Source organism: Aquarana catesbeiana, linkage group LG03 (assembly GCF_042186555.1).
Source record: "Aquarana catesbeiana isolate 2022-GZ linkage group LG03, ASM4218655v1, whole genome shotgun sequence".
NCBI classification, from domain to species: Eukaryota; Metazoa; Chordata; class Amphibia; order Anura; family Ranidae; genus Aquarana; species Aquarana catesbeiana.
In genome coordinates, this window is record NC_133326.1 from 731,951,541 (window position 1) to 732,018,146 (window position 66,606).

The following is a 66,606-nucleotide window of genomic DNA, read 5'->3' on the forward strand; positions in this document are numbered from 1 at the left end:
TCTTGCATCATCACCACTACCTGTATGGGGACATGGGGGGACAACAAGCTGCAGCACTGAGCCCTGTCCTGCATCCTTCCGAGTTGCAAGCAGAGTTAGCCAGTGTGCTGTGAACTTAATATTAGACAAGTGCAATTTGTTTCGGTCCAAATACAAATTCAGACTAATTTTTTATTATGTGGAGATTCAGATGTATCCGGATCTCCGAATTAAACAGTAACCAATAGTAACGAATTTCATTGAAATCTATTAAATTTTTTTTTATGTTTATTTGTTTTCTAACAAATTTCAACTTTTCAGAACAATTTGAATTAGGATCGATCAAAAAAAGATTGAGGGCTTTCCCACTGACAGATGAATATAGAAATAAAGAATGCTGTTAAATAAAAAAGATAAAGAATGCCGGCAATTCCCCGGCAATTGAAATTGTTTAAAAATACTAACGTTGGGTCCCCCCCCAGTCCATACCATGCCCTTCGGGTCTGGTATGGATTTTAAGGGTAACCCCATGTCAAAATTTTAAAAAATCGGTGTGGCCCCTCCCCCCAGATCCATATCACACCCTTATCCGAGCATGTAGCTTGGCAGGTCAGGAAAGGGGGGGCAAGCAAGCATCCCCCCTCCTGAATCATACCAGGCCACATGCCCCCCCATGTGAATGAGTATGGGTATATTGTACCCATACCCATTCACCAAAAAAAGTGTCCAAAAGCAAGAAACACAGGAACACAGGAAACTGTTTTGGACAAGTCCTTTATTAAAAGAAAAAAAAATTGTTCCCTTGATGTACATCCATCGTCCATCACGATGCCCCCCCAACCCGAAAAATAGAAAAAAAAAACACTTTGCCACCTAAGAGGCTACCCGCCATCTGCCCTCTCTTCGCTTTGACAACTCTTATATGGGCAAGGGGCGGGGCCACCTGGATACGTCACTCGGTGGCTCCGCCCCTTGCCCATATAAGAGCTGTGATGTCAGAAGGGGCGATGCCACCATGTGACGTAACTGGGTTGCCACGCCCCTTGCCTATATAAGAGCTGTCAAAGCGAAGAGAGGGTAGATGACTGATAGCGTCTTAGGAGGTGAAGCGTTTTTTTTCTATTTTATTTTGTGGGTCGGCGAGCATCGTGATGGGCGATGGATGGACATCGAGGGACACAATTTTTTTTCCTTTTAATAAAGTCCAAAGCTGTTTCCTGTGTTTCTTACTTTTTGACACTTTTTTGGTGAATGGGTATGGGTATGATATACCTGATACCCATTCACATGAGGGGGGATTGGAATCTGGGGGCCCCCTTGTTGAGGGGAGCTTCCCTTTTCCGATAAGCCCCCCACCTGCAGACCCCAATAACCACAGCCCAGGGTTGTTGGGAAGAGGCCCTTGTCCCCCATCAACATGAGCCCCCCACCCCAAAGCACCCATCCCCCTATGTTGAAGGCATGTGGCCTGGTATGATTCAGGAGAGGGGGGCTCTTGCTCCCCCCCTTTCCTGATCTGCCAGGCTGCATGCTCGGATAAGGGTCTGGTATTTTTTTTTTTTTAAAGTTGGTGTGGGGTTCTCATCCAAACCCATACAAGACCCAAAGGGCCTGGTATGGACTGGGGCGGGGGGGGATCCTACGCCATTTTTTTTTTACATTTTCACGAGCAATTGTCTGCATTGTTTATCTTTTTTTAACAGCATTCTTTATCTCTATATTCATCTGTCATTGCGGAAGCCTGCTGACAGATGATGACTCATGGTTGTTAACAACCAGCTATTTCTTCACACAGAGTTCAAATCGGTCGATCGTTTTGCGACCAGTCCAAATTCTAATCATTCTGTAAAGTTGGAATTCCTTGAAAAATGAATAAATAATACGAGTTTTAACAAAAGCAAAACAAAACTAATTCCAAAACCAAACTAAATGAATTCCATAACTAATAGAAATTAGTAACATAACATCTATCTGAAACTAAACAAATTTTTACATTCTGCACATGTCTACTAAAATATTGTCCCTGACCATGCTTGCTGGGCCACGTGTCAGCAGTAGAGTGGACTTACCACATAATGGTACAGAGCTGAAATGGCCTTACATGAAACGAAAAAGCGACTGGGAACCTGCCATTGTGGTACAGCACATTCTGCAAAATCACGGAAGGGGGCAGAATCAACTAGACAGAAAAGGCAGGAATTGTAAAACCAGCAGCTTTGACAAGCTTGAATTTAGACACTGGGCATGTGGGTGGCAGTGACTGTATTTTTTTTTTTTATTGCAGCAGATGGGGCAGAGAAATTTGCTGGCTATAGTCTACAGCTGGTGGTGTGCTACTGTGGGTGGTGTGCTACTGCTACAGTGGAGGCTGCTGAGAGGTCATGAGGTATAGCGGGGTAGACCAGGAAGGTGAGGAGTGAGGAGGATCAGAATTGCATCCCTTTTGTGTGGCTTTTAGGTGTTCGTGCCAACAGGCTGAGTGGTGGGAGGTTAAATGCCTTGTCAAGTATGTTGTACCAAAATGGCTGGTGTTTTTGCCATGCTTGATCTGCTTGAGGCAAAGTTTGAAAATTGCAACAGAGCGATTGGTTGCACATGTGCTAAAAATGGCCCAAACAGCTGAGCTGTGGGAAGTGGGCCGGAAGATAACAGCTCCACAATCTGATGGAAAAGGGTTGCTGCTATCTACTCTTCCATGATTACTGCCTCGTTGAGGTTGTGCCTCACCCTCGCTTTCCTCCTCTGCTCTATTCAGCACCCAAGTCGCGTCAATGACCTCATCAACACTGAAGCCAACTTGCCAATATGCTGCAGCTGGGGCAACGTGACTGCCAATTTTTTGTTTACCAGTGTTCTCCCCTCTCTGTAGGCTCATGTTCCTACCTTTCTCAAACTCAGAACCAAGATCTGAATCAAGTAATGGCTGTGCATCGTCAAGGAGCAAGTGGCAGATGCTGTGTTCAAACAACTCAGCTGACTTCACCATGCCTGAGGCTGGGGCTAAGGCAGGAATAGCTGTGGACAAAGAAGGCAAAATAAGCCACAGTTTAATAAGCCAGTCCACCACATCCTCTGCATGTGGCTGGATAGCATGGGCAACATCACTAAACAGAGGAAATGATGCCCTGCCTGAGGACGAACCACATCCACCTTTGCCTGTGGACACATATGCTGCTGGCCCCCTCACAGTGCCATGGGAACATCTGCCTCTGCTTGTTGTCCCCTAGACATGATGGGGGGGATTATTAACAAAATGTAATAAAGATGGGGAAATGTCTATGACGTAGATGCACTTTAATCAATGTAAAGTGGTGTTTGGTGAAGCTTAACTTGATTATGTACTACACAGACACACTCCACTGACACACTATAATATACTACAGTGAAACTGCACTAACGCACTGCAATATACTGCGTCAAATGTGCAGTAATGCACTGTAATATAACGCACTGAAATATACTGTGTTAAACTTGCAATAATGCACTAAAATATACTGCATTAAACGTGCACTGATGCACTGCAATATACTGTAATATAGTGCACTGAAATATAACGCACTAAAATATACTGCGTTAAACATGCAATAACGCACTGAAATATACTACCTTAAATGTGCACTGCAATATACTGTGGTAAACATGCACCAACACACTGAAATATACTGTGTTATATGACACCAACACACTGAAATATACTGCAATAAACGTGCACTAATACACTGCAATATACTGCGGTAAACCTGCAATAGTGCATTGAAATATACTGCATTAAACGTGGACTGACGCACTGTAATATACTGCAGTAAATGTGCAGTAACGAACTGAAATATACTGCGTTAAACATGCAATAACACACTGAAATATACTCAGTTAAATGTGCACCAACGCACTGAAATATACTGTGTTAAATGTGCACTAACACACTGCAATGTACTGCAGTAAACGTGCACCAATGCACTGAAATATACTGTAATAAATGTGCACTAATGCACTGCAATATACTGCAGTAAACCTGCAATAATGCACTGAAATATACTGCGTTAAACGTGTGCTGACACACTGCAATATACTGCCATATATGTGCAGTAATGCACTGTAATATAATGCACTGAAATATACTGCGTTAAACATGCAATAACGCACTGAAATATACTGCGTTAAATGTGCACTAATGCACTGCAATATACTGTGGTAAATGTGCACCAATGCACTGAAATATACTGTGTTAAAAGTGCACCAACACACTGCAATATACTGCAGTAAACATGCACCAATGCACTGAAGTATACTGTAATAAACGTGCATTAATGCACTGCAATATACTACAGCAAACCTGCAATAATGTACTGAGATATACTGCATTAAACGTGCACTGACGCACTGCAATGTACTGCGGTAAATGTGCAGTAATGCACTGAAATGTAACGCACTGAAATATACTGCTTTAAACATGCAATAACGCAAGGCAATATACTGTGATAAACCTGCAATAATGCACTGAAATATACTGCGTTAAACATGCAGTAACGCACTGCAATATACTGCAGTATACGTGCTCTAACACACTGCAATATACTGCAGTATACATGCTCTAACACACTGCAATATACTGTGGTAAACCTGCAATAACGCACTGAAATATACTGTGTTAAACATGCAATAATGCACTGCGATATACTGTGGTGAACGTGCAATAATGCACTGAAATTTTCTGCGTTAAGCATGCAGTAACGCACTGCAATATACTGCAGGAAACCTGCCCTGACAAAAGAACATGACACTAAAGTAAAAATGTACGGTCACACTACACTCACACTGACTGAACTATCCGGAGATCCACACTAAACTGATACTTTACACTGACAATAGAATCAGAATAGAACACTATAGCACACTAACTGTCTAGTAGCACTGAACAGAGCCCTGTTCTATCCCTCTCCACACCAATATCACACTGCTAATGGCTGCTATGGGAAGAATATTTTTAGTGTGGGGTGGGACTAAGAGCAATGAGCCATGATTGGATAGAGTCATCATGACAGTGTCCCAATCATGGCTCTGACAGTGCTATGCACTGAAATTGGAACCAGGTTGGAACTTGGTATTGAACTTGGAATTATGCCGGGTTTTGGCGCTGAACTTAGAACCATGCTGGAACTTGGTGTTAAACTTGGAACCATGTTGGAACTTGGCTCTGAACTTAGAAACATGTTGGAACTTGGTGCTAAACTTGGAACAATGTTGCAACTGGGCGTTGGACTTGGAACCATGTTGGAACTTGGCGTTGAACTTGGAATCATGTTGGAACTTGGCGTTGAACTTGGAACTGTGTTGGAACTTTCAGTTGAACTTGGAACCATGTTATACATTTTTGTTGAACATTAAATCATGTTAGAACTTGGAGTTGAATAGGGAATCATGTTGGAACTTGCCGTTGAACTTGGAATCATGTTGGAACTTGGCGTTGAGCTTGGAATCATATTGGAGCTTGGCATTTAATTTGGAATCATATTGGAAATTGGCATTTCATTTGGAATCATTTTGGAACTTGGCATTGAACTTGGAATAATGTTGGAATTTGGCTGTCAGGAAGGCACTAGCCATATTACAGATGAAGCCACAAGACGTACACTGGTGCACAGGTGCAGATGTGTGGTTGCCCGTTTGCCTATGCATAACTATTCGCAAACACGTGAACTCACCAAGCCCATCGATAATGTTGGTGCCAATGGGAATACTTAAACTTCAGAAGGTATGTTAGCCAGTGCCATCTGATCTACAGTTATTACTCGTGTTCCTGTATCTGTTCCTGTGCTCCTGTTATTGACCCGGATTGCCCTGACTTTGCTTAAATGCTACCTGCCCTGACCTTGGCCTGTCCCTGGATTTGCTCTGCCCTCTGCTCATCTCCCAACACTGATGCTTTTGGGTGGTCCGTGGTCCTTGACATTACACCTCCAGCTGCATATATACTTGTAAGTGATCTATTGGGAGGGTCTCCATCTTCATTCTCCTCCCCTCTATTGATACAATATTATTTATCTAGTTGTTCATCTCACATTTGCCGATGCACCATGTGCTTGCTCATGATGAGCGGCACCAAGCTGCGAAACGCGTTGAGCTAACAACTGCCATATACTACAGCTCTAACAGTTTCTTTTATTTTTATATTCGTACCATCAAATTATGTGACAGGGACCAGTAAGGTCATAGGCCATGCAGATGTTACCTTGCAACATTTTTGTACCCCACTGTGATATATGGTGGACTCTGTAACTCTATCATGCTACCCATTTTTAACCATGTTATTACCAGTTACCACTGTTTTAGGAATTGACGCCACGTTTAATATGTATTCCTATTTGTATGTATATGGAAATTATGTTTGTGATTTTGTTATGTACAGAATATTAAATATCTCAATCTCCACCATTGTATTCATTTCAACCACGCGTTTCGTTCAAAGTCCCACAAGTCTTGCTGCTAATTTTAACAACCTCTGAAGGAACCTTGGTTTAGAATGTCTGAATTAGATAAAGCATTTATATCTACCTCAATTAGGGCAGTAGGATAAAAATCGGACGTTTTTCATGTGTGTAGAAAAAAAGATGAAATGATAGTACTGACCTTCAATTCTTCACTAAGTCCCTCCAGGTCCATGCTGTCTGGGGTGGATATCCAATATGTTCCTCTTTGGGACTGTCCTGAGAAATGTTACTATTTGTTAAGTTATCAGAATTGGTTATTGAATAAAGTTAGATCAGCTGTGTTTTTTTTTTTTGTACTAACTTAGGAATTGGGTGGGGGCACTATGTTAGGACCAGGAGCTGAACTGGTGACCTCTGCTGTGTCTGGCAGTTGCTGAACCACCTGGGATGCTGGACAGCTCCCTGTCTGATTCCTTGGACAACCTTGCCCTATGTATTGTTTTTCTTGAACCTTGAAATATTTGCCCCTCCCATTATCTTCCTATTAAAGCCATGCCTCCACATTTCAGTTTTCCAAATTATTTCACTCTCTCCAGCCAATATCTCACACTTGTTGCTCCTGATGCCATCCGTATTTTTGCTGCCGTTCATTACCAACCTTTGGATTGTTCCTCAACTACGATTCCGCCTGATCCGAATCTGTAAGCACTTGTTACCGACCTTTGGCTTGTTTACTGATTATACTTCTGCTTGATCCCTACCGGCTATTTCTCCTACTAGACCCCAGCTTGCTCACCTCCTGGTGTATCAATTTTGAGGACTGTGACCTGGTACTAACACGCAGCAAAACCCATCTCCACCTTCAGGAGTGTTATGGGATTCCCCATAATATTCCAACCAGACCCCTATCCAAACTTGGATGGATGTAATCCATGTCAATCATGTCATCCAACGATGTAATCCATATCAGTCATGGCGCTCAATGATATAACTCCATCTCCACCAATAGTTTGTGTTTACAGAGAGGAAACCTGCACCTGCCTACACACGTCAATCATGACGTAAAGTGAAGGGAATCCTATCACTGTCATCAATTAAATTTGGTCACCAACGTCGCCTGAAATAAGTGCACCCAAATATTGCCGATGTTTGGTTCTATCTTTTTTGGAAACAAATCTGCATCAATTGGTCAAATTTACAATTTTCCTGAACTTGAACAGCAGTCCTAATAATAGCAGTGAAGAATGCTGAATGCAGACAACCGATTTCCCCCTCCCTCACTGCTCACCCCTCCCTTCCATAAGATGAAAAGTCTTGATAGCTAGCAGCCATATCTCACCTCTCCTACTTGCAGCCACCTTCCTACAATCTTCCTCATACTGCATGCACCTGTTTAGTTTTACAAGATTTCCCTGGATGTAGGTCATAATACTGTGGCACCAAGAAGAGGTCATATGACCTTGAAGGGACTGAGAAAAAAAACTGAAAACCTTCTGTCATCTTTCAGTCGAGTCCTTCTGAAAGGTAAGTTGGCATTTACAGTTCTAAAATATGTCTATTTTTAGATTAACAGCACTGAACCTTGGGGTGCCCCACTTATAACACTGAACCTTGGGGTACATTACTAATAACACTGATCCTTGGGTTACACTACTAATAACACCCGATCCTTGGGGTGCACTGCTACTGACACTGAACCTTGGGGTACCTCACTAATAACACTGATCTTTTGGGTACACCACTAATAACACTGATCTTTGGGGTTTCCCACTAATAATACTGTTCCTTGAGGTACACCCCTAATAAAGCTGACCCTTGGGGTACACCACTAATAACACTGATCGTTGAGGTACACTCCTAATAACACTGATCCCAGAGGGGCCTCACTAATAACATTGATCCTCGGGGCACCCCACTAATAAACACTGATCCTTGGGGTATCCCACTAATAACACTGAACCTTGGGGTACCCCACTAGTAACACTGAACCTTGAGGTACCCCACCAATAACACAGAACCTTGGGGTACATTACTAATAATACTGAACCTTGGGGTTCACCACTAATAACACTGAACCTTGGGGTACTCCACTAATAACAGTGAAACTTGGTATATACCACAAATAACACTAAAGCTTGAGATTGAACTTGAGATAATAGCACTGAACCTTGGGGCACACCACTAATAACACCGAACCTTGGGGTACCTGACTAATAACACTGATCCTTGGGGTACAACACTAATAACACTGATCCTTGGGGTTCCCCACTAATAATACTGATCCTTGAGGTACACCCCTAATAACACTGGTCCTTGAGGGGCCTCACTAATAACACTGAACCTTGGGGTACCCCACCAATAACACAGAACCTTGGGATTACCTCCCTAATAACACTGAACCTTGGGGTACACCACTAATAACACTGAACCTTGGGGTACACCACTAATAACACTGAACCTTGGGGTACACCACTAATAACAGTGAACCTTGGGATTACCTCACTAATAACACTGAACCTTGGGGTACATCACTAATAACACTGAACCTTGGGGTACACCACTAATAACGCTGAACTTGGAGTACACCACTAATAACAGTGAACCTTGGGATACACCACTAATAACACTAAAGCTTGGGATTACCCCACTAATAACACTGAACCTTGGGGTACACCACTAATAACACTGAACCTTGGGGTACACCACTAATAACACTGAAACTTGGGGTACACCACTAATAACACTGAATCTTGGGGTACACCACTAATAACACTGAACTTTGGGGTACACGATCAATAACACTGAACCTTACCCTAAGTATCAAGGTGTTCTGGCTGTCCCACACCTACAAGCTTACTTTTTTGCTGCACAATTACAGCACTTTACAGGCTGGGACTTATACACTTTAGAAGAAGCTTCCAGAGACTTGTTGATCTACCCATCTACAGAATACTCAGCTTTGTCTCACATTGGAATGGGTGTTCCTACTACCCCCTCCCATTGTCCCACTGTGCAGCTACTATGGAGAAATACTAAGCAGAGATTGGGTTTACCGGGGTTCCTTTGCAGAACGCCTATTTGGGGTAACCGATTTTACACAGAACTGACTAAACTTAGAGAACACTCTGTATGGCTGAATGCCGGAGTCAAATACATGTCCCAACTGTTTGACGATCCCGGGCTGAAATCATATGACGAGTTGTTGGCAGACATTACATTGCTAAGGAACTACCATTATCAGTATTTACAGCTGCGTCATGCTGTTGGTAGTGAAAGCAGATACTCCTCCATGCGCTTGACGGGTTCATCTTTTCTTAAGTCCATTTTTACTGATCCAGATAAAAAGGGTATTATAGCTAGGATTTATGCACATCTACTGACCTATATTCAAGCACCTGATCTTTTGCCCTGTCGAGGGAACTGGGAGAGAGATGTTGGGCCTATAGATGGGGAAAAATGGGAACAAATACTTGAGGCTGGTCCAGTGGTGTCGTTGTCAGCAGCTCAAAAATTATCCCATCGGTTTATCCTACATCGCACTTATTGGACTCCAGTACATGAGAATCTCCCATCTGCCCTAAATGTCAGATTCATTCTGGAGATTTCATCCATATACCATGGAAATGTCCTAAATTAGTGAGATATTGGAATAGTATCTTGGAGTAGTATCTTGGAAAAATGTCCATCATTAACCAGGTTTATTAAGTTCAACTAGCAGTGGATCAACTGAGGTGCCTACCGGGAAGTCTTAATGATGAGTTATATTCCCCTCCTGTTTACTTAGCTCTTATTCGGCTTTTATACCTAGCTAGAAAAAGTGAGGTACTGGCTCTCAGCACAATCTCCAACAAGCACACAGTGGATCCAAACAGTTAATACCATACTTGTTTGTGAAAGAAACACGTACTATCACAGGAATTCACCAAAGAAATGTATGAGTATCGCTCATTGTTGGCTAAACACTCCGGGGGGTAGCACCTCAACTTGTTCTTGATAGATTGTTACAGACATTGTTACACTATATTGTCAAAAGTATTAGGATGCCTGCCTTTACACACACACATGAGCGTTCATGGCATCCCAGTCTTAGTCCGTAGAGTTCAATATTGAGTTGGCCCACCCTTTGCAGCTATAACAGCTTCAAGTCTTCTGGGAAGGCCGTCCACAAGGTTTAGGAGTGTGTCTATGAGAATGTTTGATCATTCTTCCAGAAGGGCATTTGTGAAGTCAGGCACAGCTGTGGACTGCTTCATCCCAAAGGTGTTTTATCGGGTTATGGTCAGGACTCGATGCAGGCCAGTCAAGTTCCTCCACCCCAAACTCACTCATCCATGTCTTTATGGACCTTGCTTTGTGCACTGGTCCCAATCATTTGGTGGAGGGGGGATTATGGTGTGGAGTTGTTTTTCAGGGGGTTGGGCTTGGCCCCTTAGTTTCAGTGAAGGGAACTCTTAAGGCGTCAGCATACCAAGACATTTTGGACAATTTCATGCTCCCAACTTTGTGGGAATAGATTGGAGATGGCCTGCTCCAACATGACTGCCCAACAGTGCACAAAGCAAGCTCTATAACAGTGATGGTGAACCTTGGCACCCCAGATGTTTTGGAACTACATTTCCCATGATGCTCAACTACACTGCAGAGTGCATGAGCATCATGGGAAATGTAGTCTCAAAACATCTGGGGCGCCAAGGTTCGCCATCACTGGTCTATAAAGACATGGATGAGCGAGCATGGGGTGGAGGAACTTCACTGACCTGCACAGAGGCCTGACCTCAACCCAATAGAACACCTTTGGGATGATTTAGAGCAGAGACTGCATGCCAGACCTTCTCATCCAACATCAGTGCCTGACCTCACAAAGGCGCTCCTGGAAGAATGGCCGAACATTCCCATAGACACACTCCTAAACCTTGTGAACGGCCTTCCCAGAAGAGTTGAAGCTGTTATAGCTGCAAAGGGTGGGCCAACTCAATATTGAACCCTATAGGCTGGGATGCCATTAAAATTAATGTGCGTGTAAAGGCAGGCGCCCCAATACTTTTGACAATATAGGGTATGGTAAGACATAAGGTATACTTCTCTCTCTCTGCTGTTCTACCTTACCATTGACTCAGAAGGTGAATGCTGCTAGCTCTGTAATTATTTATGTGTGACTTACAGTATAGTATTCTAGGCTGTTCGGTTGTTTGTTATACACCTGTTTTATTAAAAAAAAAAGGAAAGGAAAGAAAAAAAAAATATATATATATTTGTACTACAAGTATGAGATGTTATCCATTGGATATAATAACTGATCTATCTACAGACAGCTATGCCGTTGGCGGTGTGGAAATGATATACATTGACATGTAGTAAGTCTTGTTATTGAATGCCGAATGACTGCCTGTCTGTGTATTGTAATGCCTTATACTTTTCCAATAAAAGTTGCTTGATTAAAAAAAATAAAAACAAAACAACACTGAACCTTTGGGAACACCATTAAAAACACAACCTTGGGGTACACCAGTAATACCACTGAACCTCATTTGTCCTGTGGACTGAGAGAAATCTACAGGTCAATGTCTATTATTATACGGGGAGTGAAAACCAAACGCAGCCAATAAAGTGAAAAATATACAGAAAGGTGGGAACCCAACTGAAAGCTTCCAATGAAGCCAAATTATTAGCCGCCACCTTTCCTAAACATCAACAGAGCCAACACAACAAAAGCACTATTTCTATTTATACCCCCAACCCTGAGTCATGGGCCCTGCAGTCCAACAAAGGGTGCCAGTCTTCCTATGCTCTACCTTCCGGTACACTCTCCGGTCTATGTGTCTATATATATCTTTATAGAAGAGCTCAGGGCACATAGGGCCCTTAGGCTGGGGTGGAGGTCAGTGTAATGGCATTTCATTACTTAGCAGGTCTCAGCTTACCGCCAAAATCTGCTTTCTTGGTTTTGGATGGCGTAGGGAGGGGCTAGAACCCCCGGCTAGGCTTTATTAATCTTTTGTCTCCGTGTTCTGGTGATAACCTGTGTGTCAGGTTGTGACAAGATGCCACTGGCAGGGCTGGGCCGACCCAGAGGCAGGAGAGGCAACGTCCTTGGGGGCTAAGGTGTGGAGGGTGTTGATGAGTCGAATTCTCTCCGGCTGTGTCCTTCACTTTGCTGACTGTTTGCACAAGTAGATTGGCTCTTCATTTTTTAATCACTGGGGCCCCAAATTCCATATTATGGCTGTCCCTGTGCTTTAGCAAAAGCTCTGGATAAGCAGAGTGCAGAGGATAGTCATGGCATGGACATCGCAGTTCCTTTGATTGCACAGAGAGATCCAATCGCTGGTGGCATGGGGAAAGCTGACCTCTGATGAAATTGGGAGAGCTGACCTCTGATGACATCGGAAAAGAGCTGACCTCTGCTGAGGCAAGGGGAGCTGTTCTCAGATGAAGCCAAGAGAGCTGACCTCTGATGAGGCAAGGAGAGCCAATATCTGATAGCGGCAGGAGAGCTGACCTCTGCTGACATCGGGAGAGCTGACCTCTGCTGACATCGGGAGAGCTGACCTCTGCTGACATCGGGAGAGCTGACCTCTGCTGACAACGGGAGAGCTGACCTCTGCTGACATCGGGAGAGCTGACTTCTGCTGACATAGGGAGAGCTGACCTCTGTTAACATCGGGAGAGCTGACCTCTGCTGACATCGGGAGAGCTGACCTCTGCTGACATTGGGAGAGCTGACCTCTGCTAACATCGGGAGAGCTGACCTCTGCTGACATCGGGAGAGCTGACCTCTGCTGACATTGGGAGAGCTGACCTCTGTTAACATCGGGAGAGCTGACCTCTGCTTACATCGGGAGAGCTGACCTCTGCTGACATTGGGAGAGCTGACCTCTGCTAACATCGGGAGAGCTGACCTCTGCTGACATCGGGAGAGCTGACCTCTGCTGACATCGGGAGAGCTGACCTCTGTTAACATCGGGAGAGCTGACCTCTGCTGACATCGGGAGAGCTGACCTCTGCTGACATCGGGAGAGCTGACCTCTGCTGACATCGGGAGAGCTGACCTCTGCTGACATTGGAAGAGCTGACCTCTGTTAACATCGGGAGAGCTGACCTCTGTTTACATCGGGAGAGCTGACCTCTGCTGACATCGGGAGAGCTGACCTCTGCTGACATCGGGAGAGCTGACCTCTGCTGACATTGGGAGAGCTGACCTCTGCTAACATCGGGAGAGTTGACCTCTGCTGACATCGGAAGAGCTGACCTCTGCTGACATCGGGAGAGCTGAACTCTGCTGACATCGGAAGAGCTGACCTCTGCTGACATCGGGAGAGCTGACCTCTGCTGACATTGGGAGAGCTGACCTCTGTTAACATCGGGAGAGCTGACCTCTGCTGACATCAGGAGAGCTGACCTCTGCTGACATCGGGAGAGCTGACCTCTGCTGACATAGGGAGAGCTGACCTCTGCTAACATCGGGAGAGCTGACCTCTACTAACATCGAGAGAGCTGACCTCTGCTGACATCGGGAGAGCTGACCTCTGCTGACATCGGGAGAGCTGACCTCTGCTAACATCGGGAGAGCTGACCTCTGCTAACATCAGGAGAGCTGACCTCTACTAACATCGAGAGAGCTGACCTCTGCTAACATCGGGAGAGCTGACCTCTGCTGACATCGGGAGAGCTGACCTCTGCTGACATTGGGAGAGCTGACCTCTGCTAACATCGGGAGAGCTGACCTCTGCTGACATCGGGAGAGCTGACCTCTGCTGACATCGGGAGAGCTGACCTCTGTTAGCATCGGGAGAGCTGACCTCTGTTAGCATTGGGAGAGCTGACCTCTGCTGACATCGGGAGAGCTGACCTCTGCTGACATCGGGAGAGCTGACCTCTGCTGACATCGGGAGAGCTGACCTCTGCTAACATCGGGAGAGCTGACCTCTACTAACATCGAGAGAGCTGACCTCTGCTAACATCGGGAGAGCTGACCTATGCTGACATCGGGAGAGCTGACCTCTACTGACATCGGGAGAGCTGACCTCTGCTGACATCGGGAGAGCTGACCTCTGCTGACATTGGGAGTACTGACCTCCGCTAACATCGGGAGAGCTGACCTCTTATGACATCGGGAGAGTTGACCACACCTTTTTGACCCCCAACTCTGACCTTGACCCTGACACTAACATAGATCAAGCCCTGATCTAGCTATTTTATTTTTTCTTGTTCAATCTCTTTATAGAAAAGCAGGTAGAACATAAACATCAGTAAAGTTTGTACAATTACAGTATAAAGTGGGATTTGCACCCACTTCAGGTATAATGTATATTGTGACAGATCGGTACATCCACATATAACAGTAGCATTAAAATTGACTGGTATTGACTGATGGGAATGGAAACAGGGGCCCCAGGCCTTGTAAAGTTTGAGTAGTATAAGCTAATAGACACAAAGTGTCCCTTAAAACAGTTAATCCACACTTAAGGTGCCAATGTAGCACCTATATTTAAAAAGGGCCCAAACTACATCCCTGGGAATTACAGACCAGTTAGCCTAACATCGATAGTATGTAAACTCTTGGAGGGGATGATAAGGGACTATATACAGGATTTTAGTAATACGAATGATATCATTAGCAGTAATCAGCATGGATTCATGAAGAATCGTTCTTGCCAAACCAATCTATTAACCTTCTATGAGGAGGTCAGTTGCCATCTAGATAAAGGAAGGCCTGTAGACGTGGTGTATCTGGATTTTGCAAAAGCATTTGACACAGTTCCCCATAAACGTTTACTGTACAAAATAAGGTCTGTTGGCATGGACCATAGGGTGAGTACATGGATTGAAAACTGGCTACAAGGGCGAGTTCAGAGGGTGGTGATAAATGGGGAGTACTCGGAATGGTCAGGGGTGGGTAGTGGGGTTCCCCAAGGTTCTGTGCTGGGACCAATCCTATTTAATTTGTTCATAAACGACCTGGAGGATGGGATAAACAGTTCAATCTCTGTATTTGCAGACGATACTAAGCTAAGCAGGGCAATAACTTCTCCGCAGGACGTGGAAACCTTACAAAAAGATCTGAACAAATTAATGGGGTGGGCGACTACATGGCAAATGAGGTTCAATGTAGAAAAATGTAAAATAATGCATTTGGGTGGCAAAAATATGAATGCAATCTATACACTGGGGGGAGAACCTCTGGGGGAATCTAGGATGGAAAAGGACCTGGGGGTCCTAGTAGATGATAGGCTCAGCAATGGCAGGCAATGCCAAGCTGCTGCTAACAAAGCAAACAGAATATTGGCATGCATTAAAAGGGGGATCAACTCCAGAGATAAAATGATAATTCTCCCGCTCTACAAGACTCTGGTCCGGCCGCACCTAGAGTATGCGGTCCAGTTCTGGGCACCAGTCCTCAGGAAGGATGTACTGGAAATGGAGCGAGTACAAAGAAGGGCAACAAAGCTAATAAAGGGTCTGGAGGATATTAGTTATGAGGAAAGGTTGCGAGCACTGAACTTATTCTCTCTGGAGAAGAGACGCTTGAGAGGGGATATGATTTCAATTTACAAATACCGGACTGGTGACCCCTCAATAGGGATAAAACTTTTTCGCAGAAGAGAGTTTACCAAGACTCGTGGCCACTCATTAAAATTAGAAGAAAAGAGGTTTAATCTTAAACTACGTAGAGGGTTCTTTACTGTAAGAGTGGCAAGGATGTGGAATTCCCTTCCACAGGCGGTGGTCTCAGCGGGGAGCATTGATAGCTTCAAGAAACTATTAGATAAGCACCTGAATGACCACAACATACAGCGATATATAATGTAATACTGACACATAATCACACACATAGGTTGGACTTGATGGACTTGTGTCTTTTTTCAACCTCACCTACTATGTAACTATGTAATAGGCTCAATAAACTAAGTAACATTCGCCAGAGAGTAAAGAGAAACAAACAGGATGAAGGTAGGTAAGGGAATGGGGAAGAGGGAAGGAGGTCCACTTCCCTTACTGGGTTGGGGCTGCACCCAGTATGCCTATGGGTAGCCAGAAAATCAGAGCCAAAACCTGGCGGTAAAAAATTATCCACCCATGGTTGCCAAACTTTCAAATGTTTAGGGACTTTGTCCAGTAGAGTCACCTACCTAACTCCAACGTAAAAATGCATATAAAAGCAAAGGAGAAGGCCTTTAAACAATACAAGGCTGAGGGGTCATCATCAGCATTCCAACTTTACAAAGAATGTAATAAGAAATGTAAGGGTGTAATCGGGGTGGATAAGATAGAACACAAAAGGCACATAGCGGAGGAGAGTAAAAAAAAAACCCCAAGGGGCATGTTCATTCCACCTACCATATATACTCGAGTATAAGTTGACCCGAATATAAGCCGAGGCACCTAATTTTATCACAAAAAACTGGGAAAACGTATTGACTCGAGTATAAGCCTAGGGTGAGAAATGCGCAGCTACTGTAAGTGGAAAAGAGGGTCAACAATGCCCATTTGCAGCCTCACTGTGCCCATTTGCATGCCTCACTGTGCCTATTTGCAGCCACAGGTCCCCTGAACTTCAAACTTGGTAGCTAAGGGTTCCTAGATGCCCCCCTAGCTGCAGCCAAAATTTGGGGTCTCTGGACCCAAAGGGTCCTGAAATGACATTGCTGCAGATGGACACAGTTGACCGACTTTGGGGCCCTGTATCTCGGAGCCACTTGGTGCTAGGAACCCCAAATTTGGTGTGTAAACCTAGTGGAACTAGCACTACAACATATCCAGCTGGGGTTCCTAGCACCGAGTTATGGGGCCCCAAAGTCGGTTTGGAAAATGTCAAGCACTTTTCTGCAGCAGAGAATGACATTTCCAAAAAATTGGTGCTAGGAACCCCAGCTTTGGGGGGGGGGGGTACCTGATATACAGAAATATTACCAGGCAGCTCATATGGGGAGATTAATAGATTGGCCAAGGATTGAGCAATCTCAAAGTAAAGTTCCGTTGCGTTGGGCAGTTTGGTGCTATGCAGATCTTAATCTGGACCTTAAGAGACACCCAACTGTGGGCACTACCTTGCGTATCTGCTCCCGAATATGTATCACTACCTCGTTATCACCCGTTCACTCCCCTCTTTATCCTATCGTGGGGAATTCTCGTTTTCCCCCGGGACTACAAGAGGGTCCATTTAGAACACTATTAGACTCACAGTGTTACCAGGCTTCGCACTTTGCACAAACCACGACATGGCCCTCATTGCTGGTGCTGACTTCGTCAAAGGAACGATTCAGTCTTGACTTTTGGAGCGGAGCACAACTTCGTCATTTTCTCAATACTCTCCCACGCCCGGGCAGATTCCAACGATCTCTGACTCCGTTAGAAAAACTATGTGAGGATATAGGCCTCCTTTCCCATACACTCTCACAAATGTATGCGTTATTGATTGCCCCCCACCTAAGGGGTACACACCCCCCTTTATAAGGAAGTAGGAATTGACACTGGAAAGGTCTTTTTCCCCGGCGCAACAGAAAAGGATTATAAATCTGGCCTTAAAATCATCTAGAAGTACCCGGGCTCAGGAAACTAACTACTAACTAACTACTAATTTTAATTTTTTACGAGATGGTACCGTACACCCTCAATACTTCATAAACACTCCCCCTCGATTCCCGACAAATGTTAGAGGTGTTTGGAAGATAGGGGGACGGTATTTCATATTTTTTGGTTATGTCCGAAGTTGGAATACTTCTGGAAGGAAGTGCATCGTATATCTCAGAAATTTACCAAGTGTACCCTTCCTGAAGACCCGGCTTTATTCTTATTACACATTTCACATATACCAGATAAGATATACATTAAATCAATCTTGGGCCACCTCTTTAACGATGCTAGATATTGCATTGCACGGCAGTGGAGAGACCTAAGACCCCCTCTATATCGCTTTGGTTTACAAGAGTGGAAGAGGATGTAAGATTTGATACTCTCCTCTCGGCCCAAAATCAGCACGAGAAATACCTTGAAACTTGGGCTCAGTGGAATGTATTTAAAGTCTCAGATGAGGGAAAGGCCCTTTTTATACCCTGAGGCGACCGAAATATAATGTGGGAATGCCAATAGGTGCCTCTACCTCCCCTGCGGGCAGCTATATATAAATATCTTTTTTTGTGTGTGTGTTTTATTTATTTATTTAATTATTTTTTGCTTTTTTTGCATTTTGTTTTGTTTTGTTTTGTTTTATTTTGTTTGATTTTCTAAGAAATGGTAGATTTCAAGACAACTATATCTGCACTAGATCTATAATAACTGTAACTGATGCAATATATCTGGACTATATAGGTTGGATTTATGAGTATGACACTTAATTATAGGTTTGGATTAATTAACATGGTGTGTATATTGGATGATATAAATAAAAAAAAATTAAAAAAAAAAAACCCAGAGAAATTCTTTAAGAAACTTAACATTTATAAATCACCGGGACGAGATGGCTTACACTCGAGGGTCCTTAGGGATTGCCAGACCACTGTTCCTGGTACCAGCTGATTGGAGAAAAGCCAATGTAGCACCAATATTTAAAAAAGCGCCAAGATATCTCTGGGAATTACAGACCAGTTAGCCTAACATAAATAGTATGTAAACTCTTGGAGGGGATGATAAGGGACAATATACAAGATTTTAGTAATGAGTATATTACTGGAGGAGAGCTGTCAGAGAATGTAGTGTGGATGGTGGAGGAGATCTGTCGGAGAATGTAGTGTGGATGGTGGGAGGAGATCTGTCGGAGAATGTAGTGTGGATGGTGGAGGAGAGCTGTCGGAGAATGTAGTATGGATAGTGGGAGGAGATCTGTAAGAGAATGTAGTGTGGATGATGGAGGAGATCTGTCGGAGAATGTAGTGTGGATGGTGGGAGGAGATCTGTCGAAGAATGTAGTGTGGATGGTGGAAGAGAGCTGTTGGAGAGTGTAGTGTGGATGGTGGAGGAGAGCTGTCGGAGAATGTAGTGTGAATGGTGGAGGATATCTGTCAGAGAATGTAGTGTGAATGGTGGAGGAGAGCTGTCGGAGAATGTAGGGTGAATGGTGGAGGAGAGCTGTCGGAGAATGTAGTGTGAAGGGTGGAGGAGATCTGTCGGAGAGTGTAGTGTGGATAGTGGAGGAGAGCTGTCGGAGAATGTAGTGTGAATGGTGGAGGAGATCTGTCGGAGAATGTAGTGTGCATGGTGGAGGCGATCTGTCGGAGAATGTACTGTGAATGGTGGAGGAGATCCGACCGAGAATGTAGTGTGAATGGTGGAGGAGATCTGTCGGAGAATGTAGTGTGAATGGTGGAGGAGAGCTGTCGGAGAGTGTAGTGTGGATGGTGGAGGAGAGCTGTCAGAGAATGTAATGTGGATGGTGGAGGAGATCTGTCAGAGAATGTAGTGTGGATGGTGGAGGAGAGCTGTCTGAGAATGTAATGTGGATGGTAGAAGAGATCTGTCGGAGAATGTAGTGTGGATGGTGGAGGAGATCTGTCAGAGAGTGTAGTGTGGATGGTGGAGGAGAGCTGTCGAAGAATGTAGTGTGGATGGTGGAGGAGATCTGTCGGTGAATGTAGTGTGAATGGTGGAGGAGATTTGTCGGTGAATGTAGTGTGGATGGTGGAGGAGATCTGTCGGAGAATGTAGTGTGGATGGTGGAAGAGATCTGTCGGAGAATGTAGTATGGATAGTGGGAGGAGATCTGTCGGAGAATGTAGATGGATGGTGGGAGGAGATCTGTCGGAGAATGTAGTGTGGATGGTGGAGGAGATCTGTCAGAGATTGTAGTATGAATGGTGGAGGAGAGCTGTCGGAGAATGTAGTGTGGATGGTAGGAGGAGAGCTGTCAAAGAATGTAGTGTGGATGGTGGAGGAGATCTGTCAGAGAGTATAGTGTGGATGGTGGAGGAGATCTGTCGGAGAATGTAGTGTGAATGGTGGAGGAGATCTGTCGGAGAATGTAGTGTGGGTGGTGGAGGAAAGCTGTCAGAGAATTAGTGTGGATGGTGGAGGAGATCTGTCGGAGAATGTAGTGTGGATGGTGGAGGAGAGCTGTCGGAGAATGTAGTGTGGATGGTGGAGGAGAGCTGTCGGAGAATGTAGTGTGGATGGTAGAAGAGATCTGTCGGAGAATGTAGTGTGGATGGTGGACGAGATCTGTCGGAGAATGTACTGTGGATGGTGGAGGAGATCTGTCAGAGAGTGTAGTGAGGATGGTGGAGGAGAGCTGTCGGAGAATGTAGTGTGGATGGTGGAGGAGATCTGTCGGTGAATGTAGTGTGGATGGTGGAGGAGATCTGTCGGAGAATGTAGTGTGGATGGTGGGAAGAGATCTGTCGGAGAATGTAGCATGGATAGTGGGAGGAGATCTGTCGGAGAATGTAGAGTGGATGGTGGGAGGAGATCTGTCGGAGAATGTAGTGTGGATGGTGGAGGAGATCTGTCGGAGATTGTAGTATGAATGGTGGAGGAGAGCTGTCGGAGAATGTAGTGTGGATGGTGGGAGGAGAGCTGTCGGAGAATGTAGTGTGGATGGTGGACGAGAGCTGTCGGAGAATGTAGTGTGGATGGTGGAGGAGATCTGTCAGAGAATGTAGTGTGGATGGTGGAGGAGAGCTGTCACAGAATGTAGTGTGGATGGTGGAGGAGAGCTGTCAGAGAGTGTAGTGAGGATAGTGGGACGAGAGCTGTCGGAGAATGTAGTGTGGATGGTGGAGGAGAGCTGTCAGAGAATGTAGTGTGGATGGTGGAGGAGAGCTGTCGGAGAATGTAGTGTGGATGGTGGAGGAGAGCTGTCAGAGAGTGTAGTGTGGATGGTGGGAGGAGATCTGTCGGAGAATGTAGTGTGGATGGTGGGAGAAGATCTGTCAGAGAATGTAGTGTGGATGGTAAAGGAGAGCTGTCGGAGAATGTAGTGTGAATGGTGGAGGAGAGCTGTCGGAGAATGTAGTGTGGATGGTGGAGGAGATCTTTCGGTGAACGTAGTGTGGATAGTGGAGTAGATCTGTCAGAGAATGTAGTGTGGATGGTGAGAAGAGATCTGTCGGAGAATGTACTATGGATAGTGGGAGGAGATCTGTCGGAGAATGTAGAGTGGATGGTGGGAGGAGATCTGTCGGAGAATGTAGAGTGGATGGTGGGAGGAGATCTGTCGGAGATTGTAGTATGAATGGTGGAGGAGAGCTGTCAGAGAATGTAATGTGGATGGTAGTAGAGATCTGTCGGAGAATGTAGTGTAGATGGTGGAGGAGATCTGTCAGAGAATGTAGTGTGGATGGTGGAGGAGATCTGTCAGAGAGTGTAGTGTGGATGGTGGAGGAGAGCTGTCAGAGAATGTAGTGTAGATGGTGGAGGAGAGCTGTCGGAGAATGTAGTGTAGATGGTGGAGAAGATCTGTCGGTGAATGTAGTGTGGATGGTGGAGGAGAGCTGTCGGAGAATGTAGTGTGAATAGTGGAGGAGAGCTGTCGGAGAATGTAGTGTGGATGGTGGAGGAGATCTGTCGGAGATTGTAGTATGAATGGTGGAGGAGAGCTGTCAGAGAGCGTAGTGTGGATGGTGGAGGAGATCTGTCAGAGAGTGTAGTGTGGATGGTGGAGGAGATCTGTCGGTGAATGTAGTGTGGATGGTGGAGGACAGCTGTCGGAGAATGTAGTGTGAATAGTGGAGGAGAGCTGTCGGAGAATGTAGTGTGGATGGTGGAGGAGATCTGTTGGTGAATGTACTGTGAATGGTGGAGGAGAGCTGTCAGAAAATGTAGTGTGGATGGTGGAAGAGATCTGTCGGAGAATGTAGTGTGAATGGTGGAGGAGAGCTGTCGGAGAATGTAGTGTGGATGGTGGACGAGAGCTGTCGGAGAATGTAGTGTGGATGGTGGAGGAGATCTGTCAGAGAATGTAGTGTGGATGGTGGAAGAGAGCTGTCAGAGAATGTAGTGTGGATGGTGGAGGAGAGCTGTCAGAGAGTGTAGTGTGGATGGTGGGAGGAGATCTGTCGGAGAATGTAGTGTGGATGGTGAAGGAGAGCTGTCGGAGAATGTAGTGTGAATGGTGGAGGAGATCTGTTGGAGAATGTAGTGTGGATGGTGAAGGAGAGCTGTCAGAGAGTGTAGTGTGGATGGTGGAGGAGATCTGTCAGAGAATGTAGTGTGAATGGTGGAGGAGATCTGTCAGAGAATGTAGTGTGGATGGTGAAGGAGAGCTGTCAGAGAGTGTAGTGTGGATGGTGGAGGAGATCTGTTGGAGAGTGTAGTGTGAATGGTGAAGGAGAGATGTCGGAGAATGTAGTGTGGATGGTGGGAGGAGAGCTGTCAGAGAGTGTAGTGTGAATGGTAGAGGAGATCTGTCAGAGAGTGTAGTGTGAATGGTGGAGGAGATCTATCGCAGAGTATAGTGTGGATGGTGGAGGAGAGCTGTCGGAGAATGTAGTGTGGATGGTGGAGGAGAGCTGTCAGAGAATGTAGTGTGGATGGTGGAGGAGATCTGTCGCAGAGTGTAGTGTGGATGGTGGAGGAGATCTGTCGGAGAATGTAGTGTGGATGGTGGAGGAGAGCTGTCAGAGAATGTAGTGTGGATGGTGGAGGAGATCTGTCAGAGAATGTAATGTGGATGGTGGAGGAGAGCTGTCAGAGAGTGTAGTGTGGATGGAGGAGGAGATCTGTCAGAGAATGTAGTGTGGATGGTGGAGGAGATCTGTCGGAGAATGTAGTGTGGATGGTGGAGGAGAGCTGTCGGAGAATGTAGTGTGGATGGAGGAGGAGAGCTGTCAGAGAGTGTAGTGTGGATGGAGGAGGAGATTTGTCGCAGAGTGTAGTGTGGATGGTGGAGTAGATCTGTCAGAGAATGTAGTGTGGATGGTGAGAGGAGAGCTGTCAGAGTGTAATGTGAATGGTGGAGGAGAGCTATCGGAGAGTGTAGTGTGGATGGAGGAGGAGATTTGTCGCAGAGTGTAGTGTGGATGGTGGAGGAGATCTATCGGAGAATGTAGTGTGAATAGTGGAGGAGAGCTGTTAAAGAATGTAGTGTGGATGGAGGAGGAGAGCTGTCAGAGAGTGTAGTGTGGATGGTGGAGGAGATCTGTCAGAGAATGTAGTGTGGATGGTGGAGGAGATCTGTCGGAGAATGTAGTGTGAATAGTGGAGGAGAGCTGTTAAAGAATGTAGTGTGGATGGAGGAGGAGAGCTGTCAGAGAGTGTAGTGTGGATGGTGGAGGAGATCTGTCAGAGAATGTAGTGTGAATGGTGGAGGAGATCAGTCAGAGAATGTAGTGTGAATGGTGGAGGAGATCTGTCAGAGAATGTAGTGTGGATGGAGGAGGAGATTTGTCGCAGAGTGTAGTGTGGATGGTGGAGGAGATCTGTCAGAGAATGTAGTGTGGATGGTGGGAGGAGAGCTGTCAGAGTGTAATGTGAATGGTAGGAGGAGAGCTATCGGAGAGTGTAATGTGGATGGTGAAGGAGAGCTGTCAGAGAATGTAGTGTGGATGGTGGAGCAGAGCTGTTGGAGAATGTAGTGTGGATGGTGGGAGGAGAGCTGTCGGAGAATGTAGTGTGGATGGTGGAGGAGATCTGTCGGAGAATGTAGTGTGGATGGTGGGAGGAGAGCTGTCGGAGAATGTAGTGTGGATGGTGGAGGAGATCTGTCGGAGAATGTAGTGTGGATGGTGGAGGAGATCTGTCGGAGAATGTAGTGTGGATGGTGGAGGAGATCTGTCGGAGAATGTAGTGTGGATGGTGGAGGAGAGCTGTTGGAGAATGTAGTGTGGATGGTGGAGGAGATCTGTCGGAGAATGTAGTGTGGATGGTGGAGGAGATCTGTCGGAGAATGTAGTGTGGATGGTGGAGGAGAGCTGTTGGAGAATGTAGTGTGGATGGTGGAGGAGATCTGTCGGAGAATGTAGTGTGGATGGTGGAGGAGAGCTGTCGGAGAATGTAGTGTGGATGGCGGAGGAGATCTGTCGGAGAATGTAATGTGGATGGTGAAGGAGAGCTGTCGGAGAACGTAGTGTGAATGGTGGAGGAGATCTGTCAGAGAATGTATTGTGAATAGTGGAGGAGAGCTGTCGGAGAATGTAATGTGAATGGTGGAGGAGATCTGTCGGAGAATGTAGTGTGAATGGTGAAGGAGATCTGTTGGAGAATGTAGTGTGGATGGTGAAGGAGAGCTATCAGAGAGTGTAGTGTGAATGGTGGAGGAGATCTGTCAGAGAGTGTAGTGTGGATGGTGGAGGAGAGCTGTCGAAGAATGTAGTGTGAATGGTAAAAGGAGATCTGTTGGAGAATGTAGTGTGGATGGTGAAGGAGAGCTGTCAGAGAGTGTAGTGTGGATGGTGGAGGAGATCTGTCAGAGAATGTAGTGTGAATGGTGGAGGAGATCAGTCAGAGAATGTAGTGTGGATGGTGGAGGAGATCTGTCGGAGAATGTAGGGTGAATGGTGGAGGAAATCTGTCAGAGAATGTAGTGTGAATGGTGGAGGAAAGCTGTCAGAGAGTGTAGTGTGGATGGTGGAGGAGAGCTGTCGGAGAATGTACTGTGAATGGTGGAGGAAATCTGTCAGAGAATGTAGTGTGAATGGTGGAGGAAAGCTGTCGGAGAATGTAGTGTGAATGGTGGAGGAGAGCTGTCGGAGAATGTAGTGTGGATGGTAGAGGAGAGCTGTTGGAGAATGTAGTGTGAATGGTGGAGGAGATCTGTTGGAGAATGTAGTGTGAATGGTGGAGGAGATCTGTCAGAGAATGTAGTGTGAATGGTGGAGGATAGCTGTCAGAGAGTGTAGTGTGGATGGTGAAGGAGAGCTGTCAGAGAATGTAGTGTGGATGGTGGAGCAGAGCTGTTGGAGAATGTAGTTTGGATGGTGGAGGAGATCTGTCGGAGAATGTCGTGTGGATGGTGGAGGAGATCTGTCGGAGAATGTAGTTTGGATGGTGGGAGCAGATCTGTCGGAGAATGTAGGGTGAATGGTGGAGGAGATCTGTCAGAGAATGTAGTGTGGATGGTGGAGGAGATCTGTCGGAGAATGTAGGGTGAATGGTGGAGGAGATCTGTCAGAGAATGTAGTGTGGATGGTGGGAGGAGATCTGTCGGAGAATGTAGTGTGAATGGTGGAGGAGATCTGTCGGAGAATGTAGTGTGGATGGTGGAGGAGAGCTGTCGGAGAATGTAGTGTGGATGGTGGAGGAGATCTGTCGGAGAATGTAGTGTGGATGGTGGAGGAGAGCTGTCGAAGAATGTAGTGTGGATGGTGGAGGAGATCTGTCGGAGAATGTAGTGTGGATGGTGGAGGATATCTGTCTGAGAATGTAGTGTGGATGGTGGGAGGAGAGCTGTCGGAGAATGTAGTGTGGATGGTGGAGGAGATCTGTCGGAGAATGTAGTGTGGATGGTGGAGGAGATCTGTCGGAGAATGTAGTGTGGATGGTGGGGGAGATCTGTCGCAGAGTGTAGTGTGGATGGTGGAGGAGATCTGTCGGAGAATGTAGAATGGATGGTGGAGGAGATCTGTCAGAGAATGTAGTGTGGATGGTGGGAGGAGAGCTGTCGGAGAATGTAGTGTGGATGGTGGAGGAGATCTGTCGGAGAATGTAGTGTGGATGGTGGAGGAGATCTGTCGGAGAGTATAATGTGGATGGTGGGAGGTGATCTGTCAGGGAATGTAGTGTGGATGGTGGAGGAGAGCTGTCGTAGAATGTAGTGTAGATGGTGGAGGAGATCTGTCAGAGAATGTAGTGTGGATGGTGGAGGAGATCTGTCAGAGAATGTAGTGTGGATGGTGGAGGAGAGCTGTCGGAGAATGTAGTGTGGATGGTGGAGGAGATCTGTCAGAGAATGTAGTGTGGATGGTGGAGGAGATCTGTCGGAGAATGTAGTGTGGATGGTGGAGGAGAGCTGTCAGAGAATGTAGTGTGGATGGTGGAGGAGGTCTGTTGGAGAAAATCTATTTTTGCCAAAATCACTTTATTTCTCCTTAGAATGGAACTATGAAGGTGAACCGGTTTCCATTGTAATACTATAGTTTCTGTTAAATACACTGAAATTCATGTTAAAAATAAAAAAGTAAGACAAAAAAATAAAAAAAAGGACCAACTAAATAACAGAACTAGACAGCACATGAAATAAGAACTCCAGTTGATGGTGGAGGAGAGCTGTCGGAGAATGTAGTGTGGATGGTGGAGGAGAGCTGTCAGAGAGTGTAGTGTGGATGGTGGAGGAGAGGCCATCTTCACCTTGGGTGCCACAGGACCTTGTCCTGATAGCGGTCAATGGGACTGGATGGTCGGGTAAGTCTTCCTAACTGGGATGAATTACAAGCTTACAGAGGTTTGGACCCTTGTACACTACATGCAACGCTATGAATTACAAGTTGTAGCTGGAGTTCTTATTTCATGTGCTGTCTAGTTCTGGTATTTAGTTGGTCCTTTTTTTTTATTTTTTGTCTTACTTTTTTATTTTTAACATGAATTTCAGTGTATTTAACAGAAACTATAGTATTACAATGGAAACCGGTTCACCTTCATAGTTCCATTCTAAGGAGAAATAAAGTGATTTTGGCAAAAATAGATTTTGCCGTTGGCTGTTTAGGTGAGAGTTGAGAGTAAAAAAAAAAAAAAAACGACTTATCCTATACTTAGAAGGTTGTTTTTTTTGTTTTGTTTTTTTAACTCTTTATTTAGAAATGGATTTTGTTGTACTTCATTTTTGTATTTTTTCATTCTTTGTTTAGTAGCTGTGTTTTTTTTTTTTTTTTCTATTGGATTTTTTATTCTTCATTTGGAAGGTGTGTGTTTTTTCGTTTTTTTATTTTTAACTTTTTAGTTAGAAATAGATTTTTTGTACTTTATTTTTTTAATTCTTTATTTAGAAAGGTGTGTTTTATCTCTATTTTTTATTCTTTATTTAGGAGTCTTTTTTTCGTATTGTATTGTTTTTAATATTTCATTCTTTTTTTTTTTTCTTTTCAGAAATGTGTGTTTTGTTAACTTTATTTTTTTATTCTTTATTAGGTGTGTGTGTTTTTTTTATTTTTTTTTATATTGTATTTGGTATTTGTTTTGTTGTTTTAAAAATGTTATTGATTTTTTTTAAACTATTGACTGCCAGTATCTAAAAAACTTTGGACTTCTCCACATCATATGGATGAGAGTTTCCGCAGCCTTGCCCCACCTAGAGCAGTCAGGGGAAGAGAAGGGAGGTGAGCGGTATGAATTCCAGGGCCGTAAACCATTCCTCAGCTGTGGGGATACCTACCTGTTCCTGCCATTTGGCTTCACTTTTTGCCATGGCATATTGGTAAAGACTTGCGGAGAGAAGGGTATTGCAGATTTTGGCAATGAGACCTTTCCTATTGCTATCATAGTGATCAGGACCGATTGAGAGCAGAAAGGAGGCGTATTTTGCATTTGGGACCGTCTAGCACAGGGATATGCAACTAGTGGACCTCCAGCTGTTGCAAAACTACAAGTCCCATCCTGCCTCTGCCTCTGGGTGTCATGCTTGTGGCTGTCAGAGTCTTGCTATGCCTCATGGGACTTGTAGTTCTGCAACAGCTGGAGGTCCGCTAATTGCATATCCCTGGTCTAGCATGTCTAAACTACAGGTACTGGAAGATAAATGCTGTGGAAAGGAAAATTCTTCTTGCAGGGTCCGAGAGAGGTATCTCTGTATTCATTAATGCAAGTGCAAGTACCTGAAAGTGACCTGGTATCGGCAGAGCTCAGGCTAGGAGAAGGAATCTTCTCACCATTTTCTCCCGCAACAGATCTGCACCTTCCAAAATTTAGATGCATTCTGTCTCTAGAGTAGAGCTAGGGACCAACCAAAAAGTATGCCTAGTTCTCCAGGAACCCAAATTTCTCCTTCTTACACCAGTTTCTCCCATTGCCCCTTTGGTGTGGCCCCTGGCACGGGAAGTTTTTCTGAAAATACTACTGGGGGGTCCTTTTTTTTCAACTTGGTGTCCAAGTCACTGAAATATTTTTTCAGGACGCTCTATTGTCCTTCATATCAATATGTACCATGGCATCTGGGTTCTCCCCAATGCCACCCAACAATAGGTCATCCCGATCCGCATCGTGCCTGGTAAACTGTTGGGGGATCCTTCTACATAATAACAGAGTCTCCTACCGCCAGTGTCTGTTTATCCTTGCCCATACACATGCTCCCATCCTTAGTGTAGCAGTCAGTGCCCTGGCAGCTGCAGGGTACTGTATATTCTGCTCCATCATCTTTATTTCTGAATGGATGTCCCCAATATCATGCAAATGGGCATAATTACTGGGGTGTATCAACTCAGGAGTAGCTTATATAACACTTTTCCCTCTACAATATCTTCTAATCATGACCCAGCTTACCTATTTCTGGATCCTGCACCTCACGTCACCAGTTGAATCTAAATTGGCCCCATCACCCCACCAGGAGAAGGACTGTCGCACTCACTGGACCATGTCTGGAAGAAGCTGGAAGGTGTCAGCTGTCCTGGGGACTTGTGAGTTATAACCCTGGATTGATCCCTGAGACTGGGCAGTGTTATATGAATTGCATTGGCTACCAGTAGTTGTTTTTATGGTGCAAGGTAATCAGACACCAAAGAGATGTTCCTCATGTTCCCCAACTGTAAGGCCTTATGCCCCATACACACGGTCGGACTTTGTTCGGACATTCCGACAACAAAATCCTAGGATTTTTTCCGACGGATGTTGGCTCAAACTTGTCTTGCATACACACGGTCACACAAAGTTGTCGGAAAATCCGATCGTTCTAAACACGGTGACGTAAAACACGTACGTCGGGACTATAAACGGGGCAGTGGCCAATAGCTTTCATCTCTTTATTTATTCTGAGCATGCGTGGCACTTTGTCCGTCGGATTTGTGTACACACGATCGGAATTTCCGACAACGGATTTTGTTGTCGGAAAATTTTATAGCAAGCTCTCAAACTTTGTGTGTCGGAAAATCCGATGGAAAATGTGTGATGGAGCCTACACACGGTCGGAATTTCCGACAACAAGGTCCTATCACACATTTTCCGTCGGAAAATCCAACCGTGTGTACGGGGCATTAGACTGTTTAATATCCATAGTTACTTAAGAAGAGGACTGTCCTCTCGTTAATGCTACTAAGCATTTTGGAGTATCCCATGATCCAACCCTCTTCTGTTTAAAAAGTATTTAAACAATAAGTCCTAAAAAGACATCCCCTAGATTGTGTAAATAGAGCCAGTGTGAATGGACTGGTGCTTGCAGTGGTGTGTAGCCTCTGCTATCAGTGAAGGACCAGTTATCACCAGCGGTACCTATGGGGGTAGTAGCACTACACTTGCATGATCTCCTCCCAATAAATCTGCCCAAACCATGATATTGCTGAATGCAACTCAACGGAGACTAAGCATTGTCTTATTTCTGCTTTTCCTGTTCTTTAGATTTTCACATTGAGAAGACCGTAAGCCCATCCACAACTTGATCAAGACATGATTAACTCAAAGAATTGCCGGTCGTCCTCTGGCCAGACTCCCACTATCCTATCACCCACTTCCCAATCGCCCTCTGTCCTATTTCCTCCACCCCTATCACCCACAAGCTCAGTTTCACCTATCCCCCCTCAAAGGGACACTGATACCTCCCTGGGGTGTCTGATCAACGACCGAGACCTGCACCTGTCGGAGCATCTGGGGGATGGCTGCTTTGGGGTAGTCCGGAAAGGAGAATGGAGGATTTCCAGTGAAAGGACAGTGAGTGTCTCTTTCCTTTAATCTCTGTTGGTTCCCTGAGTTCTCTGACCTCCTGTCATGTTCTATCTCTATCAACTACTACATCTTTACAGGTGAGTGTTGCAGTGAAAACTCTCCGTGCGGATGCCAGCTTTGACCCTGCGGTCCTTCAGGATTTTCTGCAGGAAGTGAATGCGATGTACGCCCTGGATCACCCACATCTCATCCGACTCTACGGCGTGGTTCTTACACAGCCAATGAAAATGGTGAGTGGCTGACATTTGTCGCAAACCCAGATTCAGACCCTCCTGCTTTCCATGCGTTTGGGGTCTAAGGGGTAGCTGTTTTCTCCCTTCTCATAGGAGCTTGGACTTAGCTGCAAGCTAATGTTGTAGGCAGGAGTGAGGCTGGAAGCTGCAAGTGCAGAGAAGGCACAGCAGACTGTGAAAACTTTGGGTGCAGAAATGGTGAGGCCAAGATTGTGGGTGCTTCTGAGGCTGCAAGGCACCTGAGGAGACACAGATCCAAAACGCAATGTTCCCCATGCACACATTCAAGAAAGCCGACTGTTCAGTGATGCTGGGTGCTGTAATGACCATAGGCTGGAAACCATGGACACTCAAAGTGAAGAAAATGTCAACAGCACACCATGGATTCCTCGAAAGGGTCCAAAGCTTTATTTCGGGGGTCACATGATAGAGATACAGCAACGTTTCGGAGCCACGCATGGCCCCTTCATTAGCCAAGTGACCCATCACGAAACGTTGCTGTATCTCTGTCATGTGACCATGAAATAAAGCTTTGGACCCTTTTGAGGAATCCTTGGTGTGCTGATGACATTTTCTTCACTTTGAGGAGACACAGAGCCACTTAGCAGGTGCAATGGTGGTGTAACATACCTGTTGGTGGAGCCTGAGGAGCAAGGGGAAGGGCCCTTTTACAGCCCTACGTACATCTTCTCCAGCACACCATGGATCAGCAAAAAGTTGTCCAAAAAAGGTTTTTCTATTGGAAAAAAGTTACGTCACAAGAGAGGTGCAACATTTCAGAGCCACGCAGGAACCCTTCGTCACTTGCCTGACAAAGGGGTCCTGCACGGCCCCAAAACGTTGCACCTCTCTTGTGATGTAACTTTTTTCCAATAAAAAAAAACCTTTTTCGGACAACTTTTTGCTGATCCATGGTGTTCTGGCGAAGATGTACGTTTGTCTGATGCTTCCAGAACCCAACTGGTAATCGCTACAGCACCCATTAATTTTTGTGCCATTTTTCCGGGAACGCGTGCGATTGGAATATCAAATTTCCCTTTTACAGCCCTGGCTCTGGAGTTCCTGGTAAAGTGACAGGGAACGCCGGAGCTCAGAGCGGCCTGAATACCTGGTAGAATACCTGGTAAGTCTCTGGCTGGCAGGTGCTGGTGTGCGTCTGGAACGCAGGATAAAAGGCCCGGACACGCTGGCGAAGGATAGGAGCCAGTGAAGACTGCAGATAGGCTGGTGCGAATTCAAGATGGGCACAAGACAGATTTGGACAGTCTGGGTCAGCAACTAGCAAGCAGATCAGGTTCAGGCGGCAGGCAGGAGAGTAGTCAGAAGACAGGCCGGGGTCAGCAACAGCAGAAGGGATGAGCAGAAGGGACAGGGAGAAACGTATTCGAGGGACAAGCCAGGGGTCGTTACGGGCGGCGTTCAGGCCGAGGCAGGATCAGGTCGGCAACAGGAACTGGTAACAGGAACACAGGAATAGACCAAACAGCACTGACACATTGCACTAGTGCAGTATAAATAGCCCTTCTGGCGCCAATGCGCGCCCTTTGCGCACGCACGCGTGCACCCTTTAACCAGCTACAGGCAGGATTTCTCAGGTTTGTGCATCTGCACACACAAATTGTCCTTTTCTGACAGGTGGCTGCACAAGGACCAGGTTTGGGTGCAGGGGAGACTTGGGCTATGGTTGCAGCAATGGTGGGGCTGTGGCTGCAGTGGAGACATTTGAGTGCAGGTGCAGCAATGGCATGATTCAATAAAGAACACTATCCTGGCTAGGGTAACCGCGGAAGAGCAAATTTCATGTACACAAAGGGAAATTTCATCTACACAAAAGGATTATCTGGACAGAAAGGAGATATGGGTGTCCCCCTCCCCCTGCAGGGTGGCACAGAAGAAAGTTATGAGTCTGCCCCTCCTGCCCCTGATTGGTTACAGAGGTAGGCTGTGTATAACATTCTAATAAGGGCATTGTGTCTTTCTTTCTTTCTTGTATCTCAGGTTACAGAGTTGGCACCTCATGGATCCTTACTCTATCACCTGCACTCCTATAATGGGGTGTATTCTCTGCAGCTCCTGTGGTCATATTCCATCCAGATTGCCTCTGGGATGAGCTACCTTGAGACCCATAATTTCATCCACAGGGACCTGGCAACTAGGAACGTTTTGGTGATCAGTGAACATTTGGTAAAGATTGGAGATTTTGGGTTGACAAGGATTGTGGAGACAAATGATGATCATTACACCACATCTCCCGGTCGAAAGATACCCTTTGCATGGTGAGGATGGAATTCAGAACATTGTTGTGTCGTAGAGTGAAGGATCAGTAAGGAGTAAGATGCTAACCAAATCTAAGGTTGCGTTATGTTTGAAAAGTCAAAAAACACTAACGAGTCCATTATTATCCCTCTGTGTGGTAGGTGTGCTCCGGAGTGCTTGAAGTTTGGCACGTTTTCACACTCAAGTGATGTCTGGATGTTCGGGGTCACCATGTGGGAGATGTTCACCTATGGACAGGAACCTTGGTTTGGCTTAAATTCGAGACAGGTAATCATAGGCGTGCGCAAAAGGGTATGCAAGGTGTGCCCCATGTAGTGCACATTTCCCCTGTTTAGACCCCTGAAATGTCACCAAAAAAGAAATTAACAACATTTTTTTTCTCTCCTAAAAAATAAAAATTGTAAAAGAAGAATTAAAAAAAAATAAAAATAAATAAAAATGAACACTACTGACACCGTCCACTGCCCTACTGACACCAATTTCTGCCCTTATGACCCCATCTACTGCTCTACTGACACAGTCATTATATATATATATATATATATATATATATATATATACACACACAGTATATTATATAGGCACCCACACGCATATGTGTTTGAGCTTTGGGGTGCACACACCTATGCAGGAAATGTATAAATCCTGTATGTCTGAGTGAGTAACTCCTGCGTTACCAAGTGATGACTCTCAAATTATAGAAATAAACCTAATAAATAAATCAAATAATAATCCGTGGGTTGCTGCATGCACAAAATTGTGTCCAAACAATTAATTAATAGAATAAAATAAAATAAAAATATGCCGCGCTCGAAAAAAAATATAAATGTGCAATGTTTACAAATACAACTTAGTACCAACTGGTTAATAATAATGTCCTTCATACACTATATTGTCAAAAGTATTGGGGCACCCGCCCTTACAAGACACATGAACTTTAAAGCGGGGGTCCACCTATCTATCGCTTTTTTTTTTTGGAGTTCATTCACAAACTTTTCTTCTCATGATTATCTACTCACATGTTCTGTGTAATAAGTCCTCCTGTGTCCGATTTCGTTATAAAGAATAACTTATAAAATTCACTGAAGGCGGTTTCCATCTTCATTGTGGGCATTTGAAGCCCACAAGCATGTATTTCCTGGATGCGGTGAATGCTGTGCTCCCAGCATTCACCGAGATGTTGTGCAATGCATGCTGGGAAGCCTGAGACTAGCTCCCAGGGGACTGTGGGAGGTCTGGGAGAAGCTAGAAACACGCCTACTCCCATGGGAGGAAAACCAGGAAGTGCAAAGAAGATTAGAAAAAAAAAGGTAATTACGGCGATTTAAATTTTTTTACACAGCATGTCAGTATTTAGGCAAGGAAGAGAATGCATAGAGATAATGTTCAAAATTTGGGTGGAACCCCGCTTTAATGACATCCCAGTATAAATTAAATAAATTAAGAGATGAAAGTTATTGGCCACTGCCCCGTTTATAGTCCCGACGTACGTGTTTTACGTCAACGCGTTCAGAACAATCGGATTTTCCGACAACTTTGTGTGACCGTGTGTATGCAAGACAAGTTTGAGCCAACATCTGTCGGAAAAAATCCTAGGATTTTGTTGTCGGAATGTCCGAACAAAGTCCGACCGTGTGTACAGGGCAATAGTCCGTAGGGTTCAATATTGAGTTGGCCCACCCTTTGCAGCTATAACAGCTTCAACTCTTCTGGGAAGGCTGTTCACAAGGTTTAGGAGGGTGTCTATGGGAATGTTTGACCATTCTTCCAGAAGACCATCTGTGAGGTCAGGCACTGATGTTGGACGAGAAGGTCTGGCTCGCAGTCTCCGCTCTAATGCCCTGTACACACGGTTGGACTTTCCGACGGAAAATGTGCGATCGGAGCGTGTTGTTGGAAATTCCGACCGTGTGTGGGCTCCATCGGACTTTTTCCATTCGAATTTCCGACACACAAAGTTTGAGAGCAGGCTCTAAAATTTTACGACAACAAAATCCGTTCGCGTAAATTCCGATCGTGTGTAGACAATTCCGACGCACAAAGTGCCACGTATGCTCAGAATCAAGCAGAAGAGCCGCACTGGCTATTGAACTTCATTTTTCTCGGCTCGTCCTACGTGTTGTACATCACCGCGTTCTTGACTTTTGGAATTTCCGACCAACTTTGTGTGACCGTGTGTACGCAAGACAAGTTTGTGCCAACATCCGTCGGAAAAAATCAGATGGATTTTGTTGTCGGAATGTCCGATCGTGTGTACGGGGCATTTTTCGTCCTTCATCAAAGGTGTTCTATTGAATTGAGGTCAGGACTCTCTGCAGGCCAGTCAAGTTCCTCCACCCCAAAGTCGCTCATCCATGTCTTTATGGACCTTGCTTCGTGCACTGGTCCAAATTATTTGGTGGAGGGGGGATTATGGTGTGGAGATTGTTTTTCAGGGGTTGGGTTTGGCCCCTTAGTTCCAGCGAAGGGAACTCTTAAGGCGTCAGCATACCAAGACATTTTGGACAATTTCATGATCCCAACTTTGTGGGAACAGTTTGGGGATGGCCCCTTCCTGTTCCAACATGACTGCACACCAGCGCACAAAGCAAGGTCCATAAAGACATAAAGTTTGGGGTAAAACTTGCTCATCAAAATAGAATAAAATATAAAATAATGGAATAGAATATAATACAACGGTACAACATGATACAAAATAGAAAACAATAGAATAGAAAATAAAAGAATAAAATAGAACGAATATAGCCATCTTGCGAAATTCTATTTTTTTTAATGAAAATTTTGCGTTGATTTTAAAATAATGAATATACGAAACAAAATCAAATATATGAAGAAAACAGATCATTCTCACATAACAAGTAGGAAATTAGGAAATTAAATTATTAACTTAATGAAGAATCCGAAACGAAACAAAACAAAACAAATGCTTCTGTTGTGCACATCTCTACCAATCACCTTCCCATCCTGAGAGTTGTAACTGTCTCCATTTCCCCAGATTTTGGCTGCAATTGAAAGAGAGGCTGAGCGGCTGGAGTGCCCCGAAGATTGTCCTCCTGCTTTGTACAATGTGATGATGAAATGTTGGGCGTACATACCGAAAGAGAGGCCAGATTTTACCTCTATCATCAGCCTTCTTCAAGAGGTGAGTGACCTGACAACTGTACCAAAGGGATCTGTCTCACATATCGTCTTCTTATTTGAAGGATTGTCTCCAATACTGTCCTGTAGGGTTGGGACAAGGGGGGATGTACAGGACAGTATGTGAAACCTACAGAAGCTGCCCTGGGCGCAGTAAAGCAAAGGGGCAAAAGAATGGACGCAGAGTGGTACACCCATTCTACAGCATGTATTATTGGGGGGGGAGGGGGGGCACAATTTTAGGTCCTTGCCCTGGGCACCAGATGACCCTGTCCCAGTACTGGTGTCCTGTAGTGTATCCTCTGATGGATCCAGGGGGAGCCGATGTTTGGATTCAGAAGATCCAACTCTGCTATTGCTCTCTGCAAGGATCTGTAATAGATCTAGAAAGACTTTTACAGTTTTGCCCTCAAATCTTATCTTTCATGGGTCCTAAAAGTTTGTCTTTAACATTGTTCTGTACTCTAATGTAAAATGCACTCAGGACATCTGTCTCCAATATTTCCCTCTACTCTGATTTGTGATGGATCTAGGAGGACTTTTGCTATTTTTGCCCTCTAATCCTTGATCAAAAACCACGGATCACACATGGTCTCTTTTATTCTAATATTAAGACTTCTAATGAGAGTGCATTTTGTGCTTTTTTTCTTTTTTTTCCTCATAAAATTTTGTTGAAGGATAAAACAAGATATTAACAGAGATCAAGCCTTCGATAGGCTTAGCTGGCCTTTCTCCACCTTTGAACATCTGGGCTTTCGGGGGCCGTTCCTCAGGGTGATTAGGCACCTATATGCAACCCCAACCGCCTCTATCAAAACGCCTTTTGCAGCAACCACCTCTTTCCCTATTTTAAATGGAACTAGGCAGGGTTGCCCGCTCTCCCCACTGCTCTTCGCCCTGTGCATCGAGCCCCTGGCGGCCCAGATCTGGCGAGACCCAAATATTAAGGGTGTAATGGTTAGGGGTTGCGAATTTAAAATCTCACTGTGTCCTTTTGACCCTGACACAGCCACACATTACTCTCCCTAATCTCCATAAACTTTTGCAGGAATATGGATCCCTGTCGGGCTACAAGGTTAACCCATCTAAATCGGAAGCCCTCCCGCTTAATCTACCTTCAGTGGAAGTACACCGCCTGTCGGAAATCACAGTCCATTAAATACTTAGGGGTACACCTTACGCCTTGATATGAATCCTTATATAACGCAAACTTTGGACCTCTATTCGCATCCATCCGATCCTCTCTGACCAAATGGAGACATTATCCGATGTCTTGGTTCAGTCGCATCGCTTCGATCAAAATGAACATACTACCTAAACTCCTGTACTGTTTTATGACTCTCCCAGTACCCATCCCATCGGCCCATTTCACAAAACTCCAAAATGACCTTTTAAATTTTACATGGAACTACAGACAACACCACATAGCCCGCTCTGTAATGTTTGCTTCCAGAGGGGATGAGGGTTTGGCCTTTCCGCACCTTCAACGCTATTACTATGCTGCACAACTGAGAGCCATAGCTTCTTGGGTCACCCTTCCGGCCTATAATCGCTGGACTCAGTTAGAAAAAATATGGCTAGTTCCCATCCACCCGAACAATTTATTGTGGAACGCCAATGCCAATATTCCCTCCTCTGCCCTATTACACACTATGCATCTCCTACGCACTGGAGGCGGCTAAACCATGGCACCCCTCTACAATCTGAGGCCCTGTTCTGAGATACTGATGTTATGCTGCACCATTTTCCTTCAGCCAGCAGAGGGAGAGCTAAAGCAAAGACTTCTATGCAGAGTGCCGAGAATCCTGGGAGTTGTAGTTTGAGACGGCAGTCATATACTGTGTCCAATGGACCCTACAGATCATTAAAGGGAGTGAGGGTTGACGTTTATTAAACTGCCCGGGAAAGTTCCTCCTCTTGGCACTGAGGGAGTTAGAGAGAGAGCACCTCGGTCTGTATATTTGCCTGCCAGTATGAGATGATACCAGCGGAAATCTAAGGCTGAGACTGGGAGTGAGGACACCTGGGGGCAGTGCAGCACCGCCCACTTCACAGCCCATGCAGTGCTGCCCCAGGGAGACTGGAGTATCCACTAACCCTCCACTTCCCACTGCCGATCACCACAATCTTTCGGGGACGGACCAAGGGGGGGCCCCCCTTCTACAGCGAGAATTCACCAAAACATACCGGGACTAGTGAGAGGGCTATTCACCCATTGCTGATACTGATAGCAGGGACTAAGCCACTGAGAGCAAGACACCAAGTGTACCCAATCCATACCACACCCATACTGCACCCTATATCGCACTTATTCCAAATCTAGACTACTCCTATACCAACCATATATTGTATTATACCAAACCTTTACCAAATCTGAACCACATCTACCTTGCAACTGTTCTGAGACTATTCTGTACCTATACTGCATGGAACTGTCGTTAAGTGCACCAACGCTCTTAAAGGGCCCCAACATTAGCCAGCAGAAGAACACCTCAAAAGGATTGTCCCTCCCGTAATAATTAATAAAGTCCCCTTTGTTCCCCTACCCCATTCTCTACCACCCTCTTTTTCTTTTGGTCAGTGCTTACCCATTCAGTCTAAGACTAGCATCGCTGCCATAAACACGCTCTGGCAGTATACTTTCAGCTATAGGTAGATTAAACATTACTACTGCTCACTGCTGCACTTGAGGTGGCCTTGCTACTGTTTATGTTGATGTGGACACCAAATGTCATCTATTGACTAGTCCTTACTGTTAATCACTTTTTATGTTAAATTGTGTTATTGCCCTTCCTAATCCATTTTATCCTTGCCTAGTTACCAACCAGAATAGGTGACAATACATTAAGTTTGCCTTTGCTACCTGGTTTGGTGACGATTTTCTTTTATATAGTATTACTACCAGGAACCAAGTATTACCTTCAATCATTTCCTATGATATTGTATGATTGTACCCTCAGCCTAGTGTGTCAGAGGGGCTGAGGTTCTTGAAAAAGTTGGGGCAAAGAACAGAGGACCCATCCTAATGAGAGGCTCCTATGAGGGTAGTGCTTCATAGATGAATGAGAGCCTCTCTCCGGTTTTTGCTCTTTCAAGTAATTTAATCAAACACCTTCATTATAGCTACAGCCAATAGTGTTTCCACTCCAGAAGCACCGTCATCTTAACGTGTTTCGCCAACAAATGGCTTGAATACAAGGATGTGATCAAGCTATTTGTTGATAAAAGCACATTAGGGAGATGGTGGTTCTAGGGTGGAGAGACTATGGATGTTTAAATAAATTATTTTTCATCCAATTTCTAGGAGGTCTTTCATCTGTATTTTATGCTTTATGTTTGGCAGAGAGCATCATTATATATGATGATCTGAGATGTTACGTATGAAGACACGGGACCCAAATTTTCCTCTCTTGTTAGTACTTTATGTGATAGACAATTTCTTCCTTCTCCAGGTGAAACCTCTGGAGGTTAGGCTCCTTAAGGACGGTAACAATCCTTTCCGGCTGCCCCTGGATGATGGGGATGTTGTCACTGTCATCGAGGCTGGGTAAGATAAAAATGTATGTTCTCTATTTCTATGTACAACCATCAACCTTTCATCTCTCATACACAGTTCATAACTTGTCACGATCAGGGGTCAGGCTAGAAGACCAGTTGCTATAGCAGTAGCGCGACTACCACCAACCAGCAGAATAGGTACACAGTCACCCTGGCATGGGCTCTCCTGAGGTGCAGAGTCTAGGTACTAACTGGTGTTCACCAGAGCTCCTGATGGTGGAGATGAATTTTGCTGGTTGCGGTCCCCAGGATCACCCATCAGGAGGTGATCAAGCCATGGTCCAGTAGCGGATAAGTAGGTAAGGAACAGAAGCATAGTTGGTAAACAAGCCAAAGGTCAGTAACGAGTAGTTGTAGGTTGGGATCAGGCATAAGCATAGTCGAGGAACAAGCCAAGGGTTGATAACGGGTGGTAGTAAAATATGGACAGCGGCAGGTAAGACAAGAGGGAGATACTGGCTGAAGAGAGCACAATAACCTGGCAAACAGGATGTGCAGTGACATGGCTTGAATCAGGAAGTTCATCAAAGGAGAAAAGAGTTTACAGTTCATCAGAAGTCAAGGCACAAGGCAGGGTTGTCCAATGGATCAGATAGGGTGCTGTCCAGCAACCCAGGTAGCTCAACAAGGAGCATCATTGCCAGACACAGTAGAGGTTCCAGGTTTAAGTCCAGGCCCTGACATTACTACTCATCATTTATTTTCTGCTTTTCATAAATTAATATCCATCACCAATATCTCCTTATCTCTTGCTGATCAGTCTTTATCAATCCATCATTACCAACTGTTACTTACATTTACTGTTCCATCGTTCCATTGTTATCCATTGTCCATCTACTTGATCTGGACGAGGTCACGTCAGCAGCAGGCCAATAGACTCTAGTTTTCTATAAGTGGATTCCTAAGTAGGGTTGCCACTTTTTCTTCAAACCAAACCCAAACACTGTAAGGGCGCGTGGCAATTTTTTTCTTTTTTTTTGTAGTATAGAAAACAAATGAAAAACAAAATGTAGTTCAAATAGATGTAAAACCTGTACAACCTTTCTAAAAATTGTGCTGCACCAAAATGCATGGTATTTTTTTACCATACGCTTTACCAAAGGTGAATGAGCGCAAAAGCAAGGTGTGTTGGTTGTGCCATTAAGACTTGATGGCACCACTGCGCACCTGCCAAAGGGCTGTGTGTGTTTTTAGCAACTTGACCTCCTTGAATTTTAATTTATAGCCCCCACATTTGGTGGACATTATTGCATTGCAGGAATTTTGGGTGCATTCCTGCAATGCAATAATGTCCACTAAGTGTGGGGGCTATAAATTAAAATTCAAGGAGGTCAAATTGCTAAAATTTTCTTCCAGCTGAGGTCCGAATTGCCCTCTAATAAAACATAAATGTAGGCCAATCACATCAATATTTCAAGTAAAATAAAATAAAACCACCTTACATAAAGTGTCCTTATCAGAGTGCCCCTTACATCTGGTGACCCCATCATGGTCTCTCTTTACATCAGGTGTCCCCATCAGAGTGCCCCCTATACATCTGGTGTCCCCACCAAAGTCCCTACCTAACATCTGGTGTCCCCACCAGAGTCCCCCCTTACATCTGGTGTCCCTACCAGAGTCCCCCCTTACATCTGGTGTCCCCATCAGAGTCCCCCTATATATCTTGTGTCCCCACCAAAGTCACCACCTAATGTCTGGTGTCCCCACCAGAGTCCACCCTTACATCTGGTGTCCCCATCAGAGTTCCCCTATACATCTGGTGTCCCCACCAGAGTCCCCCTTACATCTGGTGTTCCCACCAGAGTCCCCCTTACATCTGGTGTTCCCACCAGAGTCCCCCCTTACATCTGGTGTCCCCATCAGAGTTCCCCTATACATCTGGTGTCCCCACCAGAGTCCCCCCTTACATCTGGTGTTCCCACCAGAGTCCCCCCTTACATCTGGTGTCCCCATCAGAGTTCCCCTATACATCTGGTGTCCCCACCAAAGTCCCCACCTAACACCTTGTGTCCCCCACCAGAGTCCCCCCTTACATCTGGTGTCCCCATCAGAGTCCCCCCTTACATCTGGTGTTCCTACCAGAGTCCCCCCTTACATCTGGTGTCCCCATCAGAGTCACCCCTTACATCTGGTGTTCCCACCAGAGTCCCCCCTTACATCTGGTGTCCCCATCACAGAGTTCCCCTATACATCTGGTGTCCCCACCAAAGTCCCCACCTAACACCTTGTGTCCCCCACCAGAGCCCCCCTTTACATCTGGTGTCCCCATCAGAGTCTCCCTTACATCTGGTGTCCCCATCAGAGTCCCCCCTTACATCTGGTGTTCCCACCAGAGTCCCCCTTACATCTGGTGTCCCCATCAGAGTGCCCATTTATGTCTGGTGCCCCCATCAGAGTCCCCCTATACATCAGTTGCCCCCATCACAGTCTCACTTACATCTGGTGTCCCCATCAGAGTCCAATATACATCAGATGTCCCCCCTCTACATCAGGTGCCCGTCATTTACACATCAGAGTCCCCCCCCCCCCTTTCCCTCTGTAGTCACAGATCAAAAACTGCAAAGAAAGTCCATCCTTCTTCTTTCCAGTCTCCAGACAGTCTGTCTTTACTCCACTGCAGTGCCATGCTGAGACTCAGGTGAGTTCTCAGTCTCAGTGAGAGCTCTCTATCACCCCCTGCAGGCTGTAGGGAGGAGAACACCTAATCCTCTCTCCAGCTATCTTAGGGAGCCACAGTCCGGTCTGAATAATGTGTCCAGTGACTGAAAACCAGATGCATGATTCAAAACCTGCACTGTCCTGGTGAATCGCAGACAGGTGGAAACCCTTGTTCTGTCTCTGGGACAGCTAGCTAAACCTTCTTATCCCAATAACTGTAGATACCATATTTCTTTGATCTCAGTTTTATTAGAACAAGCCAGCTGAAAATTTTAAGTTCTCTAAGGGGTGATGGCGATAGATAGAGAAATACATGTGTTGTTTCCTGAATGTCTTCTCACAAAATGGTGGCTGTTTCACTTCCTGCTAAGATTCTACCCAGAATTCCCTGCTTGCTGACAACTTCCTTAGTTACACATACATATAAACAAAGAAACAGAACTACAACAATACCAAAACGGAACGCTAGATGGAGCCTGCACACCACATATGATTGTCTTAAGTAAATTACACATTTTGTACGTAAATCTAACAACACAGGTACAAATAACCAGTATAAAACATCTGGTGGACAGAACAACCCTATTCCTAAGAGTTTAATGCTGGGCCTGGTCCTCAATATTTAAGATGTCCAGGACTGCTCCAGCACGAGCTTCTCAGATGGCAACTACAGTACATATATAAATACACCAGCCCATGTAATTTTTCAAATAAAAATACTATTTAATTCTTACTAATACTTTTATGTTCATAATATTGCTAGATGGGACTTTTCTAAATTCCTTCCTCCAGGTTAGACACCAAGCTCTGGAGAGGGCAGAGTCAGCGGACTCTTAAGATTGCATCTTTTCCCGCTGCCTCAATCTGCCCGGAGGACTTTGCCCATGCGCGTAGTTCTGTGCACTTGTCCAATCATCTGGAGAAGCTCTCTCTTAGGAATGATGACACGCAGAAAAAGTAAGTCTTTTACTACCTCTGGGTAAAAAGGAAGTAACGGTACTTCTCACATACTCATGAGTTTTTTTTTTTTTATTTATTTCAGCATGAGAGCCAGAGAACAGGAGGACAGAAGGTTTGATCATTGTCAGTATCGAGGTGGAAAAGGAAAGCTTAGTCGAGGTAAGTGTCTATGGGGGTGATTTACTAAGACCCATGCGCTGCACCGGTTCACACCTTAATTGGTGCGCCAGAAAAGTCATTAACTGAACGTGCGTACCGGCACACATTGAAGTGCAAATAATGATAATAAATACCCGCATATGTAAACTGCAACTGTCGCTAGGGTAACTGCGGTTTTCTCATTGATAATAGCGCACGCCCAATCCAATTGATTTTTTTTTTCTATAAACTTTATTTCTTTATTCAACATTTTCTTAGTTTTTACAAACAGTGTCAAAAATCGAGCATTCCTCCCAAGTCCCACCTCCCTCTCCTGTTCATTCCACCCCTTTAAAAGAGGCATTTTATGATACACACATTACAAATAGTACCAAGGAGGGGGGAGGGTCTGGCAGCCTGTGGGGGACCTGTCTGGGATTCTATTTGGATCTGGCTTCTCACCCATCTGGTACACCCGTCCAACTCATCCTATCCGCTCATTCCATCCGACCAATCATCTTTCAGACTCTCTTAAAGTGGTGTTCCGGCCGAAATTACACTTTTTAAATAAAAATACCCCATAATAGACAAGCTTAATGTATTCTAGTAAAGTTAGTCTGTAAACTAAGGTCTGTTTTGTTAGTTTATAGCAGTAGTTTGTTTTTTTATAAACTTACAGCAGGCCGTGGCCATCTTAAGTGTGGGCATCTGAAGCCAGACTGTATTTCTTCCTGGATCTCATCCTTGCATATCTCGCACATGCTCAGTGCAGCACAAGCAGTGTAATAGGTTTCAGGTCAGGTTTCCATAGCAACGGGAGTGTCAGAGGAAGTTGCCGCCCCTTCCCAGAAGGCATTGCAAACAGGAAATGATGCGATGGGCCACGGCCAGGGAGGAGGAAGTGAAAAATGAATACAGCAGATATACAGTAGGTGCTGAGAAAAAAAAAATATCCAATTTGTTTACAGTGCACAGTTTAGTGAGGGATGCTGAAGAGTTGTAAAAGTGGGTGGAACTCCACTTTAAGCAGTTTTCTTTTGGGTCACTTCCCATCACATCAGTGTTTTTCCCGTTAATGAAGGTTTACATATCAATCCCTCTTGCGTCCCACCAGGGTTTCCAAATCAAATCATATTTCCTTAGCATGCTTTGCTTTATATATACCGCTTTCTTATATGACCGCATTCATAGTGTTTATCCATTCCTCACTGGACGGAGGCAGCACCGACTGCCATCTCCGGGCGATCAGGTTCCTTGCTTGGAAATAAACATCTCATAACTACTACCTGCCGATTTCCTGGACTCCCCACTCCCTCCACTAATCCCAGTAGGGAATGTTTTGCCTCCAACTCAGTGGAGGTACCATACTCCCGGTCGATGATTCCCGTCAACCCCCATCCAGTAACGAAACCGCTTCGGACATCTCCAAAACACATGAAGCCTATCCGCCTCTAGATCCCCACACCTAGGACATCTTGAGTCTAAACGGCGGCCAAACCGAAAAAGTCTGCGAGGGGTATAATAAATTCTGTAAAGTAAAAACAAATGTGACCTCCTCTGGGAGGGGGACAGTGAGACCAGTGGGGCAAGTTCCAAAATTCTATTCCACTGCAATTCTGTAAGGTCTCCCACTTCTTTTTCCCACTTTCTCCTATATGGAGGGGGTTCCATCTCTCCCAATCTCTCCTTATTAATATGTGAATATGTTTTTGAAATGAGACCTTTCCCTGACTCTGCATTGATTCATTTTTGAAGTACTGGAATTGTACTCCATTCTAAAGTCCTTCCTCGAAACTGTTCCTTCAAAGCGTGCCTGACCTGTAGGTATTTAAAAAAAGGTTTATTCGAGAGGGCGTAAATCCAATTGGTTCATTTCATCTCATTGGATGTGTCTTGGTAGGCAATTAGTAGGTGTTCTCAGTGAATTAACCCTTTTGATGCTAATCTCATTCCTATAACTTTTAATATATCTTTGAAATGTGTGTGTTTTTTTTTTTTACCCAAATCTTTCAATACATTACAAAGAACAGAGAAAAGTTTCTGAACCCAATAAATTCATATTTTCAGATCTTGATCTTTAAAAAGGTATACACTGCAATCAGTTCGATCTTAAATAAATTACATTTAGTGCAAGAGCCTGTTTGATTTCCTATCATTTGAATTCATTGTTCAAGTGCGTCTTCCTATTACCTATTTTGCCGAAATATCGAGCTGGACAGAGATTGGCCAATCAGATTGCATAGTGCATGACCATCTTAAAACGGAGTTTCACCCAAAAATTGAACTTTCGCTGATCGGATTCCCCCCCCCACCCCCGGGTGTCACATTTGGCACCTTTCGTGGGGGGGGGGGTATAATCCAGGTATTTGCTCCCACTTCCGGGCATAGATCACCGCAGGCTCCGCAGTGATCTACGCCATGTCCGGCCCCTCCTCCACCCCCCGCCACTGTCTTCTGGGAGACACACAGGTCCCAGAAGACAGCAGGGACCAGTGGAGACGCGCAGCACGAGGTAGGGAACCAGGCTGTGATTCCCTTACCGAAGATGGCGGCTCCTCCACCTGAGAGCCGAGGGACAGATCGGCTTCGGGTGAGGACATCGCGGGCGCCCTGGACAGGTAAGTGTCCTTATTTTCAAAGTCAGCAGCTGCAGTGTTTGTAGATGCTGACTTTTAAGAAAAAAACATTATGGTGGAACTCCGCTTTAAGTGCCAAATTTGGAATGTAGATGTGCCATGACCCACTTGTATTTTCCAAACGATATTTCTTGGGATTTATACAAGGAACATGAGAAACCACCTTTTTTTCAAGACATGCCAGAGTGATCAGGAATCTTCAAACTACGGCTCTCCAGCTGTTGTAGAACTACGCATCCCATGAGGCATTGTAACACTCTGACATTCAGACATGACTAGGCATGATGGGAATTGTAGTCCCTGAACAACTGGAGGGCCGTAGTTTGAAGACCCCTGTGCTAGACCATTATTATGCCTCCAGAATTGGGAGTGTGGCATCTACCCAACTTCTCTCTGCTGGTGGACACAAGAACCTACATCTATAGATATGTGTTTGGGCAGTGGTTAGCACTTTCACCTAACAGCAAAAAGGGTTGCTGGTTCAAATCCCACCACCCCATGTAAAAATGAATAACAAATTATCTTAATTTGCAAATAAGGATCATCTCTTCCTCAGAGAACAGTGAGCGGGGCATGGTGGTGGGAAGAAATTAGCAGCAGCACAAGCAACTTCCTGTAGGGGCATGATGTCATTCCTGTGTGGTGGCCACCGCTTCCGGGAACCGGATATGTGCCACGGGTACATACCTCCACCCCACGGGTACATACCTCCACCCCACGGGTACATACCTCCACCCTACGGGTACATACCTCCACCCCACGGGTACATACCTCCACCCCACGGGTACATACTTCCACCCTACGGGTACATACCTCCACCCCACGGGTACATACCTCCACCCCACGGGTACATACCTCCACCCCACGGGTACATACCTCCACGCACACAGCAGCTGTGCATCTCACATACACAGCAGCCTCCCATCTAGATGCAGGAACCCAATTTTGATGGAAATTAATAGTAAAGCAGATGCAGATTTCCAGGACTGGACTAACAAATGTTTCTAGTGAAAGGCAACTGGTGTTTTCTATTAAACAAAGTCTAAATGGGCCATTGACATGCATCACAGTTGAACTTAGGAACGTGTCTTTGTAAAGTTAAACTAAATGAAATACTTTCTTATTTTTGCTTGGGGATAGAGTGCAGAGGAATTAGAAGTCTTGTCAGTTTTTGGGGATGTCTTCACCCCTGATAGGGTGAAGACACCTCCCAAATTTTGCCAGTTTCTCCTTCAAATTTATTCACTTCCTGTCACATAGCCAAACAGGAAGTGAGGGTAAAACCCTACCAATGTCTTTCCTTGGGGACACACAGGTCAGTCTAAATATTTTCCCCATTAGGTAAATTGCACTCTAGCATTTTGCTCTGTACACCCCAAATTATTAGGTATCTTGGACTTTGGTGTTTATTTACTAAAGGCAAATCCACTTTGCACTACAAGTGCACTTGGAACTGCAGTTGCTGGAGATCCAAGGGGGACATGCAATGAAAATTAAAAAACAGCATCTTTACTTCTACATGATTGGATGATAAAATCACCAGTGCTTCCCCTCAGATTTACAGCGAGTACACTTATATTGCAGAGTGGATTTGCCTTTAATAAACCCCAAGATACCTAATAATTTGGGATGTACACAACAAAGTGCTAGAGTGCAATTTGCCTAATGGGGACATTAGTTAGATGGACCTGTGTGTCCCCAAGGAAAGACATTGGTAGGGTTTTACCTTCACTTCCTGTTTGGCTATGTGACAGGAAGTGAAGCCAATTTTCAGAAAAGGGACACAAAGCCCAACCTTAAAAAAAGACAAGCAGGGGTTCTAACACTCACTTGGTTTACCTCAAATGCTCACAATTAGAATAGGATTGTCTTAAGCTAGATTTTAGCACACACACACACCCAATGTAGAGAGAACCTCAAAGTGGGTACACCTGTTAAGGATGTCCTTAAATTACTAACCCAGAAAACACACTTTCTGAGCATGCCCAGAAACATCAAGTGCTGTTCACACACAAAAAGCACCAAAAAAAACCCAAAGTCCCTGAGCATGCCCAGACCAACCCAAATGCAGCTAGCACAAAATAAGCCACCCCCTGTCCAAAATTAAGCACATCATCCAGCATGCTACAAAATTACAAATGGGACAAACCCCCCCCCCGGTCCAGGGGGGCAAACAAAGAGCCTAACATGGGCAAAAGTTAGACAACAAATACCATTGCAGTCTATGGGAACTGACTTGTTAATTTTGCTAGTCCCCACTTGGCTGGCTTATATTCTAGTTATTGGCCTTAAAATGGGTATGGGGGCCCAGGTCCCACCCTAAGGGACATATATCAATGTCACCAATTTGGGCAACCCCAAAAACTAAACAAGGAGAAGTGTCTTTAAAAATGCTAACTTGCTTTAAAGCTAGTAACTTGGGGGGGGGGGGGGGGGGGTTACTCTGCCTGTAAAGTGGTGCATCTGTAGCATGTATCCAAAATGCTGCTTCAAAAATGTACGGCTTTAGAGAAAAGTTACAAATAGACGTTGCAGCTGCAAGATTTTAACCCAAAACAAAAAATAGCCTGCCCCCCTCCCCCCCCAATACATACAAGGTCGTTTGGGACCGTAAAGGCTTAAAATGAGAACCCCCACATGAAAAATCCCACCCCAAACTAAAAAAAAATATTGTGCCCCTCCCACACACTAACAAACCCCTAGCCAAACACACAGCAATCCAGCCCATGAAAGGGGGGTGGATGTTTGGGGGCAGGAGGGGCTCGTGCACCCCAAAAGCCAACCACCTTGTTCCCATATTGAGGGGGACAAGGGCCTCTTCTACACAACCCTAGGCTGGGGTTGTGGTGGGCTGCAGACAGGGGGCTTTACGGAATGTGGAAAGCCCCTTTAAACTAGTGGGTACAAGGAGCTTTGTGGTTGGTATTGGGCTAAGCTGAACATGCCCCAAAGGCAGTCAGCTATGTTGAGTGCATGTGGCCCTGTATGGTTCAGGAGGGGGTTGGGCGATCACTCTTCTCACCCCTTTCCTAGCTGGCCCTGTTGTAGGCCCTGAAAAAGGATGTGGTTTGGATTGGTGAAGGCAGCTCACAGCCTTTGGAGGATAGAGTGGAGTGTGGAGTTCCCTTTTAAAAGCAAAAGTTAGCCCATGGAAATCCAAGGTATTAGGCTCGATTCACACCTATGCATGTTGCTTTTGAGCGTTTTTGGAGGTTTTTTTTTCATGCTTGCCACGTTTTTGAGCCGCGTTTTTGCCGTGTTTTTGCGGCGTTTTTGCCGCGTTTTTGCCGCGATTTGCGTTTTGCGTTTTTTTTTTTTTTTTTTTCATTTTTTTTTACAGTCTTAAAAAAAATTACAAAAAAAAAAAAAAAAAAACCCGGCAAAAACGCACCAAAAACGCATCAAAAACGCTGCAAAAACGGTGCACTTGCGTTTTTGATGCTTGTCCATTGAAAACCATTACATGCAAAACGCTGCTTTTTGCATGAAAAAAAGTCCCCGACCCTTTCTAAAAACGCAGAGATACAAAAAAGCATTGATGTGAACATGTTCCATAGCAACCCATGTTAAAAAATTCCCATGCATTTCTGCAAAATGCAAAATGCATCAAAAAACGCGCTAGTGTGAATGGGGCCTTAGAGGGGGGAAGACAAGAGCTTTGGAGAATGGAGTGTGAAGTTCCCCTTTAAAAGCAAAAGCTAACCCAAGGAAATCATATGTATTAGAAGGGGGAGGTTAAATGCCCTTTTAAGAGGAGCTAGAGGAGCGAGAGTCTTTTTACATAATTTTAACAAGGTGCATGTCACGGGCTGACAACGTAACACGCTAACATGACCTGTGTGCAAATCTCCTTAAAAAAATACATAAAGGTGAACCAGCGTAAAAAAAAAAACTTGCGGGCACAGCAGTCTTTCTCTGAAAAAGTTACTTTCTCATTCTATTTTGGGCATATTTGTTACTTGGGCAGTTGTTACCAAACTTCCTCACATCACCCCAAAATATTGGCACCTCCATCTTCTGTTAATATTGAATTGAACATGCCACGTGCCATGTCCATAGTGGCGCTCAGATTGCATTCTCCCGTTCACCGAGATCGCTATAGTAGATGGGGGATTCACGCTCTGTTCCCGGCGCACCCTTTCGTAAATATGAAAATGTGCGTTGCGCCTCGCCGTGCGCCTCTACTGATGGCGCATGGCTTTTGTAACTCACCCCCTATATGTTGTATTCAATAACCCTTACCACCTCCTCCCCTCGTCTTCACCTCCGTCACACCTACCACCTAGCGTTGGTGGTCAGGCACTATAGCTGGCTCTGTGTTCTTCACCTTAAGCAGCTCCCTTTCCCATAAGGCAAGCAGGCCTTCAAGGACTTGGTTCCCCAGAGGCCTTTTACACAATGCTATAGTGCCCGGCTACCACGCCAAGGCAGGTGCGATTTAAACACAGCAAACGGGTACTTGCGGTTGGCAGAAAGGCAGAGTGGTGTAATTGCAGTCCAGGTTCAGACAGGCCACGTTCAGAGAATAGTCAGGGTCAATTTCGTGGTCAATAGACAGGCAGAGTTCAGAGAGTAATCCAAAGTCCAATCTGAGGTTGATATCAAGGGAATCCAAACTAGCTGGCAGGATGGGGATCAAACAATGGCAAAGGTTAGAGCATGGGAACAAGGTAGGCAAACAGGGAGCTTGAGGCACAAATGCAAAAACTATCACAAACATGACACTGAGGGTTTGGCAGGCTATAAACAGGTTGGTCTCCACCAAGAGGCTGTGTCTACAATCACCTTGCAGGTGGAAAGTCAGACAGGAAGAGTGCAGCCCAGCCAAAACCAGGATGCTGGATAGGGACCAGCCGTTGCCATTGAACAGAAGCATTAAATGCTCCTGAAAAGTTCAAATACATGACACATTTTCATATTACCAACCATCATCATTAATTCTATTCACTTTGGTCTTTTTTTTCTGTCATTCTTCTATTGTCCTTCCTCTCACATTCTTGTGAATTGCACCTACAGGTATGTCTAAAAGTATGGAAAACATCTCTGACTGGGAGATAAATAGCAAGCCTCGTGGGCTGCTCACACGTGAGCCATGTAGGCAAGATATGGATTGCCTAGCACCTATGACCCGTAGTTCTTCTATGAGAAGAAGGAGCGATCAGCCACCGCCGCATTTAGTGGATACTCCCCACTGTTCAGCTCCTCCCAAAACAGCATCCTCCAAGGATCAGTTTCTGGCTGTGCCCACCACCGCGAATTGCCCTAGACGGTCCTCGAGCTTTAACAGGAGAGATAAAGTTTCGTCTATCACAGCCTTGGGTCCAGGAGAGAACCCGATTGTCCGTCGACCTTCACAAATAGCTACATCTCGAAGATGCAGCAGCAAGATAACACACAGTGAACTGCAGAGAAGGATCAGAGAGGTGAGGACACCGAGTGGTCTACATGTTAATAAAGAAATTGTGCAAACATTTTGGGTGGCCGGGAGGAGGGATTTTGGTTGAGGGATGAAGTTTAATTCGTTTTGCCATTCTGGGGTTCTAGTGGCAAGCACCCCTCCATCTCTCCTGATGCCCTGGCTCCTCATAGTCTTCTGTCAGACATGTGACTGGAGGAGATCAGAACCAGGACATTCTCTCTGTGAGACCTTAAAAGTGGACAGAGAGATGGAGCAGAGGGGCACCACTGCCTCTCTCCAGCCAATCTACATGGAGTAGGTCTTCATGGATTTTGTCTTCCTCTTTAGATGTAACCCCATTATTGATTCCTTCATCTAAATGATTGGGTGTATTGGTGATCCTCTGACTTCAGTACTTTGTGAGTAGTAAAGAGTGGAATGTTGTATAGGAGATGGGATTTGGCCCAGGTTAGCCTTATCTGTGGATGTTCTTCATTCTTTGCTGATCCATAGTTAGACTGGCTTAGGCTGCTAAAATGGTCCTGCATTCCCTTTTGAATAGAGTAATAGGTGTTTTCCTAGTGTATGAACATGGGGCATGGCCATATGAGTGCGCTACATCATCAAAATGTGGACCCATTTATAGGACCTGTATAGGGCACCATCGCCAGTCCACATTCGATGCTGACAGACCCACAAATAATCCAACCAATTCTATGTGTGGAATCATCAGATCAAAAGTGAAGTGAATTCATTCATGGCTGCTTCTTGGCCACTGACCCAGAACAGCATCCTCTGTGTTCCTTTCATGACAGGTACACTTTAATATCAACAGGTACACTTTAATATAAACAAGGCATCACTGAATCCAGGCTGATGCAGACATCTAATGTCTATGATCTACTTTGCTGCAGGTGGAGGAGCAGGTCCATGGCGTGACACCAGAAAAATGCCAGGAAGCGCTGCTTTTCTTCGGAGGAGACGTGACACGGGCCGTCCAGCACTTAAAGGTGACAGTTTCTTAATAAACCAACAAACTGCTAATATCAGAGATAAATGTGAATTGGGGGTCGCCGACAAATGTCTTATCTTCATCCATAGTGTTCTGCACATAGCTGTGTGATGACAACGTTATTGGGCATGAACCCATTTCATTTAATTACTGAGGTCAATTGTAGCACCATAACATCAGGGATGGGGGTGAGCTTCACACCATACACATTATCAACCAAATATCTAGACAACGTCACACCCTTAATTACCTGACCCTGATTTTAGGTACCCAAAGATTCGGATTGTCTAGAGCCGAAACAGTTTGGAGGTTTGAGTACAATCTTTAGCGATATCCCCAGGTGGCCATTGCAGACCTCCTTCTAATGGCCACTGAGAACCTCCTGACAATACTAGTTTCTGGGCTGGCTACAATACTTTCTGCATCACTGACCTACAACAAGCATTGAGATCAGGAAAGTCATTTTCACTCACCTTTGTACTTGGTCCAGGTCAGTTGATTGAAGCCAGAATAACAGCCTGGAAGGTGGCATTTTCATAATAAGAGGTTAGCAGTGGAAACTATCTCAGATGGGAGCTGAAGATCTATGAAAGATAATTAGGAATTTTTAGAGAAGTTCGGTATTCAAAAAACTCTTGTCAGGAAGACTGTTTGCCTGATAAACTTCTTGCTGGCTGGTACAGCCCTCCGCCATACTGTGTGGTTTGGAGATAAGATGTAAGCACCACCACCATGAACTTCCAGGACATTACTTTATATAAAATATTAAAAAGGGGGTGTTTATTTTTTTTTTTTTATAGTATACAGGATCTTTAGTCTTCGACCCTGGGTTATATGCAGATACTTTCAGGTGATTGGACACTGGAAAAAAAAAAGGAAAGCTGCAGGGACATCCGCAATATAACCCCTTCCACTTCCAGCTAGCTTAATTTTTTTCTAGTTTCCTTAGATAATGGATTTCTTCTATGTACCAAGGGAAGCCTACGTTTTGTGTAGAGGTTATTTTCTCAGAAATATTCTTCTGTCAAAGTACTACCATAGTTACTGCGGCTCCTTTTGCAGCTTTTTTTTTTCCTTAAACACGTTTTTTATTGAAATTATATATTAAGCACATATACATCCATACATTTCTTGTATCAAAAACTTCAAGTAATACAATGTATAATACCCTGTTTCCCCGAAAATAAGACCTAGCGTGACTGTCGGTGATGGCTGCAATATAAGCCCTACCCCCCAAATAAACCCTACCATGTTTCCCCAAAAATAAGCCCTACCCTGAAAATAAGACCTACAAAGACTTTAACTACAGCTTATTTGGGGGGTAGGGCTTATATTGCAGCCATCACCGACAATCACCCTAGGTCTTATTTTCGGGGAAACAGGGTAACAGGCAATTCGCTATGTCTTCCCCCAGATTATAATTATTAAGATACATTAAGGTTACAAAAGGTTATTGGTCTGCGCATCCTATTGTAACACTCTTTTTAATTTACAATATCATATATAGGTTTCAGGTGTTTTGAGACACTTGTCCCAGATTTTTTCATACTTTGTAGGGCACCCTCTATGTGCATATGTGATTTTCTTATAGGGTAGTACTGTATTTACTTGTGCAATCCAGTGTGTGAGCTCTGGAGGATCAGGCCTCATCCAAAGTCTAGCTATGACCTTCCTTGCAGAGAAGAGTGTTTCATGAAGAAATATCTTTTGGAATTTGTTTATCTCTGTATCTGGGAAAATTCCTAAAATGCATAGTTTGGGCTGTAAGGTGACAGGAGAGCCCATTGTGTCATGCAGGAATCTTACCACCTGGGTCCAAAAAGCCTGAATCTGCGGGCAATGCCATATTAAGTGAAAGAAAGTGCCCACTGCTTGATTACACATCTTACATGTTGCAGACTGATTCTGTTTATATCTAGAAATTCTGAATGGTGTGAGGTAGGATCTATGCAATATGAAAATCTGAGTCAACCGGTCCGATAGTTTAGGGGATACCAATTTGTAGGCCTCAAGAGCATCACTCCATTCATCATCTTCCATATTGCCCACCTCCACCTCCCTCTCCCACCTAGGTTTCAGTGCATATGCTGTTCTGGTTGCTGACGGTGTTGTCAGCATAAGGTAGAATTGAGAGATCAATTTTTTGGGGTCTGGGTATTTTATTGATTCCATGAGAGGATTATTAACTGAGACGAGATCATCTGAGGGAAATTGCGATCGAAAGGCGTGGCAAAGCTGTAGGTATCTGAAGAATAATTGGTTTGGAAGCATAAACTCAGATTTCAACCTGTCAAAGCTCTTCAGTTTTCCATTACTGATAATATGGGACAAGTAAAATATCCCCCTAGAACTCCACACCTCACTGTCTGGGATCATGAAGAACTCAGACAGATCTGGATTGTGCCACAGAGTGGTAATCCTTTTGCAGCTTTTGATATGGTTGAGTCTTGGAGGACCATCTCTTGACTCCTCCTCAGAAAGATGTTGGGCTGACCCATAATATCGTTTTGGGCATCAGATCTTGCATGGGAACTCACCTTTGCACACGATGCATCATTAATAATATAAAAAAAGGTGCAAAACCCTATACAGTATACATAAATATGACTTCCTCACAAACCAAAACTGTATAAAGCAATGATTAATGAAAAAGGGGTGTCTTGGTGAAAAAATAAGTGCAAAAAATTGTAAACAATAACATAAGTCAACTTCCAGTGTCAAAATCAGGACCCCAAAGGCCAAGAAAATATCCATGCATATATTAGGCACATAAATCCAGCAGGCAGTGTTCCTGGGCCACCTCACAACAAAAGTGTCAACTCCTCACCAGATCTCAATGATCTCTAAACAAAATAGATCGGTAGTACTTGAACACCCACACAAGGTCACCCCAGGGCACATTGGTACTTTTAGGTCAATTCCAAACCTTCACTGAGTACCATGGGTCAACAGCTCTCCTCAGGGATAATGGGAAGAGAACAACAAAGGACCATAGAGTAGTATCACCAAAACATCCAATTTATTGCATATATTTTATGCTCACAAGTATCACAAGGTATATAAAAGCATAAAAACGAATTGCCGTTGTACACCAGCTGGCATGATGACATCATAGACCGCTTGCCCTTCCCAATGCGTTTTGTCTGCAAACAGTCTACAGGGGACAAACAACAAGTTATATCTTCCTGTATCTGAGATATTAAGTGTAGCATTTCCCTACTGGACTAAGCGCACAGAAATATTTGCTTTTAAATGATGCATCACATTCTGTTAGCCGCAGCGTGCTACACAGGTCCATGGCCATAGACTGCCAGGGACAGAGTCCTATTCCTGAAGACCCCTTTGGGGGATAACCATAATGGAGGGTGAAGGCAGGATGGGGTCCTGGTTCCTTAAATCCTGCCAGAAGTAAAGACAAAGAAGCATGACAAAGGCAGAAAAAGAATTGGAATGAGGGTTCCAACTCTTCCACACACCATCCAAAACTAAAAAAAACAAAAAAAAACAGAAAAGTAGAAGGATAGAGAGGAAAGAGACAGAGGAAAACAGGTAAGAAATCTCCTAAAAAGTTGACAATAATCCTTGTAGTAATGAAACTGATCAAAGCCTTGAAGATAAGCACAATAATTTGAAAAACAAAACAAACAAACCCCCCCACCCCAATCTCATGAACCCTACATCCATATGAATTAGGGGTGACACCAATTTCTCAATGTAAGGGTCTTCTCTCTCTGTGTGTCATGGAGTACTTTCTTCTCTTTCCAGGTAGTTCATCTGTACAACTTGACCCGGCACAGTAAGGAGGAGTGCCGCCAAATCCTGGAGAAGTTCAACTGGAACCTGGATGCTGCTTCCTTTCATATCGTATACACAGGAAACCTTACTAAAGAGAATTAATGAAGATTCCTCCCTTCAAGGAGAATTTCTGCCTGCCTAGGATGGTGCCAGGGGACATGCCTTCAATCACCCACCAGCCACCGCATTGAGAGTTGCTGTTTTTTAACAGAATCTTTTACCTTCCTCCTGGTGATTTGCCTTTTAGCTGCACCCAGACAACAGTGACAGAGAGATTCCTCCACTCCATTGATCTGCTTTTTGTTATTTTATTGGCTCGGTTGCACAAGGGGAGAGGATTTGGGGCACAAAATGCCAAAAAACAGCAACAAAAAAATCCCTCTGCTTAGTGGTATCTTTTAACCTTTTCTATAGGTCAGGTTAGAACTCTTTATGCCTCTGCCACAGTCTAGTGTACATTCAGTAGGCCAATAGGTAGGACCTCTCCCACAGTTTTGCCTGAACAGGACTCTTCTTTGGGCTAGAATTTCTCTCCCAGAGACAGGGACATAAAGTCATGTACTGAACCTCTCAGCAACTATACCCATCCCACGCAGAAGGACTCCCCAGACAGCAGGCCTAGGAAGGAAAGATCTTCACATTCTACATTACCTTCAGACAAAGTCTGTGAGGAAAAGAACCTTTTCAGAAGTACATACTCTATAGGAAGCAGCCCAGGAGAAAATAACCTTTCTAGAAGGTCTCCCCAAATATGTATTACTTTTCCCAGCCCACATCACTGGTTTAAACCCCTCGATGATTGGCCAATATGGAAAAAATATATCCTAATCCATTGTATCTTCTTGCTCTGCCTACTGAAGAACGCTCTACAGTAGTATGCAGAATCAGACAATATCCTTGGGCTTAGGGAATAATTTAAACAGACAATACTCAGGCTGGCTATAGCTTGGTTGTCAACACAAAATTTGAATTAGGGACCCTCCGGCTTAAGGCTTCCCCTAGGATGAACCTTCCTGCACTTGATCTAACCCAAGACACGTGGGAACAGTTCTTCTCTGTGATGCCAATGGATATTGGTTTCTGGACTGTGTATATGAAGTTTCTTATGTACATTACTTCAATGCTGTGCTTTAGAAGCTGTATTAACGTATCTTTAAGTAAAAGAAGAAGAATTTGGGTTCTGGCTGGAGGTGTATTATTCAAAAAGAATGCCTGAATACCTGAGTGATAGCTTATAAAGTGGATCTGTACACAGTTAGACCGCATGCGACTGGGTGGGTGCTGTCTCATAATATCCAACAATGGTGCAGGTGATTGGATCCTGAATACAAGTAACAAGTGTAAACCTGTTTAGGTCAGGAGTTGGAAGAGGTCATCCTACTGGGGGTGAAGAGAGGACCCCCCCCAATAGAACATGCATCAGGTGACCTGAGCAGGGGGGCTTAAGTCACCCGATGCATGTTCTATTTAGGGGTCCTCATAAGCCTCAGGTGTTCAGCTGGACTTTTGGAGCCTTGACCTCTAATCACAAAGTCCATACAAAGTCCATACAAGGTCTTGTGGTGTAAGTAACTCCAGACTAAATAGAGCAGTCAGTGCTCCATTCAGTGGACCAGGGGGTTGCAGAGCAGGGCTTCAAACCCACCAGCTGTACGCATGGAAGCAAACAGAATAGGTTGGGGGGCCTAAAGGGCAGTTATGGTGGGGGGGGGCTTAAAGGGCAGTTATGGTATGGAGAAGGTGTCCCCTGGAAAGTCTTGCTGCCAAACTTCCATTTCTCAGGGTGTATTGGAGTAGTTTTCTCTTTTATTTCACACATATGTGTATATATATATATATATATATATATATATATATATATATATGCATTTGTCAGGTCAGGCATTGATGTTGGCCTGGCTCACAGTCTCTGCTCTAATTCATCCCAAAGGTGTTCTATCGGGTTGAGGTCAGGACTCTGTGCAGGCCAGTCAAGTTCCTCCACCCCAAACTCCCTCATCTATGTCTTTATGGACCTTGCTTTGTGCACTGGTGCGCAGTCATGTTGGAACAGGAAGGGGCCTTCCCCAAACTTTTCCCACAAAGTTGGGATCATGAAATTGTCCAAATTGTCTTGGTACGCTGACGCCTTAAGAGTTCCCTTCACTGGAACTAAGGGGCCAAGCCCAACCTCTGAAAAACAACCCCACACTATAACCCCCTCCTCCACCAAATGATTTGGACCAGTGCACAAAGCAAAGTCCATAAAGACATGGATGAGCGAGTTTGGGGTGGAGGAACTTGACTGACCTTCATATTAGAGTGGAGACTGCGAGCCAGGCCTTCTAATCCAACATCAGTACCTGACCTTACAGATGCGCTTCTGGAAGAATGGTCAAACATTCCCATAGACACACTCCTAAACCTTGTGGACGGCCTTCCCAGAAGAGTTGAAGCTGTTATAGCTGCAAAAGGTGGACCAACTCAATATTGAAACCTACAGACTAATGCCCCGTACACACGGTCGGATTTTCCGATGGAAAATGTCCGATCGGAGCGTGTTGTCGGAAATTCCGACCGTGTGTGGGCTCCATCGGACTTTTTCCATTAGAATTTCCGACACACAAAGTTTGAGAGCTGGCTCTAAAATTTTCCGACAACAAAATCCGTTCGCGTAAATTCCGATTGTGTGTAGACAAATCCGACGGACAAAGTGCCACGCATGCTCAGAATAAATAAAGAGATGAAAGCTATTGGCCACTGCCCCGTTTATAGTCCCGACGTACGTGTTTTACGTCACCGCGTTCAGAACGATCGGATTTTCCGACAACTTTGTGTGACCGTGTGTATGCAAGACAAGTTTGAGCCAACATCCGTCGGAAAAAAACCTAGGATTTTGTTGTCGGAATGTCCGAACAAAGTCCGACCGTGTGTACGGGGCATTAGACTGGGATATCATTACAGTTCATGTGTGTGTAAAGGCAGACGTCCCAATACTTTTGTTAATTTAGTGTGTGTGTGAGTGTGTGTGTGTGTGTATATATATATATATATATATATATATATATATATATATATATATATATATATATACGCATGTGTGTTTGAACTTTGGGGTGCACACCCTAATGCAATAGGCTGCACACGCCTATGAATATGGTGTAAAGCTGAGATAGGTATTTTAAGAGTAGATGTATTTGAGTATGAATGAGTCTGCTGGACTAATGTGTTTCAGGCTCGTACCGCTGCAAACATGGTCTGGGATATAAATTACGAAATTTGAGCTCTTTGGGGTACACTAGTTAACCAGGTGAATAAAGAGTGTCCCGGGATGTAAGATGATTCTATAATTCCCCATCGTGTATTGGGAGTGGGTTGAAACCATTCTCTAATGCCGTGTACACGGTTGTTTCGGCAACAAAGGTCCGACAGTCGTTCCGATGGACTTTCGACTGACTTTTGACGGACTTCCGACGGACGTTCGAACGAACGGACTTGCCTACACACGATCACACCAAAGTTTGACGCATTTGTACGTGATGACGTGCGACTGGACTAAAACAAGGAAGTTCATAGCCAGTAGCCAATAGCTGCTCTAGCGTCGGTTTGCGTCCGACTAGCATACAGACGAGCGGATTTTTCGATAAGAACTGGGTCCGGCAGAGTTGGGTCCGTAAAGATTTGAAACATGTTCCAAATCTAAAGTCCTTCAGATTTTCGACAGAAACAGTCCGCTGAAGGTCCAATGAAGCACACACACGGTCGGATTGTCCACCGGTTTCAGTCCGTCGGACCGGTCCGGTCGAAAAGTCCGCTCGCGTGTACAGGGCATTAGTTGCGTGAATTTTGTAGCTAGGTAATAGTCAGAAAAAGTCTACATGGCCGGTTCCCCCAACAGATCGGTGCTTAATTCGTTTTGCGTTGGCACAGAGAGATTTTTTTCCCTGACAAATTAATTTAGATAAGATCATTAAGGGCATGTTGCAATTTAGCATGACAAGGTAAGTAGTTGTGTTGGAACAATGATTTCGTTGACTTAGCTGTATCCTAGGGCCTTTTTTTTCATTTTAGGGTGTGCAAGGTACTCTTGTTGCTGTCACCAGAAAAGCTGCTCTTTGTTTGCAACATATCATCACATACTTGTGTGACAAAGTAATCCACACAGAAGCAACACAGATTTATTTACCTTATTGCCATAGCTGTCATTAAATGTATGCGAGCCCCTTAATTAAATGTGTCAGAGAGGCCTAAAGGGAGAGGCAGAGGTTCTGCACCCAGAGGTAGTAGTGGGTGAGCAAGTTCTGCAGGACAAAGCGGTGATCAGCCCCGCCATCAAGAGGCAAGGCACGTCTGCCTTTTCTGTCTCAGAGTGCAAGTGGCATACATCAAAAGCATGCACAGGAGGTAGTTGAGTGGCTGACAAAGACTTCCTCTTCTTCTTTCTCCTCCTCGCACATGCAGAGCAGTGATTTTCCTCTTCTTCATCCTCCTCCCATGCGCATAGCATTCATTTTCCTCTTCTTCCTCCTCATCCCATGCACAGAGCAAGGGCCGTCTTTAAGGCAGGGCAAAAGGGGCAGCTGCCCTGGGCCCTGCCATTGTTGTGGGGCCCAAAGCATCTGCCTCATACTTGCCAACTATCCCAGTTCAAATTCCCTTGCCCCTTGAAGTTTTAGTCCTGTGCTTTGTCCTGATATCTCAGTGTGAAGTGCTGGTACTAATGCTGCCCAGCTCTGCTCTATTGTTTTGTACAAATGACTCACCTGCAGACCCTGTGTTTACATGTAAATAACCGGCAATAATATGTAAGTAGTGGCAGCATTAATATGTAAATAGCTGCATCCAACGGCATATATATATGTAAATAAAGGCGGAATTCATATGTATATCATGCCCCCTGCAGTGAGGAGATGATGTGCTTTAACCTCTAGAAACCAATCAGTGAGCAGTATTGATGTCCAGTAATCTCTAGCAACCAACCAACAAGCAGAAATCATGGGCTGTAATCTCTAGCAACTAATTAGTGATCCGTAATGTGTGTGCTGTAACATCTAGGAACCAGTCAGTAAGCGGTAATGATACACTGTAACCTATTGCAACCAATCGCAATCACTGCCTGATCTGATACAGTAAACTGATTTTAAGTCTAGCTGCTATTTATTGTATGTCTCAGAGCAGGTGGAGATTGAAATTGTATGGGGGGGGGGCAAGAAAATGTTTGCCCAGGGTCCAATCAATATTAAAGACGACCCTGCACAGAGCAGTCATTTTCCTCTTCTTCCTCCTCATCTCATGCACAGAGCAGTCATTTTCCTCTTCTTCCTCCTCATCTCATGCACAGAGCAGTCATTTTCCTCTTCTTCCCCCTACTTCCATGCGCAGAGCAGTCATTTTCCTCTTCTTCCTCCTCTTTCCATGCACAGAGCAATACTTATCCTCTTCTTCCTCCTACTTCCATTGCGCAGAGCATTCATTTTCCTCTTCTTCCTCATCCCATGCTCAGAGCAGTCATTTTCCTCTTCTTCCTTCTCTTCCCATGCGCAGAGCAATGGCGACCCTAGGGGGGGGCCAGAGGGGGCCCTGACCCCCCAACATTATGCTGTGCCCCACCATGTGCCCCCCCAAAAAAAAAAAAAAATTTTTTTTTTTTTTTTTTACAAGAGGGAGAGAGTCCCCAGTCAGCTCCTGCGGGTGATTCCTCCCCCCTCCCCTGCTCGCTGACACTGCATAATGCGAGCGTTCACACAACCACGGCCGCCTGATCTGCTCCTTCACCTGCATCCTCATTGGCAGGGAGAAGAGCGAGTTGCAGGAAGGACTCCACCAGGACTTTCAGTTACTGAAAAAACAGACTGATTTCTCCCATCCTTAGGACAGGAGGACCAGCCTGTAAATTCCAAGAGATGCCAGACCAGAGCTGTCAATAGCAGGGGCAGGACAGCAAGAGGAGGCTGGGGAACCCCACAGTGGCAGAACACCAGGGCCCGGAGGCAAGACAACCTTTGCAACCCTGATAGTTCTCCCACTGCTTTGGATCCTTATATTTTCTTGATATGCTGGTGACATATATATCTTGTTTTCTGCCACCCTGGGGGACCCCAATACAGTAGGAAGGGAGCTCACTGCAGAACATGTGAAAGGGCCCGTTGTGGGGTCGTAGTAAAGGGCCCCAGGATATATATATATATATATATATATATATATATATATATATATATATATGCAATATATATATGCATTTTATAGTTGCCCCCTACTTTTGTCCCTGTCCCCCCATGTGCCCCCCCTAAATTTGAAAGCTGGAGACGCCACTGGCGCAGAGCAGTCATTTTCCTCTTCTTCCTCCTCTTTCCATGCACAGAGCAATACTTATCCTCTTCTTCCTCCTACTTCAATTGCGCAGAGCATTCATTTTCCTCTTCTTCCTCATCCCATGTGCAGAGCAGTCATTTTTCTCTTCTTTCTCCTACTCCAATACGCAGAGCAGGCATTTTCCTCTTCTTCCTCCTCATACCATGTGCAGAGCAGGCATTTTCCTCTTCTTCCTCCTCATACCATGTGCAGAGCAGGCATTTTCCTCTTCTTCCTCCTCATCCCATGCGCAGAGCAGGCATTTTCCTCTTCTTCCTCCTCATCCCATGTGCAGAGCAGTCATTTTCCTCTTCTTCCTCCTCATCCCATGTGCAGAGCAGACATTTTCCTCTTCTTCCTCCTCATCCCATGTGCAGAGCAGGCATTTTCCTCTTCTTTCTCCTCATCCCATGTGCAGAGCATTAATTTTCCTCTTCTTCCTCCTCATCCCATGTGCAGAGCAGGCATTTTCCTCTTCTTCCTCCTCATCCCATGTGCAGAGCAGTCATTTTCCTCTTCTTCCTCCTCATCCCATGTGCAGAGCATTAATTTTCCTCTTCTTCCTCCTCATCCCATGTGCAGAGCAGTCATTTTCCTCTTCTTCCTCCTCATCCCATGTGCAGAGCAGGCATTTTCCTCTTCTTCCTCCTCATCCCATGTGCAGAGCAGTCATTTTCCTCTTCTTCCTCCTCATCCCATGTGCAGAGCATTAATTTTCCTCTTCTTCCTCCTCATCTCATGTGCAGAGCAGGCATTTTCCTCTTCTTCCTCCTCATCCCATGTGCAGAGCAGGCATTTTCCTCTTCTTCCTCCTCATCCCATGTGCAGAGCAGGCATTTTCCTCTTCTTCCTCCTCATCCCATGTGCAGAGCAGTCATTTTCCGCTTCTTCCTCCTCATCCCATGTGCAGAGCATTAATTTTCCTCTTCTTCCTCCTCATCCCATGTGCAGAGCAGTCATTTGCCTCTTCTTTCTCCTACTCCCATGTGCAGAGCAGGCATTTTCCTCTTCTTCCTCCTCATCCCATGTGCAGAGCAGGCATTTTCCTCTTCTTCCTCCTCATCCCATGTGCAGAGCATTAATTTTCCTCTTCTTCCTCCTCATCTCATGTGCAGAGCAGGCATTTTCCTCTTCTTTCTCCCCCTCCCATGCACAGAGCAGTCATTTGTCCTAAAATGTTGCTAATGCAAACCCTTTTTCCTCCTATTCTGATAATCCTGATAATCCTGCCAAAGCCCAGCAAATTGGCAATTGTCAGAATTATTTCACCACATGATCAGTGGCTTGCTATAGGAGGATGATCTTGCAAGTAAGGATGGGCGAACAGGTCGGCCTGAGCATGAGTCCGGGGCTGAACATTTGCCTGTTCGGCTATTCGCTGAACACCTGATTTTGCAGGGTGTTCGCCAGGTATTCCCCCCGACAAACACCCCACAATGCACTGAGCGCTGCACAGTGCATTCTGTGTCCTGATTGGGCAAAGCTTTGCCCAATCAGGGCACAGTGTAAGCTGGCTGTTAAGGAGCGGGGTCGGGAAGCAGGCCGTGGCGTCCTTAATAACCGATGAGTCATCAGCTGTCAATTGGTTTCCCTGCCGTCAGCTGAACAATAAAATATTAAAAACGCCCCCACCTCCTGAACCATACCAGGCCACCTGCCCTCCACATGGGAGGGTGGGTGCTTTGGGGCAGAGGGGCTCTGCCTACTCACCCCTAAGCACCTTGTCCCCATGTTGATGGGGACAAGGGCCTCATCCCCACAACCGTGGCCACTGGTTGTGGGGGTCTGCGGGCGGGGGGCTTATCGGAATCTGGAAGCCCCTCCCATGTGAATGAGTATCGGGTACATAGTAATCCATTCACCAAAAAGTGTCAAAAGTAATAAAAACAAGAGACAAGTTTTTGACAATTCCTACTATTGAAAAATGAAAAATAGTGTCCCTCGTAAATCCAACATCAATCACACCGCTCGCCGACCCAAAAAATAAAAAATTTTTTAAAAAAATTAAAAAACGCTCTGCCTCCTGGGAGGCCTTCTGCCGAATGTCTCTTCTGCACTTTGACATTTCTTACATAGGTAAGGGGCGGGGCCACCTGGCTGTGTCACCCGGTGGCACTGCCCCATTCTGATGTCACAGGCTGGTGCATGCTGGGCATGTGACGTCAGAAGGGGGCGATGTCTCCGGGTGACATAGCCAGGTGGCGCCACCCAGGGGCGGACTGACAAGCCATGGGGCCCCCGGGCAACAGGAGATCATGGGGCCCCCTGTGTCCCTGCCCACACTCAAGCCACATCCACACAAAGCCCCACCCTCCATCTTGCACTGCGTGGACGCCTCAATTCTGGGTTGAACCTGAGATAAACAGTGCACAGGGGGCAGAAGGGCAGAGCATTGGATGTCAACCAAGCACAGTACACAGGGGGCAGCAGGGTAGAGCATGGAGGAACCATGGCAAAGTATAGTCAGCAGGTCATAGCACAGGGGGTCAGGAGGGCACAATATGTGTGTGTGGACGGTAGGAGGGCACACTACATGGATAGCAGCAGGGCACATTATGGGGCACACCAGGGAACATTACAGGTGGGGGAGGAACAGTAGGACACATTACGGGGGGGGGGCAGCAGGGAACATTATAGGGCACATTACATATGGGGAGACAGAGGGGCACAGCATGGAACATTACATGGGGCAGGAGGGCACATTATGGGGTACAGCAGAGTATATTACATAGAGGCATGAGGGCACATTATGGGGCACAACAGAGCACATTAGGAGGGATACATTCTCATATTATGGGGCACAGCAGGGCACATTATGAGGCATAGCAGGGCATATTACATGCGGACAAGAGGGCACATAATAGGACACAGCAGGGCATATTACATGGGGGCATGAGGGCACATTAAGGGGCACAGCAGAGCACATTAGGAGGGATACAATCTCATATTATGGGGCACAGCAGGGCACATTATGAGGCATAGCAGGACATATTACGTGGGGGCAAGAGGATACATTATGGGGTACAGCAGGGTATATTGCATGAAGCAAGAGGGCACATATAGGGCACTGTATGGTGCACACAGAAAAGCACACTATGGGGCACTGAATGATGCATCAAGGGGCACACAGCAGGGCACATCATATGGCACACAGCAGGGTACAGGGCACATCATGGGGCATACAGTAGGGCTCAGGGCACATCACAAGGCCCACAAGAGGGAATTGGGCACAAGGTGGGGCACACAGTAGGACACAACATGGGGCACACCACAAGGGCACACAGTAGAGCACATCATGGGGCACACAGTAGGGCATATCACGGGGCACACAGTAGGTCATGGGACACATCACAGGGCACATAATGGGGGCAGGCAGCAGGTCATGGGGGCAGGCAACAGGGAATGGGGGCAGGCAGCAGGGCATGGGGGCACACATCAGAGCATGGGCATGGGGCAGACAGCAGGCCATGGGGCACCGAGCAGTGTGTGGGGCAGGCATCAGGGCATGGGGGCACAGACCAAGGCATGGGGGCACACACATCAGGGCATGGGGGCACAGACCAGGGCATGGGGGCACAAAGCAGGGCATGGGGGCAGACAGCAGGGCAGGGGGGCACGGAGCAGGGCATAGGGTAGACAGTAGGGCATGGGGACACAGGGCAAGGGGGCACAGAGCATGGCATGGGGTAGACATCAGAGCATGGGGCAGACATCAGGGCATGGGGGCACAGAGCAGGGCATGGGGGCACAGAGCAGGGCATGGGGGCACACAGCGGGGCATAGAGGCAGACAGCAGGGCATGGGGGCACAGAGCAGGGCATAGGGTAGACAGCAGGGCAAGGGGGCACAGAGCAGTGCATGGGGCAGACATCAGGGAATGGGGGCACAGAGCAGGGCATGGGGCAGACAGCAGGGCATTGGGCAAAGAGCAAGGCATGGGGGCACAGAGCAGGGCATAGGGCAGATAGCAGGGTATGGGCAGACTATGGGGCATGAGGCAGACATCAGGGCACAGAGCAGGGCATGGGGGCAGACAGCGGGGCATGGGGGCACGGAGCAGGGCAAGGGGGCACGGAGCATGGCATGGGGTAGACATAAGAGCATGGCGCAGACATCAGAGAATGGGGTTACACAGCAGGGCATGGGGCAGACAGCAGGGCATGGGGCAGATAGCAGGGTATGGGCAGACTATAGGGCATGGGGCAGACATCAGGGCATGGGGGCACAGAGCAGGGCATGGGGACACAGAGCGGGGCATGGGGCAGACAGCAGGGCATGGGGGCACGGAGCGGGGCATAGGGTAGATAGCAGGGCATGGGGCACAGAGCAGGGCAAG

General features: G+C 45.5%; 1 protein-coding gene across 1 annotated transcript; it reads left to right on the top strand.

The window, feature by feature from the left end:
• Window positions 1–7,743: 7,743 nt before the first annotated feature.
• On the top strand, window positions 7,744–57,117 carry LOC141133830 (activated CDC42 kinase 1-like). The gene is made up of 12 exons (XM_073623395.1): window positions 7,744–7,931; window positions 29,814–30,122; window positions 30,215–30,367; window positions 32,369–32,646; window positions 32,788–32,914; window positions 35,643–35,789; window positions 39,238–39,332; window positions 42,794–42,958; window positions 43,044–43,120; window positions 50,752–51,158; window positions 52,048–52,143; window positions 55,911–57,117. The coding sequence occupies exons 2-12, from the start codon at window positions 29,862–29,864 to the stop codon at window positions 56,040–56,042; spliced, it is 1,938 nt and encodes a 645-aa protein (XP_073479496.1). The 5' UTR covers window positions 7,744–7,931; window positions 29,814–29,861; the 3' UTR covers window positions 56,043–57,117.
• Window positions 57,118–66,606: the final 9,489 nt, after the last annotated feature.

Excerpts from the sequence above, each read along its gene's own strand:
- LOC141133830 (XM_073623395.1), top strand. The coding sequence starts at position 29,862 with ATGATTAACTCAAAGAATTGCCGGTCGTCCTCTGGCCAGACTCCCACT. Across the intron at positions 43,121-50,751 it reads AAAAGGAAAGCTTAGTCGAG|GTATGTCTAAAAGTATGGAA; the intron begins GTAAGTGTCTAT and ends TTGCACCTACAG. Across the intron at positions 51,159-52,047 it reads TGCAGAGAAGGATCAGAGAG|GTGGAGGAGCAGGTCCATGG; the intron begins GTGAGGACACCG and ends ACTTTGCTGCAG.